Raw genomic sequence first — 72089 nt, 5'->3', positions numbered from 1 at the left:
CGAGGTGCCCTTTTAAGGTAGGTCGAGTAAAGTGCCGCTTCATTATGACCGACGATTTTAAATTGCGTTTTTCACTTTTGTTTCGAGTGCGGGCTCTCATGTTATGAAACATCTCTATTAAATATTTTTGTAATATTTTAATTGTACCTCGTTTGAGTAACAACATTCCTGAACGGAAGCAAAAGAAGTAGAAATGTTAACAAGCGTCCGAAGTATCAAACATCTTTTTGGTACTGACCCCGACGTGTTTTGCCATCTGCATCTCGTTCGGCCGTTCGACGAGTCGCGTCAGTGGGATCGAACTTTTGGTGGCTTTGACATTGTCGGGGGTCTGGGCGCAGTTACCGGCGGCGGCGCGGCCTCCACATTGACCGGGCGAGGCCAGTGCGGCGCCCGCTGCGGGTGCTCGCCGCGTGTCTCTCCCATCACCCATGTCACAGATTACAGCGCGTCGGCTGCTGTTTACTGCGGTCTTTGTCTATACTCTATTTGTCTATAGTTTTCTGTGGCCCCGAGCGGCGACGCGAGCGCACGAGGAAAATAAATATTGTTTTAAAAATTGCTTCTTCTTTATTATCCGTAGATAAGACGCAGAAATAAAACGATATTTTTCTAGCGAATAGCTGGAGTAGAACTCGCTGCCTCCTTTTTCATTCTTTGAATTTTAGTTAATTCTAAAATGAACGTCAGACAATCACCGGGAATGTACTACCACAAGGGTAATACGGAATACGCTAGATGACGCCCGCAACTCCGTTGCGCTGAAATTCATTTATCGCGTGGGAACCGTACATTTTTCAGGATGAATGTATCCTTTATCCTTTCCCGGGACTCAAATATCCATGCTAAATTTCAGCAAAATCGGTTCAGCGGTTTGGGCGTGAAGAGGTAACAGACCGACACACAGACAGATAGACAGACACACTTTCGCATTTATAATATTATTAGTATGGATTAGTATGGATCAACATTCAACATTCCTTTCCCCGTTTTAAATTTTCTATTTTTGTTTATTATATACTCATGATATTAGCTTCCAAAGTAATACCAATTTATTAAAATTGAAGCACACTCTCAGCATCCCCCTAGTATAAATTACAAATTACGTTTATTTGAAACACACAATTTTATAGATAGACAATTTCTTAATTTTTAGTCTTAAATATTTTAGATCAATTTTGAACTAAGATAAGAAAAAAATATCAGCCAAGTGCGAGTCGGACTTGCGCACGAAGGGTTCCGTACCGTTATAGAGAAAAAAATGTGTTTTTTGTATGGGTGCCCCCCTTAATTATTTATTTTATTTTAATGTTATTATTAAATATTAAAGTACGAATATGACTAAATATTTTGTGAATATTTAAAGTTGCAATTTTGGATTACGAGTAAAAAAACCCAAAAAATCACGTTTGTTGTATGGGAGCCCCCCTTAAATATTAATAATATTTTGTTTTCAGTATTTGTTGATGTAGCGGCAACAGATATACACAATCTGTGAAAATTACAGAAGTCTAGCTATAGCAGTTCTTGAGATACAGCTTGGAGACTATGGAGGGTAGATGGAGGAGAACTATCTTATATGGGAGATATTTGAAAAAGTGTCCAGCTGTACGGCGTACACAGTAAATAACAGTTGCAAAATCTTCTAAGAGTGGCGCTAGCTGCAGCAAAAGGTATGGAATGAATGTAGCCGTTGGTGACAAAATATAAATATATATTATTTAAATATATTTCAAAAATATATTTTAAAAATATAACCTAAAATAGCTGAAATTAAAGCTGCTAAATGATTTAAAATTTACCCTGTTGCTACTGTAGCGCCACCCTAATTTAACGCATTTCAGGGGACACTTTTTACATACAGAAATAGTTCTCCTCCATCTACACTCCATACTGGAGACGGACAGACAGACTGACAGACATCGAAGTCTCAGTAATAGGGTCCCGTTTTTACCCTTTGGGTACGAAACCCTAAAAATAGGATTTTTGTGCGATCTCGGCAACGCGTCAAATGTATGGCCAAGGTCGTTTGCTCACGGGATGGCCTTAAAATACTATCTCCAGACTCAGAATACTAACTCTCGTTCTCGCGAGATCTCGGCCTTTTTTAGCGAGATTGATCTCGGATGAAAAAAAGGCGAGATCTCGCGAGTTTGACGAGATTGAATTTGAGCATAAAAAAGTCTTATTCGAAGCGCGGACTGACACGGACGGAGTTGCAATCACGGAGTCAAAACAAAGTGGAGCTGGCCTAAGCAACTGTGCACTGTGAGAAGTCGTACAGCAGTAGACTGGCACGAGGCGTGCAATTTAATACACGTTACGTCTGTACTGTGCGCAGTGTAACATGTTTAAAGGCTAGTTAAATGTAAGATAAATCGGAGATTTGAATAGTTAATTAGTCACATGACTGCAAAAAGTTGTTCGCGTCACGGCCGGTCGTAGACGCCGGTCGCCGCGCCGCAGTGCAGAGAGTAGAGACTACGTCAGTACCGCGGCTAAATGTTGTTGGTCTCGTCTACATAGGAGATACTAGGTCTATATCATTCATGTCTACAGGGTGTAACAAAACAAAATGATAATACTTTAGGGTGCTGGGTGTGTCTCCTGTTTCGACTTCACTGTGAAAATAGCAGCGCCGAAAGAGTAACTTTAACTTTTGTACAGTAAAATTCATGACCCCGCGCCGCGCCGGGAGGCTTGTCAATGCAAATATACGTGGGAGAGCCATGCTTCGGCAATACGTGGGAGAGCCATGCTTCGGCACAAATGGGCCGGCTCGACCGGAGAAATACCACGTTCTCACAGAAAACCGGCGTGAAACAGCGCTTGCGCTGTGTTTCGCCGAGTGAGTGAGTTTACCGGAGGCCCAATCCCCTCCGCTATTCCCTTCCCTTCCCATCTCTACCCTCCCCTATTCCCTTCCCGTCCCATCCTTACCCTCCCCTATTACCCTGTTCCCTCTTAAAAGGCCGGCAACGCACTTGCAGCTCTTCTGATGCTGCGAGTGTCCATGGGCGACGGAAGTTGCTTTCCATCAGGTGACCCGTTTGCTCGTTTGCCCCCTTATTTCATAAAAAAAAAAAAAAAAAAACCTAAAATAATTGCTGTTTCAGCGTCGCCGCTATTTCACAGCGAACTGTATACACACCCTAAAGTATTATCACTTAGTTTTGTTCCATCCTGTATAATACCAGCCTTATGGCATGACATTTACTCCATCTCTTAAGTCGAGATAAGAAACAAGTACAAGTGCGTCGCCGGTCGCAGTCTCGTGACTGTACGCGGTTACAAACATTGTACCGACTTTATCCACAAGTAAACAAACAAAAGGTTGAATTCGACCAAAAATATCAAGTGACTTACATTATATTTTTATCATAAATTACGAAGTAAATAAATAAGATACGTACTTACTATTCTAGTATTATCGTCTCTCTATTGTCTGTTTGTTGACTCTAGTCTCTATGATTCAATTCCGATTACGACTACCGAGTGTTGCAAGAGTTTTGCATCGATACCTGATTACAGTTGAAGTAATTGACGTTCATTTGTATTAATAAGTATGTTTGAATATTTAGGTTTATTGCAACTGACATATGCATGTGGAGACCCTAACGACATTCACAAGGATGCGAGCGCGGGAAAGCCCGCGCGCGGCCCGCGGCCCGCCGAGCGATATGCGCATTGCGCATTGCGCACACCATCAAACGTTTTAGCTGCGAGTTTACCTCGAACGAGTGACGAGATGGCAGGCGAATTGAGGTAAACCGCCAATACTATGATCTGATATCAATCTGATAAACCCTCGTGGCCAGGTAAACGTTGCGAGCCCGACCGAAGGAATTAAGGCGACGCCTGACTAAAGCTAAGAAATTAAAGTTCATTGCCAGTATTCATAATGTCTTTGTCTTTTATTAACCAAAGCATAACACGATTGGTCAACTTTTATAACACATAATAATCAATCAAATAGATCTCTGTAAAAAAAGGGATTCCTATTTTGCCAACAGAGGAGACTGATTTAAGCTTCCAAAATTTGTACATAAATTGGTTCAAGCATACACTTTAATTTGCCCATAGCTTATATGAAATGTATTTATGGTTTTTAAATTACGCGACAAAAACAATTTTGTCGCGTACGCCCTATCCATTTCTTGCTGTTCCATTGCTTGTTTTCTATGAGAGGCCAGGTTGGCCTCTCATACAAAACAAGCAATCTAAAACATATCCAACACGGTTTTTTACTTTAACGCGGCGTCACCTTAATTCACAACACGTAGCTGATGGTACTCAAAAGGGGCAAGCGAGTTTTGTTTACTTGTAAAGTAGATAACGGCTCAACATAAAACATATTACGTAACTTTCAATTTGAACACGTACTCGCTAGTGAAGTACTCACTTCCATGAGTACCGGATCCGCGCAAAATGCAAATAGTCGAGATTTCGTGTGGGAGCGCTCCGGCCTCCAAACAATGAGACCGCGCCGAAATAGTATGAGAGCGGCGCGGGTTCACATGATCAACTATAATTACCTTTTTATATAAATTAAACAATGGCCATTTACATATTATGAATGTTTAGCGACGGAGTCAGCCCGAGCCCGAGTCGCGAGCGCCCTTCGACCGTGACCAGCCCAATGATGTCGCAGTAGCCGAGATAGAAACATTGCTGCGATCGGTCCTAGCTCCTAGCGCGAGTCGCGGCCATACACGAGGAGTCCCAAGTATACAGTTTCTCAGCTTGTTCCTATTGCCTACATTGTGGTCCGAAGCTGCGATACGAGGACCGGACCACAACATGTCTGACAAATTACAAGAAATAGTTTATGTACCTCAACGTCGTATTATCAATATTGTGGACGATGTAGTTTGCTTCGATGGTCGCGATAATTTCTAAAAATACATTACATAAGTGTTTACTCGAGTGGGTGACTTATTTATCGTCGTATATCCACACTAGTACTCTCATAATACCCGTCACGGTAGATTTCTCAAAATTTAACTCCTAATGCCTCGATCATGCCTACCCAGTAGAGTGACGAGACAGTAAAATGTAACTCGGCCGAGACTCTGTAGCCGTGAGTAAACACGTATTTTTTCAATTGTGGTGAGTGGCGAGACAGTTCAGTTTGGTGCGAGGTCCGACGTGGACTGGAAATCGTTCATTAGAAAGTCTACTAATTTTATTATAATATTGTCAAAGTCCCGTTTTCCAGCCATTGTGTAAGTTTTTACGAGTGCACTACTCGACTTAGTGAATAGCACGGGGTCCGAGTGACTTTCTTTTGTTGCTACTCGGTAATGTGTTTATACATACCGAGCGCTCGGCCGTCCGAGGGCACTGTCTCGCCGCTCTATTCGGGAGGTGTGCACGAAGGTTCTAATCTCGAGTGGCACCAGTACGATCGTTACGTTTTAAATCTTTAATAATGAGAATTAACGGAAAATTTTAGTGGAAAAATGATTCACGTGAAATTCCCGCGACACCGCGCCGCGCGTCGCCCGTCGCCCGTCGCCCGTCGCCCGTCGCCCGTCGCCCGTCGCCCGTCGCCCGTCGCCCGTCGCCCGACAACACCGACACCACTCACTCCGCAGTCCGCACTCGTCAGCCGATACGCTGTTAATCTGGATCTGAATCAAAATGGATCGATCAAAATCTATGGATTTTACCTTAGATGCTGTCGATACTTACCGAATTCAACAATTCAATCACCGAGTTAAAGTGATGTGTCTTTAGCGACGTCTCAGCTACTGTATGTAGTAACACAATATACCTCCCCATTACCTCCCTACTCCCTACCCCCTACTCCCTGGTATAGACTATAGAGGTCTACGAGTAGTATAGAGATCTACGAGTAGCAAAAAGTTACGGTCGTTAGAAACAATTCCAAAGATATTATTTAAATATTATATTATCCTTTAATATATTTTTAAGTATCGTTGTCATAATTCAAGTTGATTAATATTTTTCACAGAAACGGCATAATTAAAATGTATTATTCATATTTTTTCCTGCAGTCGATTTACGGCTGCGGCCGTAAAGTGTACGAGTTTAGTTTGCGTCGCTTCAGCCGTAACATTTTATTGAGTGCCATTATTGTGCTGGAGTTGTTTGTTCACATATTAATATTATTATAAAAGATAGACATTTAGAGTAGTAAAAAGTTATATAATATTATAATATTATAGCCCATTGTTTCGAATGTTAATTATTAGGGGCGCGGGAGGACGCTACGAGCTACGGCGCGGGCTACGCCGTAGCTCGTAGCCTCTACGGCGCGCTCTATATAAGTTTATGTGGGTTTTCGGGACCAAAATAACATTATACTATAACCTTTCTTTATATTATAATAATCTTTACATTATACGTGTATGGACACATATACACGAATAATAATAATAATACTATAAATAAATAAATAAACTCCCCACACCGGTTTCGGTGACGTGGCCAGTTTCATTGAAACCAAGCCAGGTACGCAGGAGTAATTTTATAGTACCCAAGTGTGTGCGCAGTACACAAGAGCACTCCCTATTCCTTTCACTCTCATAACCCAGAGGGAAGGAAGACCGACACGACTGGCGAGAGATAAATCTCAGAATCGACTTTTCACATGCCCATCCGACGCATGGATCATCTTACTTGTCAGACAATCAGACAATCAGCCTGCATTGTCCTAACCAAACTTGGAAATAACATGTTTACAACGCGGGATTCGAACCCACGACCTCCGAAGTCGAGAGCAACGCTCTAACCACTAGACCACGGAAGCGTTATACACGAAGGCACTGCCTGAGTGTGCCATTTCTGAAGATAAAGAATCGGCGTACTATGAGTATATCCATAGTACTAACTAGTACTAGTATTAATTACTACTACAAGTATAATATACTTGTAGTAGTAGTTAATACTATGGATATTATGTCCATCAAAATTACTCTAAGTTTCTTAACCGATTCAGATGTTGTGTATGGACTATGGAGTATGGAGATATTTTGAGTCTCGAGCGATATTCCGATCTATTCGAACGGACAACATAATATAGAATCGACGAAATGAGCGATTAAAGTCGAGGTCAGGTTCATAATTGAAAGTAGATAATATTTATTTTATAAAATATATATTATCAATCATTTTTAAATACATTAATGCCTTTAATGGTACAATATAGTACCTACTGTTAGTTCCCCTGCGGTACTTAAGTTATAGCCAATAACTTAATCGCCCACTAACAAACGGCGTGAACATTTTTTTTGCGAAAAGTTTTTTGTCTAAATCAGAAAATATTGCTGCGTAGTGCGTAGTTATTTAATTCGCGCGTTTTTTATACAAAGTTAAAACCTCAACGCTCACAGTAACAGGTCCATTATATCCGGCGGTACAGAATAAAACCTGCTCATTGTTGTCGTTTCGACCGATTCACACGTCGTGAAACTAAACGGCCCTTCCCGTAATAGATGAGCGACTCAACCCGTGGCGAACGACACTAGCACCCGTAGCATGGCTAGCTATGGTAGCGGAGATAAACTGAAGGTGCCGTTCCGATCTTTACCGCGGCTAGCCTTTCACTTTATGACATAGACTAAAGTCCTAAAAATTCAAATAAAGTCCTACTTTATGACGTAGACTATACTATGTATCATAAAGTGGCATTATATTTGATTTTTTGTCGATCGCGGCTAGCCGCGGTAAAGATCGGAACGGCACCTTCAGTTTATCTCCGCTACCATAGCTAGCCATGCTACGGGTGCTAGTGTCGTTCGCCACGGGTTGAGTCGCTCATCTATTACGGGTCTATACTTTCGTATTTCTACTTTAGCCTTGGCACGGGTGCAGCGAGAGACGGGCCCGGGGGTTTCCCGGCTGTGCTCGTGCGAGGGGATTGGGCTCCTGCGAGGGGAGCGGGCGGGGGGAGAGGAAGAACGTCTCATCTCCCGTAGTACACTCGGCGGTTAGCTCAAGGTTAGCTAGTGAGTTCTGAGATACTGGCTAGCCGCAAACTGCTCGCTAGTACCTACGTTAGGTTCAAACATTTTCGATTTTCCTGTTACCCGACCCACAAACTTTATTATCTACAATACTAGCAAGAAAGGTTTGTTGGTTTGTTTACTTGAATCGAGTACGGAGGAGGTGCCTCAGTACAGTAAGTACAAGGACGATTGTGATGAAATATGCAGACATAGCACATACTACCTTAGGGCTTAGGTGGGCCTCGGGCACGTTGTTTAAGTTTTATTGCGGCACACGATTCGGTTCCCGAGGGATTTCCACATTTACGCGGGTGGAGGCACGGAAAAAGGTAGTTTAAAATTACATATTTACTATAATACTCGTATAATGCACCCAATTCACAATTGAGAAAACCCATTATAATTTCCGTAGGTATATCATTGTGAAACAGTTTAGTATGCATTGATGTTGGGGCTACCTATAACGGGTCGGATGGGTATTTTTTCGCTAGAATATTTAATTAGGCCCGAGATGTTCACCATGAGTAATTAACATAAAATGTAGGTCCCTGGCCTAGTATACAAACTATTTGTCAACTCGTATCGGTCGTTCCAAACAAATTAACAGTAAGGTAAATTGGCACGACCGTTACTCGTGTCGTATAGGCGTCTCCGCGGATGCCAGCTAGGATCGTTCGTTCGGAGAGGATCGACTCAGATAATCTTCGTAATCTCGTTGATAATATCGTCGGTCGTATCTAATCTCCCAGTGTCATAACTCTTACTGTGTTTGAACAAATACAGCAATAAAAAAACGTAATAAGATTTTCAAATGAGTATCGCGAACGATTGAGAAGGAATAAATGTGTAAATGTTGTGATCAAGGACGCCGTGAGCGACGCCGGGAGGCGCAATCGGTGGCGGCGTCGCGTGCCGCGGCGGTGCATAAAACATGAGTGTCGCGGCGGGCTGGCACGCAGCGCGCTAAACCTGCGCGTCCACTGGATCGGAATCGGAGCATACGGAGCGGATGGAGCCGCGGCATACGGAGGAAAACGCCGAATGCGTCCGCGATTCAGCATCGGCAATTTATTTATTCTTAGTCTGTCATAGCCTGCTAATGTGCATTTGCATTATGGAGGGTAGTGACGAGGATATTGTTGTATAGCTGTATTTTATCAGAACCACTTTAATTCATTATTTGCCCAATTTCATCCCAAATATTGTCTCTCCTCAATTGGTTATGATAATGTTGATGTTTTAGATTGTAAAGTTCTTCATATTTTTCCACTAAAGTAATTAAAATATCGTCATTCATCGTAAATAAGTATTTATGTAAAGCTGTCGCGTCGTCGCAAACACGCCAGAACTTAAAACCTTCGGAATCCGAATGATGCGTTCACTGCGGATGACGTAATCGGCATAAATACCGGTCTCAGGCGCAGAAATGCCGATCCAATGGACGAAACAGCTACCGCCGCGGTTGATTTTGTTTGTTGTTGTTCGTAATTTGCAAATACAAAGCAACAAATCGGTACGCTGCGTACGCTCCGATTACGATCCAGTGGACGCGCAGCTTAATACCTCGCGATGTGCTCGTAAATGTATTACCTTCTTACGGTTACTTCTTAAAGGGTAAAGCCGAGAGACAGCGAAAACCGCGGTAGCTTGCGGGCTACATATCACTAGATAGGTATTATGTACAATGTAGCTAGTTATAATGTTGACTTTGTTAGAGCAGTTCTGGAAATACTAGTTTTGAATACTAGTATTTCCAGAACTGTCCAGTTTTCACATATGTTAGCCTATAATCTATATCAGCGTCTGAACAAATGTCCCAAATTTCAAAAGTCAGCTCGTAATGATGTTTATTTTATTTTATCTTTTGATTGCGTTCAATGACTTAAACCTTTTTAGTGCTGGATTATAGCACGTGATGCCTCCGCGAGTTGTGCCGAGTTCTATTACAACAACAGGAAAATTATACGCCCGCTGTAATCCTCCTCATTATAAATTCTTCTACATAATTATAATAATTAATATACTAAACTTAATATTATATTCTCCATTTAGGAATCAATCTCATCGATGGTCGGAACTCGGAGCCAAATATTCCGAAAGCCATAATAGGATTGCTCGACCACTTTGTCCGATTCAAAGACCACAATGAAAATATTGGCCTTTTGTCGTATTTTTTCCCCGCATTACGAGTTGTTATATTATAATATATAGATAATATGACGCTACAGCAAAAAAGTTAGTACACTTCGGCACCGACTGCCGTACATCGTGGAGTTCGCAGACACCGTTGCCGCGTTGAGGGCAGCGACCAGCAAGTAGTCAACTATGTAGTTACTAGATAGTTAATCTATAATAAATGTAATCTATAATCTAAAATATCGGCCGAGTGCGAGTCCGACTCGCGCACGAAGGGTTCCGTACCGTTAAGGTGTTCCCAGACAGCTGGCAGTTATATAACGTTAGATAACATTTGTTGTCTAACATAATATTTTAACAAATTATAACAAAAAACACATTTATTTCTTGACATGTTGTAGCGAATGTTATACGCTGTTATAAAATGTTATCGTGTTACACATTGTTTTATAACGTTATGTAACTGTTGTGTGAGCACCTTTATAGAGCAATAATAGGTCAAAAATTGTGTTTTTTGTATGGGAGTCCTCCTTAATTTTTAAATTTGGTTAAATTTTATTATTAATTATTAAAGTATAAATGCAACTGAGTTTTTTTTTATATTTTAAGTGACTTGTCATTATTAATATCGAGTAAAAAATAGCAAAAAATTACGTTTCTTGTATGGGAGCCCCTCTTAAATATTTAACTTATTTTGTTTTTAGTATTTGTTGCTATAGCGGCAACAGATACACACAATCTGTGAAAATTTTAGAAATCTAGTTATAGAGGTTCTTGAGATACAGCCTAGAGACAGACAGACGGACAGACAGACATGGAAGTCTCAGTAATAGGGCCCCGATTTTACTCGAGAACGGCTAAACCGATTTGACAAATTTAAGTATCGATATACTCGTGGAAGACCAAGGTTTATATTACGAGGAAAGCGATACGAAGATCACCGGGTGATCTAGTAATCGTATAAAAATGATACGTTACGAAACCGTAGCTCCGATTGTTCCTAAGCCTCAACATCCTCCTCGGTGAACATCCATCGGGGTCAAGGGGCTACTTTCTTTTCTCTTCTGTTGGGGGACGCTTTCTATTGATTCAATTAATACCTCTTTAGATCACCTCCGGGTTAATGACTGGTACCGCTGAGCTCCCCCGCCTCCACTAGCACACCGCACAACGTACATAGGGCGATTGTACACCGCGGGACAACAGAGAAGGGGAGTGACTATATTCTAGAATAAAATAAAATACATTTTTTAAAATGAAATAAGGGGGCAAACGAGCAAATGGGTCACCTGATGGAAAGCAACTTCCATCTCCCATGGACACTCTCGACATCAGAAGAGCTGCAGGTGCGTTGCCGGCCTTTTAAGAGGGAATAGGGCAGGGTAAGGAAGGGAATAGGGCAGGGTAAGGAAGGGAATAGGGAAGGGTGGGGAAGGGAAGAGGGAAGGGTGGGGAAGGGAATAGGGAAGGGTGGGGAAGGGAATAGGGTAGGGGATCGGGTCTCCGGTCAAGTCACTTACTCGGCGAAACACAGCGCAAGCGCTGTTTCACGCCGGTTTTCTGTGAGCCCGTGGTATTTCTGCGGTCGAGCCGGCCCATTCGTAATGATTTAATGATATATATATTTTAATGATCAATACTGGAATATAATATTTTGCTTCTGGATATTATTTTGTCTCTGACTCTTTATAGGTGACCGCGTTATCGGTTAGTTATCCTACTTATTATTCCGTCCGGGAGTCGGGTCAGTGGAATAAATATTTTTTGTGTGAGCACGAGTATTAAAGACAAAAATATAGCCTGTAGTGTTGGAGCAGAAAAGTTATTTACACAATATTTGCTTGCAGCTTCGCTCGCGTTCAATTCTTTTTCTCCGCATGACTTTCGACCGCGGCGGTAGACGGTAACTGATGTCTTACACGTATTTACTATGTAAAATGTTAAGCTGTGTACGTCGTCGTATGTTGTATTACGACTTACGGGTAATCTGTACAAGTTGTAAGACTCAACATAACATGTAAGGATGGGCCGCGGAGGTTTTGTGTATATAAGTGAACGACATAGTTTAAGAGGAAAACACACCGAATATTCACTGTCGATGAGTAAATAGTTTATTACCATAACGGGTTCGGGTTTCGACTCAATTTGACGAAATATTAAAAGACGTCGCTGACGTCATTGAACACGCGGTCGCGTATGTTTATGTACCTATGTGTGTTTATGTTTGTATGTTTATGTATGTGTGTTTATGTTTGTATGTTTATGTATGTGTGTGTGTATTTTGTTAATCGTATCAATGGAATTCGGAGCAGAAATAATCGGCAACATCTGTGAGTTGTGACATGCGCGGGATTCCAGGAAGCAGGCAGGCTGTTGTTAGTGGTGACTGGTGTTACACAATACACTCGCATTAATATTCATTATTCACTAATGAACGGAATTGTCGCAGGACATAATATTACCGGAGAAACGTATAAAGTGTGTTTACGTGTTTTCGTGACGTGTTGATAATTTATATTGACGAAATACTTGTAATGTTTCGTTTTTAATAACTTTGTTATACGTAATGGTCTCGCTCGGAGAAACATAATATTTAAGTATCGTCATGCTGCGGAGCCGTCAGCCGGGTGAGGCAGGGGTATAGTACTAGTAATGGCCGTAATTAAAACGTTGCGATGCGGAGCGCGGTGTTATACTAGTTACTACTCTGAATACTAATATTGTTCGTCGGGTGAGGTATTTTTTATGGTTTATCTCGAGAAACGAGCGGACAGATTATGTAATATATAACACTGATAGAATATCGAGTGCTTTCCTTCCTTTGTAAGCTAAAGGGTATCGAGTTTGGCCCATAAAGTTAATATACATAGCGGTATAGAGCAACATCTGCTGCATCAATCTCGAGCTGTCAAACGAAACCGAAATTGATTTACGTCTGTGTGTGAAAATTTGTTTACGTATAGGCGTATAGGCGCTTTCTAAGAGATTAAATTGTCAACGTGCCGATAAGTGCCAACTGGACGTCAAAAAAATTGGTTTTGTTGTCATATAACTATAACACGTCTCTTTTTACCACGCAATGTTACTGATAGTGACATCTCAGTTGCTCAGGCCTTTGTATCTCTATTCCGCTCGGTATATTAATTTTATGGTTTGGCCCCTTAAGTGAAGTTGTCAACGTGTTATCAACATTAAAAGCGAACGTAACTATTCCTATATATTATGGCCTCACAGAAAATGAATTGTTGGATATCTAGATCTTATCTATAATATAGTTCGTTGTCGAGCATCGGAAAAACAGCATCGCGCTGATGTAACCGGCGGTAAAGTTGCATTACTCGGATCTGCATACAATTATTCCGCACAGAACAATCCAGAGCCCGGCGAGGAAACGATCATCTACTTACACTACCCGCCATTACTATGCATACAATTGTAGCGCGTAGCATACATGATATTGATTATTGACACGTCGGCACTGGCGACCAGCGCCTATCGCCTGCGGTACGGTGGTACCGGGACTTGATTTTAAATGCGGCAACGAAGTATTATTGGATCCATAAACGAGAAAGTAAAAAAATAGTCTGCACGTAGCCGGCGCGCCCGTTATGCTAAAAATGTTCAAAGTCGCGCACTTAGAGTCTGCTCTCGCATTGTTCCCCTCGTGTAGACATAGAATTACGGAACAGGCCGAGACGAGAAATTGTAATCGTACAGTAACGAAGTTGAAGCCGATACCAAAATCAATTACACACATAACACCTGCGTCTAAATGGTACACCTCGCAGCCCAGCACGTGCGGCGCTGCGCGCGGTCGGCGCATATCGGCGCATACCGCACGCACACCACCGCCATGCAACGGCCTGTCGCTTTCTGCGATATTACCATCACCATATTGTGCTGTTTACGCCTATAGCAGCTCGCTAACGGAGGGTTGTTGTCTGTCAGGCCGACAGTTCGTTGCTACGATTCATCGCTATCAGCTAGCTTCTGCTATGCTCAGGGCCCGATTACATCCATCGAGTAGAGTGGAAGACAGCTTGATCTCGGTCAATTGTCCGAAAGCACCAGGTCTCGCCACTGTACTCGGTAGGTGTAATCAGTCTCACGCTTGTAGCTTGACTTAGTCGGAGATCGATTGCGGAAATCCGAATTATCCACAGACCACACAAAATAAAAAAATATATATTTATACCGGAACCATTTATATTCGACAGAGGGACACATCGGTCGTTCGCGGGAGCTGCTAGCCGTCTCCTCGCCACAACCCGGCGCGGCGCGGCGCGGCGCGGCGTCATCCGCCACGTGTTGCCGACTATTCTTTGGTTCTCGCTGACAACTAATTGAGGTAAAATACACATTTTTTATGGCGACCGATCCATACGGAGATAAATTAAAGTGATGTTTAATTTTATGGCCCCATGGCGTCATTCACGCGGCTACACGGATACGGCGAGAACGGTCAGCGGCCGGAATGTCACTTTTCACTCCTCAGTCTTCATCTTTGGAAATGAATAGCGATATTATAGTCTACTGAGCTTAGGAAACTGAAATTTGGAGGCGATAACTCCAAATCGTCCCTAACTCAGATTACAACTTTACAAGTATATATTGCAGCTCGTGGCCGAAATGTATCACATAATTATTTCGGCCACGAGCTAAAGCTCCTCTTGATTCTTGATGAGAATCTTATTACGACTTTACAGATTCCTTACAATGTTAGATGTCGCTTGGCGCTTGAGCTTGAGCTGTTTCATGCGCAGTTTTAGTGAATGTCATGCAAGTAACATTCTGCGTGTGGCCGAAATATCGCTATCGCTGGTGTCTGCATAACTATTGTTACGGACATATAGTGCCATCTAGCGTCAAACCAGTGAAACTTATCGAGGGAACACCGACAACATAAATCCCTACTCAATACTAGATGGCGTGAGGTGCGCAAGTACATACTCGAGCCTTCTAGAGAAGTTCAACACTTGTTTACGTGTTTACCTGTTTATTTGTTTACGTGTTTACTTGTTTACGTTTATTGTGTACATTCGGGAAGGAATGTTCTCGAACAGTCTAGGGCTCGCCGCGACTCACATAAATAGTGGCATAAGTAGTTCAGTTCGATTCGAGCTATCATCAATGCAACTTCGGAGTGAAAAGAAGTGATCAATAGTGAGTAAACCAGTGAAACCTGCGACTTGGCTACGACCTAGGACAGTGATAGTGCTTAGTGATTGGACCTAGTGATTAGTGTTTGGACCTAGTGTGTGCTTGTGTGACCTAGTGTTAGTGTTAATAAAGTCTTCAAGAGAGTCAGCAGGTCTTTCTCTCCAAATCCTTGAACCCTGTCACGTAACGCTATAGTATAATATTATGTAGAAGTTGTGACACTACAACTTCTACATACAGCTTGGAAGTGAGTAACACTAGTTTATTACGTCTATTTTTTCCTATAAACTACCGACCGATTACTGAATAATAAATCAAAGCGCTGATAAATATTCAGTAACAAATTATAATTGTATAATAATGCTCATTATGCAAATGACATTATCATGTTACTAGATGTACCGCGCGGCTTCGCCCGCGTAATTTAGGGATTTCACGGAAACCGTACATTTTTCCGTAAATAATGCCTTCACATCATCTATTCTTCATTCAAATTTCTCAAGTAGTTCTTAAGATAATGAGCAATTTCATATAATTTTCCCCGTTTTTTCCACATTTTCTTCTATTTCTTCGTTCCAATAATTGGTCTTAGAGTGATAAAATATAGCCTATAGCTTCGATAAATGAGCTATCTAACACTGAAAAAAAATTTCTAATCGGACCAGTATAGTTCCTGAGATTAGCGCGTTCAAACAAACAAAGAAACAAACTTTTCAGAATTATAATATTAGTATAGATTATAATTTATAGTATTATAGTATAAAGAAGAAGTATAGATAAAGCTTGTAAGAACTACATAATTATAACTTGCTACACAGTCAACAGCGGGTAGGTAGTAGCTAGGTAGCATATAAAACATCCCTAGTACATTGCATATAAACTTGCGCGGTAGCTTCGTGTCAAAAAGTCGCGGTACCGAAATACAGCAGCCATAGATGTGACCCCTTGAAGTACATACCGCACGGGCTGCACCAGTGCACTCACCAGAGTAAAAATGTTTTAAAATAAATAAAACAACCTCACCATTCTTACAAACCGTAACAGGTTTAGTTACCCACAGAACGGAAAGTTAACTTCCTCGGGATTTCCCCGTTGATAAAAAAGATATGCCGTTCGCAGTAGCCGCCTAATGCGTAGGACAAGGAAAATTTTTGACGAACTACATTCATTACTCGTAGGTGATACGATAGGTATATTTTGTCGGATTTTCCATCGTATTGAGGTATTGTGACAAAACAATACGTAGGTTATTGAGTATCGGCCGATAACGTTATCATGAGCGATGTGCAGGACGTTCCGAGCTGCGACGACGGCGCGGCGGTACCGACCGACGCGGACGGCTCCTATCACATCGCCTGTCGATTAACCCACACGTGATATGTTTGTGCCTCGTTAGTTCGTCGCGTGCGCGTGTAAACGATGTACCGCGTTTCTACCGTCGACTCCACGGGGAATCACTGAAAATCTTTGGCACGACAGGATCTATGTCCTATTATTTATATTTTCAGCAAATTCTCCTGAGACTGTCGAAGAACCTGGAGCTTAATATTATTGTTCGTTGCTCTCGAGTCTCCTCCAAGTCGAAAATCAGGTGATAAATGATAATACGAGTAATACGCGCTTCAGAATTGTAGGCACTAGGCCGACGCCGCATCAGCGTCAGATCGCTACTCGATGTACGTCGCAAGGCACTTCACGTTGGCGCTCGATGCATAACAATGCTGGCCACTATGATTGTACAGCTGGCTACACTTTGTGCATAATATTGTATGGTGAATCGTGATACATGTCGATCATCGGCAATGTTATTTGTTCATCACGAAGAGGCCATATCAGTCGAAGTCGGGTTCGATTTAAATGTGTAAACGAGTTAAACCGTCGTGACCGTAGGCAGTTGTCATGCGGAGTCGGCCAGTCTGTGCCGTTGTGGGCACTTGTCATGCGCGGGGCGTGACCGCGCGCGGAGTGCACATTCCTGCGCCTGCGCCGCATGCGAGTGTCGCGCCCGCAGCCGGACATCTCCGCTGAATACTGCGTTTAGTGGATGGACACATGCGCTTCGCTTTTCTAGAGATCGCGGGAGGATCGAGCGGTCAGCGATCATCAAACTCGATCGCGACATTGTAAGCCCCGAACGATTTTGACCATATATGAGATGAAAAGTAAATTAAACTTTAACCTTGTGAATTGTGATGAGGCACCGTAACGAACAACAAAAACTAAATTAACGTAAACACATGATACAATTTTCGTATGCAACATTATTATACTTAATGTATTTGTTTGTTATTTTTTGTTCCGTCATTTGAGTTTTCCCGAATGAGTCCTTGAGATGATTCTACATAACATTACAATATTTAATATTGTAATGTTATGTAGAATATGTAGTTATAATTTATAACAAAGTAACTCCGATCTCATATAAATATTGCATGTAAATTAACGTACCTACGTACTAATGTACGTTTTCTTGTTCAAATTATATTTTATGAATATTAAGTTTAAGATACTTCTGTGCAGCCTTCTATTTCGAAAACTCCGACGTAGTGTTAGCTGTGGCAGCCGGCAGGTCTAACACGCTTAGATTAAATAAAATCGGCCAAGTGCGAGTCGGACTCGCACTCGAAGGGTCCCGTACCATTATAGAGCAAAAATAGAGAAGAAAAATAGAGAGCCAAAAATTGTGTTTTTTTGTATGGGAGGCCCCCTTAAATATTTATTTAATTTTAGTTTTATTATTAATTATTAAAGTACAAATATATAACTAAGGATATTGTGAAATTTTCAAGAGCCTAGCTGTAAGTTCCATTATTGATTATGAGCAAAAAAGGCCAAAAAAATAAAGTTTGTTGTATGGGAGCCCCCCTTAAAATTTTATTTTAATTAAATTTTATTATATAATTAAATTTTATTTTTTTTGTTTTTAGTATTTGTTGCTATATAACGGCACCAAAAATACACAATCTGTGTATACACAATATATATATATATATATATATATATATATATATATATATATATATATATAAGAAGTGTTCGTTTAAACATATAAGATTTTGGCATAATCGCATCAAATAAGCACTTAGCGTCTAGCGTCTAGAAGTGCGATATATTACAATTGTTTGCGGTATGCATCCAATTGTTCCGACATTACTTAGATAACGTACGGTGTACTGAATAAGTAATAACACAGTTTTGTGACAATATAGGCCGGCGTGCACTGTGCGGTATAACAGGTGATGTACCGCGTGTCACGTGTGGCTTTCTACAACACCTGCAGTCTGCACTCTCCACCACCATCACTATTCACATACTATATTATGTCGATAGTTCGAGTCGCAGTGGGTGAGCTGTTCGCGAGTCGCGACGATTTGCATACCTACTACTGCTAGTATTAGGCAGAAATATATTATCTTAGTCTGATAGACCTATATGATCTACTACTGTAAAGCACTTTTTACTTTGTTTTGTTACACTCTGTATAGTTATCATGTAAATGATCATAAATCGTAGGATTGTATCAGTACCAGGACAAATATAAAATGTTCGCTCACAAGTTCTGGATTACCGTAGATACGTCTTACTACTCGCACCGATTGCTCACGGATGTCAAAATCAAAATTATTTTTATTCGGAGTAATTTTTTTAACAAAAACTTTACCGAACGTCGATACTACGGTGCCTACCGGCGAACTAACCCGGCGAGAAGAACCGGCGTAAGAAACTCGCACGGGGCCATCTTTTACTACAAAGATGGAAAATTACAATTTAAAACATATACAGTACAACACGGTCACATTAACCTGACGCACCACTGGAATGTACATGCAAGCATCATAATGACGTTATCACCATGCGTCTAGTTAATTTGACTGTGTTATATAACAATATTATGACTTAGAGCTATTTACAATAGGAATTATAAAAAATATACTAGTAGCCTGTAAGAACCATCCTATTCCCAAGGTGTGTTGTCGTCGATGAAATCATTGATTTTATAATAAGCTTTAGTACACAAACGTTCTTTTACAACATTTTTAAATTTATTGATAGAGAGATTTTGAACGTTTTCTGGGTTTCTATTGTACAGGCGTATACACTGGCCTTTAAAAGATTTGCTGACTTTGCTGAGTCTGATCACTGGTATTTCTAATTTGTTCTTAGGGGAATGTGAGGTAAAACGATCCCTACGGGTCAAATGATCCCTCCCCTTAAATCAGATTAAACCAGAGTCATCTTTTCAAATGCACGTGAAACGGGTTGCCCATAACCCTGCCAGTTTCCACTTATAATATCATGGCGATCAGAGCGCTTGGCGAAATTTTATTTAATTTTTTATAAAAAGTGTCGCTCTGATCTAAATTTGGACTTTCATAACTTTTTACGAATTCGTGTTTATTTAAATGTCATTTCTTATAGGGTATTAATAGCAGTTACCTAATATTTAAACAGTTTTAGATCACCCCACGTGGTATTTGATGGTTGTGTTTTGATCGATTTCTTGGAATTTGGTATATGGGGTGAAATGATCCCTATTTGTGTGTATAAAATGATCCCTGGATATAAAGTAGAAATTGGCGAATATTTTGCTTTTGATGAAATTGTTATTTTATTTTAATTTTATTATTAACCCATCGATCGTGGAATAACGAGACACAATAGCTTATCTATTGTTATCGCGGCCGGATGCGGCCGCTTAGGGCTTCATGAATTAAAGAACAAATATATTATCAAAAATATCGATTTCAGAAGTCACAACTATCGTGTTTTGCCTTGAGACGGACCGATAAACCGACAGACAGCAAGATCTTAATAAATTTGCTCCCCTTTTTATCCTATGGCTACCGAAGCCTAAAAAACTTGCTAATAAACTAAAAGATGCGTGTTTCTTACTTATATGCTTAAATTGGTTATCAATAATAAATATTATCTCTGGGATTATTTTACCCCAGCTCAAGGGATCATTTTATACATAGGGGTGTATAAAATGATCCTTTAGTTAAACTTTTACAAAAACCTCTAGTACAAAAAAAGTACGTACATATGATAAAAAATAAGTATGCTATCACGAAGTTTGGTAAATTCACTACATCCAGCCATATAAATATTGCGATTTTTCCTTCAACTATAGCCATAGTTAAGATTTTTCCCTTCATCTTCATTTTACTTCATTTTACCTAACCTTCCTCTATTCCTAGTGTTAAAACAATGATTGTCGCTTTTCTTTTTTTAAAATTATTTAAGTTCTTTCTTACATACAGTACGTTATCCAAAATATATTGAGATGCGACGGTCAGAATATTTATTTCCTTAAACTTTTCTCACGATGACATCTTATAAATAGAACGTACGGCTCGCTTCTGCAGCACAAATATTGAATTAATGTCCGCTGCATTTCCCCATAGAAGGATTCCATAGGACATAATGCTGATGTGATTCACAGATATATACATTTATTACATAGTAATGTTATAAACAAAGCGAAAGAAAACATGCACTCCCCATGGCGAGCACTCTGCTCGTACGATTCACCCTAATATGCTATAGCCTATAACATCTACATTCTTACAGGTTGAGCATCGAGGTCACTAGACCAAATGTACCGACAGCCAGCCACCACCCGGCAGTCGGCACCCACCTCCTAATCTCACAAAGACTTTGCTCGTGAGTTCGTGACTAGTGAGTTTGTGTCTGCTTTGAATTAATATCATCAAATATACCGGTGACTAGATAATTCGAATCTGAGGACAAGTACATATTATTATTATACAACTAATGTTTTACTCGGCATAATAATATGCCCACGGCATATAAACTGCCCACGATGGTATTGCACGTGTGTATATTATAATATTATGTGAGGTAAAAGTTTTAAATGAAAAAACTAATGATCCAGCAAATAGCAATAAAACGGCGTAATATTACCATGACTCGATACCGATTACGGCCATTATAATTAGCTGCAATTAGAGTAATCGCCCCCTCAATAAATCTTTGCATTCCCCACAATACGAGCGTTGTGACTTGTGAGTAATTGTGACCGCCGCTGGTAATAGATACGAGAAGCGACAAGCGTGCCCGCCGCTCGCTGTCCGCTGTGCGTGTGTACTGTGTAGTGAGTAGTGACTAGTGAGTGTACTGTGTGTGTATGTGTGTCTACTGTGTATGTATGTGTTCTTTATTTAGAATCATTTAGCGATCATTGATTTTAATTTAAATAGATACGTCGATTGATCGATACGAGAGGTTCGTTAAGTGGCGCGGGGAGTCTCGATGTTATTGCTACTCGCCGGAGTGATATTGAGGAATGAGGCCCGAGTCGGAATTGAACTATTTATTTACGGTACCCCGGACCGTGCTGGACAACGAGTACGATATATTTTCGAGAGGGCTCGTCGAAAATGTTGAGGCATCACTGGCAAGCACCGGCGCGGGCGTAGCGGCAGCGGCAGCGGCAGCGGCAGCGGCACCCTACGACGGATAAGTAACATCGCGACACCGACCGGCTGGCGATTCGATGTCGGCCTTGGCCCTGCACGATCCGACTTCATATTCCCTTAGTACTGCGTGCGGGAGGCGCGGACCCGACTGCCCCACAGTCCACACTCGAAAGTTTGCGCGAAAAGTGTGCGGACGGTGAACGCACCGCGCGAACACAATATGCCGAGTACCGAGCGGCGGCGAGCGCGGGCCGGGGACCGGTTCCCGACCGACTCGTTTGAGCCGTTTCACTACGAGCACGAGACTCCCGGTGACGCACAAGCCCGGAGAAACCCACTTTCTACGCGCATCTGCTGCCCACTGCCGGCTGCCGTCCGGAACCCGTCTTCTCCCCCTAGCTGTCGATTCGTTCCCGTCTTTGTGACGTCAGAGTCCTCCGTTCCGCAGACCGGCTCCCGCCGTCATCGCTCGTCGCACGAGTCAATGTCGTTAACTTTTAACACACACTCCGATATCATGTCACTACGGCCGGAATGATTATGACGACATTTAATCTTAAATGACTCTCGTAAAATAACCGCATCATTGATGGAAATCTTTAGCGGAAAATATATGGGCATGAAACGACAATTTCCGGTCGGAAAATAGCAGTTATGTTTATATCCTGCTGTCTCGGGACGATACATCGGTCGGGCGCCCTGGCCTCGTCCGCGCAAGACTAAAAACTAAAAAAGCGTAACTTTTTGTGCCGACGTCCCTTGCGCGTCGCGAGTTCGGAAAATAACACAAAAAGTTCAATTAACCGTTACATAGCAGTACATCGGCTGGCCACAAAACTCCAAAAAAATTATACGAGACCGCTCGGCAACATTTGATAAAATCCTGTTTGTGGGTCACCCCCACCCCGCGCCCTCCCGCACCCGACTCCTTTTCGTTCCCCCCGTATTCACATAAGCTTAGGAGTTAGGGGGCACTCCGCGGTCGGGGCTATATTTAGCTTTGGAAATTGGAAGACAATTTAATTTGGCATATTCGCCCTTTACGCTGGCGGGTAATCTTTAAATGTCTGTAATTACGGTGATCGTATTAGTCACGAGTCACGACTCACGAGCGATTAGGGCCCGCTTAGATGACACGTGGGGACCGCTCACCGCTCTTCGATAAACTAATTCACGGTAAATACCCACGAATTTCTGTCAAATGACTTGTGTTCGTTCAAATTAACTAATAGTTCAATAAACGAAGTGACGATCGGACTTATGCGATCGCTCGAACCGAATCTACCTAACATATTAAGCCACTTGACTCCTAAGTGAGCCAGGATGCGAAATGTTTTATTTTATTGCGATACGACATATTATATGTGAACATTCAGTACGCAGCTAGGTAGCGATACTGGATACAATATAATCGGTTGAGTTTGTTCCGCGTGGCTGCCTCGCGAGTCACACTGCACACACTTGCAGCCGATCAGATGAGGAAACGTACATTTCGCAAGTGTGCGGTTGACAAAAGACAGTTTTCCTGATGTCGACATACCATCAGCTGTCTATACACAAATGGCTAACCGATACTTATTGCCACATGCGCGGAGCACAGGAAACGCTCGGCAAGGCCATCGATGTTATGAAACGAGAAATAAATTACTTACTTATACTTTATCAAAATCGTTTCACGTTTAGTCCAGGACCCAGGTGCAGGATGCCGACTAGCAAGTGCCAATTGATTGAAGTGGTAAATCGTTGGCGTAAAACCTAACTTCATGCCTCATTATCTGTAGATACTAAGGCATTATATACATTATGTATGTGCCTAGACTATATTTCAGATTTATCATTGTCTTTCTTACTTCTTAGTGCCAAAACGTTACTGTGCGGGGCAGCAAACTTCGGGTAATGTGTGTACACTGTACGGGACTCGGGACTCGGGACTCGGGAGGGACCGCCACTCACGGTTGATGGTTGATGGTTGAGACCGAACTAAAAGGAACGTCGTGCGTCGTGGTCGCCTGCTCGCGGTGGCGCGGGCGATGGCGGCGGTTACGTAACCCCGTCACCTGCTGGCTGCTGGTGTGACGTCACCGCGGTTCGCACCCGCGAGCTGCGGTCGTCGACCCGCGACGTGCATCCGACGATTATTATGATTATGTATTTACATTTTACAGTCGTTCGGCTAAGGATTGATTCAGACCGCAACGCGACGCGTAGATGCATTTCTAAATTTTGAAGTGGGAGAGCCATGCTTCGGCAGGAATGGGCCGGCTCGACCGGAGAGATACCTAGAAGATACACAGAAAACCGGCGTGAAACAGCGCTTCCGCTGTGTTTCGCCGAGTAAGTGAGTTTACCGGAGGCCCAATCCCCTACCCTTTTCCTTTCCCTACCCTCCCCTATTTCCTCCCGTACCCTCCCCTATTCCCTTCCCTACCCTCCCCTATTACCCCTTAGAAGGCCGGCAACGCACCTGCAGCTCTTCTGATGCTGCGAGTGTCCATGGGCGACGGAAGTTGCTTTCCATCAGGTGACCCGTTTGCTCGTTTGCCCCCTTATTTCATAAAAAAAAAATTGTATGGATTTGACAGATTTCAATTGCGTCAGACGTCTTGCGAATCTGTCAAATCCATACTAATTTAGAAATGCATCTACGCGTCGCGTTGCGGTCTGAATCAACCCTAGCTTGGTGCGAATTCACGCAACCGTACAGGGGTATTTTGGTCTAACTTGACTTGGGTAAAAATGAATTTTCAATTTTGTTAGTCTCGCAAAAACCCGAGAACGGTTGCACCGATTTGGCTTATTTTAGTCTTGAAGTATTCTCCTGGATGTCTGGAGAAGGTTTATATTACGAGGAAAGTGAAACCACCGGGTAATCTAGGTTAAATATGATGTTAGGCATATAACATAGTAAGGAATACAGGGTAAAGTGATAATACTTTAGGCTGTGTATGTGTGTATGTGTATGGTTCACTTTTAAAGTTTTATTCTTATTATGTGTATAGTACGCTAAAATAGTACTTCTTTTTTGCTAGCATGGACAAGCGCCCCAACGTCGTGACTAGGCCCCTAAAAAAGATTACTCTTCTAGCTGCTACTTTCACAGTGAACTCTTTACTCTACAATCTACATAATATACAGAGGACTCATGCACTCCCTAAAGTTTTATTACACCCCGTATAGTTATAGGATATTATAGGACTTATATGCAGCGCGACCGGGCGGCGGCGGCCAGGCTTGGCCGCTCTCAAGTTATGACCTGTTATTTTTATAGCTCCCCGTACTCCGGACCTGGAGCATCAGACGTAAGTCGTAAGTCGTAACGCGTTACGTATTGCAATAATTAGCCTAGTGAGTAGTGAGTCTCTGCATTCTAGCAGCTTTGGTCGCCCTTCATTCTCTTTAGTCGTCGGCTTCATCGATCAGGGACTCTCATGATACGAGTCATATTCAGCAGGATAATAATATTAGGTATCTAGTTAGTGGATATTGCGAGACTCACCCACCAGTCCCACCACTCTCAAAACGAGTATCGGTGGCGAGTGGCACGGTAGCCGGCGCCGGCGCCGGCGCGGCGGTCTTGCACCACTTGCACAGGTTGCACTGCCCACTGGCCACTGGCCACTGGACTGGCCACTGTACTTTATGTGGCTGTTCAATACTATTTACTGTTTTAATGACGAAGCTGCAAGTTCTCGTTACTTTAATGACGTCGGTACGAATGTACCTGAGAAGTGAGAATCTTACCTTCCGACCTAATTCAGGTTGGATAGTGGAAATATTTAAGTACTTAAAATTTCCCCCATCATGTTTCGGAAAAACTTGCTCATAAGTCATAAATGGCTTTCTTTTATGTAAAGGGTGGTGAAAATGATCTTTGCCCGGAGCGGCTAAATAGCTCGATCGGTCCCTGAGTTTTACATGTAAAATGACACTATAATTAGGACGAGAGAAGCGAACCCTAGGGGCTAGTATATCCCACAAACTTTACATTTTGTGGTACACTTTACGGAAAAACTATCACGCCTATTGATTTGTAATTTAACATAGTAATTTTTATTTAAGTATATGTAGACGTGTTTAAATCATCATTCATCAGTCAGTCAAGGCTTTTTTATAAGCGCAAATGTAGATGTGTCATCGTCAGTCAGTCAGGGTGTGACGACGCGAGCCCTCACAAAGCTCGGCTTTTAACTAGTAATAATATTATCATTTTATTTGCAATTTTGATTTTTCATCTGTACTAGCAGTGTACTGACATTGGATCGGATCAGATCAGATCACTAGCGAAGGTTCAAAACAACAAGTAACAACATTAACTTTTACGACCTCTGTGGCTCAGTGGTGAGCGCGTCGGTAGCTCAAGCCGGAGGTCGCGGGTTCGAATCCCGCCGACGGAACAAAAAGTTTTCAATGTTCCCGGGTCTGGATGTGTATTAAATATGTGTATGATATAATAAAAATCTTAAATATATGTATAGTATAAAAGTATTAAATATATTTCCGTTGTCTGGTACTTGTAACACAAGTCCTTTAGGTACTTAGCACGGGGCCAGACTGACGTGGTGTGAAGCGTCCATAGATATTATTATTATTATTATTATTATTATTATTAACTGTGGTGTTAACGGTTAATCGTTTTAACGATTCGCAACTCGACGACGAATTCAGGTTGAAAAGGTGCGAAAATATACAGGTTGGCAATAAGCTGCAGCTGACAGAAATGTAATTCACTGGCGGTAACCTTGCACGGACGATGGACCCGGAAATCGGGATCCCAATTAAAATATTATGCAGATCTAGAATATTCTTTTAGTTTGACTGATTAGATCGCGATTCGCAATCCATATTATTTCTAGCTCAGACACGAGTGTAATATAGACCCATACAGGTGTTGATCGTCGCGCGCCCTCCGCGCGTCACCGGCTGCTGTGGCGGGCGGCAGGCAGTGGGCGGCGAGGGGGGGAGGGGGGCGGCGGCGGATCCCGCGGGAGGCACGGTGTCACGTGACGCGCGTGGAGAACGGGGGAGGCGGGGGCGGGGGCCGCGCAGCCTCCCGGCGCGGCAGGGCTCCACAGTCCACTCCGGGCCCGTCAGTCGCGCTCGGTCCGCAGCGGTGCTCGCACGCCGCTCGCCGCCGCCGCCCGCCGCCACCACGACGCCCCCGCCGCAGCGCCGCCGCGCCTCCGTGAGCATGACCAGCTGACCCCGCCGCCCCTACCGTCTCCAGGTCGACCCGCGAGACAAGAATACGTGAGTGCCGCTTCTCCGCCGCGACTCCGAAGCCGGCCAATGGAGGAGACGTCCAAAAGTATCACCGACAGTATAGTAAACATCGTATTCCTGACGTATCTGACGTGAGTACCCCCCCGGCCTCGCGCCGGCCACCGTCACCGTCACCGATGGACTCCGTCTGCGGGCACCGGCACGATCCACAGACCACAACGTGCGAGCTCACCGCTTAGTCCCACCGGGCGGCCGTCGGCTCCGAGCGGACGTGCACTTTAAAGTTTAACGTGACCTGACCTTCACACGCTCGCCAGCCCGGGGCGCGCGGCTCGCGGACACCCGCCTGCGTCACGGGCGCGGGCCGCGACTCCCGCTGTCCCGCACTGCACGCTGCCAGTTGCCACACGCTGCACCCTGTATTGTACTACGTTAAATATTTTTCCCTAATTCCCTATAGGTTCTGATTTAGGTATTTCTGAGGTTACTAGCATCACTATATTGCAAAATAATACAGCGGAATTCATAAATATTATTAAAACGATGCTTCACGTCGGCAAGTAGTTGTTTGCCAAATTAACTTCACAAACGCTGTAAGTTTTCGCCTCGAGATGGGGTCGAGTTTGAGTCCTCTGATAACGAGGGTCCGAAACTTTGCGCTCGTGACTTTCGTAAGAAGGGATCTCATAACTCATTAAATACCTCCCCTACGCGGATGACGTAAAGACTACATTATAATAATTACATACTAGATAGTGGCCTGCTACTGAGTACAGACTACAGAGTCGCACAGACAGACAGTAGCGTAGTAGGACCTGGTACTCATAATATTAGCATTTTCTTATTTCAAGCCAGGAAATAAATGAATGTCAATATTAATAATAATAATACTGTAGCCATCTATCTGAAAAATCCAACAATATCAACAAAAAGTGAATAATTCTCGGGTAGTGTTGTGTCAGTCGGTACTCGGTAGTGACTCGGGTAAATAGACAAGTAAATTTTCTAAAACTTGTCCAGCTCACAAAGAGCTTTCTCCGAGGATTGCCAGAACGTGAGCGTCCAGACGTCGTGACGCCGCGCCGAGGCCCGAGCGCCTCTTCTCTACTAGAGATGAGATATTTTACGTTTACTTCAATATGAAGTTAGGTTTATAAGTAAATTAGTACCTATTACGTAAACTCAACCAAATTACTGTTCTATTTTTTTATGTTTTACTTTTTATTAAAACATTTAAATAAATCGAAGGTATAAATCATAAAATACGTTACATGATAGATCGTTAGTGAGGTGTGAGGTGTCGCAAATCTCCGAAATGCAGAGATCGAAACCCCCGCCTCCCCCGCCTCCCCCGCCGGCGTCGCGGCGGCCCGTCGGCATAGAGCTCAGGATCATTGTTTATAGGACCCCACATAATATTCTCCTCCGACAGGTATACAGCTGGCGTTAACCAACTATCCTACTACCTACACGAGTTCACTGTGTATACCACTTCGATCACTAGCTGTAAGTAAATAGGTATAAGGGGTTTTCCAATAACGACTTGACAACTTTTCTTCAAAATAAAATTAAAACCATTTGAGTGAGATATTTCAACAATTTTAGTATCGAATTGAAGTACAATAAAAACATTTTATAATGGAACTCGACTTCGCTCTGAATATTATGGTCACCGCAGGCCCGTTTGCAGCGATGATTCTTTGAAGTTTGAACCCAATTTTGTATGACTTTGCCACACATTTCGGCTATTCGCGTTTAATTATGGCTCTGAGCTCTTCCAACGGCGTCGGCTTATCCGACGACTTGATGCAGCCCCTAACAAAAAAATCTAGAGGCGTTAAATCGCACGAAAGAGGCGTCGATCGACTGGTCCATATTTTGAGCTAATTCGCTCATCAAACTTGCTCTTCAATAAATCGATTGAAATTTGTGATGTGTGACTTGTGGTGCCGTCCTATAGAAACCTCATGCTGTCCAAGTCCATATCTTCTAATTCGGGCCAAAATAATCCATAATCATGGCCAACCTGTCTGTTTGCTAGTGCGAGAATCACGATCGAAAATCTGCCACCGACTCCGAAATTCTGTAGTAAATTTTTAAAATTTGCAGACGTCGTCCGCTCATGCACTTCACCATGATAAAAAAAATACGTAGGTAGGTACGAGCCACGATTCACACGCGGTACTAGGCGAGTAAGAGTAGCAACAACTTGGACAGGCACAGGACAGTACATCGGATAAAATAGATACGAGGTAATGATAATTATTCTGCAATTATATTAATGAATATTTATTGTACATATTACTATTATTATAATCATTAATTATCACCATCTAACCTTTTTTGAACTGATAAAATAAATACAAAATAATTAAACTGCCAAACATAAAACCTCCACTTTTTAAAGTCGGTTAAAAAGCCGAATCGGTCCAGCCGTTCTCGAGTGCTAGCGAGCCAACGTAGTAAATGCAGAGTAGGTAAATGTCTATCAAATAATTTAGTATTTAGGCGGAATACGCTAGTGAATAGTGATGCGAAAAATATTAAAAAATCCAAAATCCGGATTCGGATAAATATTTTAGCTTAATTAAAAATTATATTTTTAAACGATACACATTACTTTAATTTGTATCCAGGCCACATTCAGTAATTTCGACTATTTCTGAAGTGACATGAGAATTATTTTGTACTTCAAATTTTTAACAGACTTCCAAAACATGGGGAGCTTCTATGTTCGGTTGCGGGTTTTGTAAATAATATTATTGTTTTTATCAATAGGCATATCTGAAATTTGTATTGAAGGAAATTATTTTACTTAGTTAAAATGTATTTTACTGTTTTGTACAACAATAAAGATTGTATAGATATAATTAACATGCTTATTATTTAAAGTCATAAAAAAGCAATGAATACAATCATGTAACTAAGCTAGTAGCAGTAGCTACGTTAGCCGTAAAAGGCACGTGACTCATTTCAATTTAAAATATTATATTGAGTAAGAACTGTCAGTGGTACTACCTAGTAGATTTGGCAGCAGATTGAGGCTGTAAAAGTAGGAGCGCTGAAAAAGTAACATTATTTTTACGTCCAAATTCATGACAAGAAAAAAACTCTTTCAGTGGTGTTAAGTACTACTTTCTGTTAATAATATATTATCCTACATATATTATAAAGGCGAAAGTTTGTATGGATGTATGGATGTGTATGGATCTTTGTTACTCTTTCACGCAAAAAGTACTGAATGGATTTTAATGAAACTTTACAATAATATACTACAATTTTAACCGACTTTCAAAATGGGGAGGTGTTATTTTCGTTTTTTATGTTCAACGATTAATCCGCCGTTTGTAAACCGATTTTCAAAATTTTTCTTTTGGTGTATCATCTCAATTTGGTACTATATTCACAAAAGTGGTGACCTGATAAAGGGATCCGTAAGTAATCGAGGGAACTCCTCAAGATTTCAATGGAAACATAATATTGTGGTAACTTCGGTTTCGTAAGAAGTATTCTAAGCATATGATACCAACAAGTAAGATTTTGCACGTAGGAGTACCTGGTAATTAGTATACCATGGTTCGTAAGGGGAGCTGAGAGAAGTCCTGATTCTTTATAGCTACAAGTTTGGGAGTTTCGGCGTTGTTTTAAGAACGGAAAGCATACGCTATTACGCAAATTACATTCATCATCATCATCACTACCATATTATACTATACATCGTCCCATGATTATGTCGAGCCTATTATGCCCCCATTTATTGGTACTTATCATAGTCTTTTAGATTAAGACTCGAGTTTGTCAAACGATTAAAAAATCTATACTTAATATTATAAAGCTGAAGAGTTTGTTTCTTTGTTTGTTTGAACGCACTAATCTTAACAACTACTGGTCCGATTTAAAAAAATATTTCAGTGTTAGAAAGCTGACTTATCGAAGAACCAAAACTAATAGGACCAAAGAAACAAAGTAAAATGTGGGAAAAACGGGGAAAATTATTAGAAAGGGTTTATCTCACGAACTATCCAGTAGTTCGTGAGATAAACTCTTATGGTAGACCACGAGAAGGGACATAAGCTATTTTTTTGCGGGAAAATGTACGGTTTCCGTAAAATTCCTAATTTATGCGGGCGAAGCCGCGTGGGACACTCGTCTAGTAACTTAATAAATACATGATACAAGTCACACGAATACTTGTAAGTTCGATTATTGTAATTTGTGGACCTATATATTATAATATTATAAATGTGTGTAGTGCAGTTCCAGTTACACCAACTTTGTATATAGTATATATATCTTAGACGCCTTAAGTGATACCTAACCGCTTGTGGTGCGAGGCATGCGGGGAGGAGGACGAGACGGTCACATGGTAGAAGAGTATAATAATACTTATTTTTATAATATTATGTGCATATAATTAGCATGCGCATAAATTATACGTTTTTGATCTCAACAAAATTTTTTAACGGATTAAAAGTAAAAACTTTATATACTTAATGATAACGGTTTAACGGTTTAAGACTTTAAGACATGATATTCTTATCCTGTCTGTCCGGGTAAAAAGAACAAAGCGACAGAAAATATTTTTAGCAAGTTTTTCAAAAATAATAAATAATAATATTACATAATATATACTTAATAATAATATGTATTATGTTTTTTAAGCTTCAGATCTTTGTCAAAATGAGTTCTGTGAATCGTGATGTCAAAAAACCGAAGGTCAGATCAGATCAGGCATAATGTATAGAGATTGACAAGACGAGAGACATCTCTCGAGATACGGTACTCGGTAGTCAGTATACTCAGTAGTCACATGGATCGCGATTCGTGATACGCGAGATAATATCAACAACGTCCTCCGCGGCCGGCGTTCAGACTTTAGTCGCAGAGCAAGCGCCGTCGTCGACGCCCGCGCGCCCCGTACGTACCGTACCCTCTATCGCCGCGCTGAGCCGCGACGACTCCGACGGTCCGCGTCGTGTTCAGTGAACTCGAGTGATATACGAATATTAATATTTGTCTGAAAAAGTTCCTTTGAAGTTGGTGAAATTTAAATCGTGGGTAGGTGGAAATACTTTTTGCATTTTACTATTAAAACGAACATTTACAAAATAATAATTATTAAATTTGAGTGCGTAATGAATAGTATTAGTGTTGGATCACAATAATCGGAAAATTATTTACACGCTACGTATATTTCAGCTCATTCATTTATCCTAATTTGAATCTTTTTTTACAGATTATTATTTATAATCTTTGGATTCGAATAATTTAAGTTTCCTATTTTGAATTTATTTCTTCAAGCATTCATTATTAAACTTAGGTAGGTATATTGCACGTTTAGTAATTAGTTTGTTTGGAATATAACACGCACATTTAATCAACCTACATTAATTATTTTTATTATTGACAGCAATTAGTTCTTTTAAATAAAAATATTTTAACGTAAGTCTCCGTAAAACAAAGAGCGAGTAATTTGCGCATAAAATATTATCGTATCCGAATAATTGTAAAAAGGATTATATTTTCATTTACTAGTATCTACCAACGCATTACAGCCTGAGTTGTCTTGATAATATTTTAATTTTTAAGTATGACGTGAATTGGAAATTATACATAACGGAACAATAATTCTTTGTATAACTAGCTATTTGACCGAGATTGGCACGAATAAAATGACATTTTATAAAAATGATTCCTAGCTAGATCGATTTATCGCCCCCGAAACCCCCTATATACTAAATTTCATGAAAATCGTTGGAGCCGACTCCGAGATTCCAATTATATAAATAATATATACAAGAATTGCTCGTTTAAAGATATAAGATAATATATTTCTTAGGTGTAGTAAAAGGAAAAAAAACCGGCCAAGTGCGTGTCGGACTCGCGCACGAAGTGTTCCGTACCGATAGAGCAAAAATAGGCCAAAAAATGTGTTTTTTGTATGGGAGCCCCGTCGAAGTCTCAGTAATAGGGTCCCGATTATACCATTTGGGTACCTAAGGAACCCTAACTAGTTGTAATCATTACAAAATGAAATCTCATTAGTTATTATTTAGTTATTACTTAATTAGTTAATACAAGTATTAGTTAGTATATTAGTTAATACTAATTATTGATAACTTATATTATTTTAATTTTCTCATCTACAACCTATTGAGCCGTATGTCTTACCACGCTCTTACTATTATTATTATTTATTATTAGATTAGGTTAGTAGGTTTCTGCCTACATTTTTTGTATAAAATGCGACATTAATAAATTAATATTAATGTATTTATTTGCACCCACTTTTCTCACAATGCACTGGTGACTGAATTATTTTGTTGATTGGCAAGCGCCCACTAACTTTCATACTAATATAAAATATTATAAAGACGAAAGTGTGTCTGTTTGTCTGTTACCTCTTCAAGTCCAAACCGCTGGACCGATTTTGTTAGGTATGGAGATACTTTGAGTCACGGGGTAGGACATAGGCTGTGACATAGGATACTTTTATTCTTGAACTAGATGACGGCCGCAACTCCGACTGACGAAAGCAGCGTTGAAAGAGGATTTTTTTGTGATTTGTATGGGCAAGTGCCCGAGCGTCATAAAATATTCCCATACAGAAGTAAAAAAATACTCTTACAGTGCTGCTACTTTCACAGCGAAGTTCGAACTCTTTGGTTACCCATATGCTCCCTAGAATATTGTCATTTTTGTGAGAGATGTGAGTTGTGGTGATTATTATAATATTAATTTATTAAGTTTATTTAATTTGTGTTGCAGGATGATTCCCCGGCGCAAACACAACGCCAGCTCGGGCTCGCTGCCCGGACAGGACGACAAGCACGCCAGCAATGACTACATACGTGAGTACCGCACCGCGCACGCCGCACGCGCTGCACCACCGTGGAGTGTGCAGTGCGCAGCGGTGGACGCTGAACACTGCACACTGCACACTTGACGGGTTCCGTATTCTGCCCTAGAGTAACCGTAACCGAATGGTAGTGTCCGATTGCCATACGGTCTACGGATTTTAAATATCCGGCACATCGCTAATCCCCGCACACCTTCGATCAAATATTTCTGCACACGATGCAGCAACAATGATTTGTAGCCAGGAGGCATACTACGAAACCGTTTTGAGACTCAAACAATCGAATGAGAATGCTGCGACCTCTAACAACGTCATTTCTCGTTTGTTAGAGTAGGACGCGGCATTTTCTTTCGATTTTTTAAATTTCGGAACGGTTTCGTGGTACTACCACTATGTTGTGACTTGTGAATTGTGATAATAATTATTTTTGCATAGCTACTGCGTAAATGGTTTTTGTGGGCTCTTAAAAATAGCAGCAACTAATAGTGTCCCGGTGACTTGACGCTTACGGCTCAAATGAACCGTGACACCGGCCGTCGCGCGTCCGCCGTCGCCGTCCGCGACGTCCACGCGATCATCGATTACCTCAAACAATTCAGAACTTACTATCTTTAAGAGAATATTTTGCAGTTCATATTTTCAAACTCGAAGAGTAAAAGCGAGATTTTCGTGCTGCTGAAGCTTTACTATCTGACGTCTGTCCATCGTGTTTCCTCAGCCTACCTTAAGAGGGAACGATAACACTGTTTTTGATTTTTCCATACAAACGTAGTCCCCAATTTACTCCCTGGACAATGCGTCTAGACAAATGATTTTTATACAATATTGGGATCTGCGAAAAAAAAAAATGTTATCTGTGAAATCTATGCCTCTACGTTCGATTTTTTTTTTCAAAATTTACTAATAAAAATATTTTTTTGCGATTTTTGAAGGGTCATGTGGTCATGTCATACCCTTCAAAAATCGCAATGCCCCGTACCCCGCCAATCCACCGACCATAAAACAAATGGGTGAATTTCAACAAATGACCTTTTTGTTATCATATCGGTGAACTTTTTTATTTATACATATTTTATATTATACTTTTCAGGTTTTATGTATTCTTTTGGATACAAAATGTTCCCAAATTTCATATCATTAACGTAACATTTAAGACTAAGGAGAAAATTCAGTTTGAATTCTGGTTTCCACCGATATGATGAACCGGTACCGATTTTTATTTCTATGCACCGATATGATAAGCTTAACGATCCATTTTCTTGGAAAATAATAATTATTTAAAAAAAAAAAAAAGATAGGCCCAAATTATGTTTTACTTTTAAAATCAAAAATGAAAATGATATCTTGAAAAAATAAGATAGCTTTCAGCCTTGCCGTGCAAAAAAGCGGTTTGGGAAATCCAGTCATTTGATGTAGGGATATAGAAATAAAATAATAAAATTTATCATCGTTGCCTTTATTAAAATAAACTAGACGTGAAAAGAAAAATAAAGTAAAATCTTTAAATGGCCCATACATCCTTACATCCATTCATTTTTACTATCATGCGCATTTGTAATTTCTTTGTATACTTAACGAAATGCTATAAACTAGATCAACCGATATGATAAAACAATTCACCGATATGGTAAAATTATCAACCGATATGATAAAGCAATCCACCGATGTGACAAAACTGTGCGTTGGTCATGATTTCAAACACCGATATTAGATTTAAGACACCGATTCGTTTTTTCTTATAATTTTGGTGTAAATTATCGTATCGGTGGTTAAAATGACCACCGATTACACCGATATAAGAGCAGCAATGTGAGAAAAAAACGCACTTTTTAGGAAATTATAAAAAATGCATTATATCTAAGATAAATTTGGTTACAGATAATAAATCTTAATCACTTAATACATTAATTAGAACCAAACAACAATTTTAAAACTATTAATTACATTAAAAACATTCAATCATCGATATTATAAAATAATTGCCCGAGAACATTTTAAGAGGATTCCACACCGCCATTTTTCCATACAAACGTTGTCCCCTGTTTCCTCCCTGGATAATGCTAGTAGAGTTATAATTTTTTTCCTGAATATCTACGGCCACTAATACAATGTCCCTATGTTTTCTTTTTTTTCATAATTTAATTATTAAATAAGATATGAACGTTCAAAAACCCAAAAAAATGGCCAGATTTTCCACTGTGTTCAAACGTCCAGAAAACAGATTTGGATAGATTATACAAAAAAAGCAAAACATAGGAACACAGCTCAAGCCTTTTTTTAATCTTTAATGAAAAAAGTACTTAAATCGGTTAAGTTTTGGAGAAGGAATCAGGGGACAACGAATCGTTGATTTTCTGGATTTTCTGCAGTTGTCTCTATCGCGTTCTGCGGTATAGGCTTGAGGTAAGGGAGACAGCTATATATATTACACGTACTTTTTTTTCATTTCTCTAGCCGCTGTGGTATCCTCTTAATGGCATACTTATATTGTTGGCACGAATATGCAGCGGTTTGACGAAAATCTTTCTTGACTGCGTGGAAGCATACACTAAGGAGTAAATTAAAATTGGGGTGGGGAGACTGTCCGACTCGTCGATGAAAAGTAATGCTCAAATTTCTTTTATCCAGCGATATGAGGAAAATTCTCAGGACAAGTATATTTGTGCCTCTAAGTAACTATAATCGTTAATTATGTAATAAAATATGGTATAAAATAATAGATTAACTAATATTCTACGAAATAATATAAGTTATACCCTTAAATTATTCATATTTTCTAGTATGTAAGCGTTTTTGTTTGTAAAAAAAGTAGAGGGACAGCACCGATTTGATAAAAATAGATCTTCAAGTTATATATTTCTACCTTTGTAATAGTCCTAGGCATATAATAGCTCCCACACCGGTTTCGGTGACGGTGGCCGGTTTCATTGAAGCCAGGCCAGCTACGCAGGAGTAATTTTATAGTGCCAAAGTGTGTGCGCAGTACACAAGAGCACTCTCTATTCCTTTACTCTCATAACCCAGTGGGACGGAAGACCGACACGACCGGCGAGAGATCAGGCGCAGGACCGACTTTTCACATGCCCATCCGACGCATGGATCATCTTACTTGTCAGACAATCAGGTGATCAGCCTGAGTGAGTCAAGAGCCGCGCTCTGTACCACTAGACCACGGAGGCGTTAGTCTTAGTTTGTTAGTCCTAGGCATATTATATTTTTGTCACAATCCTATAGCTACCCATTGAATGGTAAAACAAATAATTTACAACAATATTCCCCTTTTTAATAGTAATTTCAACGAAGACAAAAAAAGCCGTTTGGGAAATTCACCCAAATATAAAAGATCTTTAAGATAAAATAAAAACGTAGAGGCTCATTCTTCCTGAAGGTATTTAAAATAAAATCTGCTCAGTGCAAGTTTGACTCGAGCACGAAGGGTTCCGTACCTACTATTATAGAGCTAAAATTGTGTTTTTTGTATGGGAGCCCCACTTTATTATTTATTATTAACTAGCTGACCCGACCGACGTTGTCCTGTCTTAACGATGATTATTTGATTCGAATAAGTTTAATTTAAAAAACCATAACTTAAAATTAGTATCTCAATGCCAAATTTCATAAAAAAAGACTGAATAGTTTAGGCGAAAAATCATAAAGTTTATTGTGCGGGAAACTTGTCCTTTCCCGAAACTCAAAGTATCTCCATACCACATTTCATAAAAATAGACTGAATAGTTTACGCGCAAATCATAAAAGTATATTGTGTAGTAACCGTACATTTTTCCGGACAAAATGTATCCTATAACCGTCTCCTGGCTCTAAGCTACTACATATCGGTAAAGCCGTTCTTGAGTTATAAATAGTGTAACAAACACGACTTTCTTTTATATTTAATACTAGCTACGACTTCGTCCGCGTAAACTTTAGTTATGTTTCTATATGAATTTCAAGGAGTCCCGTCGATTTCTCATGGATCGCATCATCAGATCACCACTTTTGTGACCATGTGACCGAAATCGGGCTTCACCATATACAACAACAAAAGAATTTTGAAAATTGGTCCACAAATGGCGTAGTTGTCCGAGAACAAATACAAAAAATAGTAAAATATATCATCCTTCTTTTCGGAAGTCGGTTAAAAAGGAGCCTAAGTTATTCCTTACTACATCAGCTATCTGACAAAAAAATTCCCGTCAAAATCGCTCCAGCCATTTCGGAGATTAGCCGGAAGAAACAGACAGACAGACAGACAGACAGACATACAGACAAAAATTGTAAAAAATGTTGTTTTGGTGTATGTAGCAAACAGACACTCCAATTTTATTTATATGTAAGATGTATAGATAGATAATAAAAATAATCTAATGATATTTCTCTCTAATTATGATGAAATTAGACAGACAGACAGACAGACAGACAGACAGACAGACAGACAGACAGACAGACAGACAGACAGACAGACAGACAGACGGACGGACGGACGGACGGACGGATGGACGGACGGACGGACGGACGGACGGACGGACGGACGGACGGACGGACGGACGGACGGACGGACGGACGGACGGACGGACATCGAAGTCTTAGTAATAGGGTCCCGTTTTTACCCTTTGGGTACGGAACCCTAAAAATAATAATTAGATAGGCTCTATTTTGAAGGAGGAACCAGAGGACTACGTTACCTCGATTTACTGTATCTGTCTCTATCACAATACACGTGCCGGCGCAGGATGAAGCGTGATGGCAATAGTTTCTTCGTTTAAATTCTACTGCACCCGCGTTCCCTTTTAAACCGTGCTCGCTATATCTACCGTTCAAAATTTCCCAGTCCTCAACGTATTGATGGTCGTGTGTCATTGTGTGCCGCCACATTCCGCCACTAATAACGAGGGACGATGTCGTTTCAGTGGCGGACGGCGGGAGGCGCGAGGGCTGGCGCGCCGCCATCCGCCGGCGCCTGCGCTGCAACCGCAAGACCCTGCAGAAGCGCCTGCCCATCATCGCCTGGATGCCCTTGTGAGTCATAATTACATTCTTTTTGTAGTGGTGGTGGGCAGTCGTAATTTGTAAATAATATTCGTTTTATTATTATGCTCAACTCACAATGGCGCAGTGGAAGCGTCGAGATTCGCCACGCGTCATACTTTTCCGCCTACAGCATTATTTCTCGTCAACAAGCGCTTTCTTTTTTTCATAGCGAACATTTATACTTAAATAAAATTAAACGATAGGGACGTGCCGTAGGCGGAAATAATATAATCACTCTGCTCTAGTGTAAGTTGAGCCTTAATCCATATTAAACTTCTACGTAGACGATTTTTACATGTGAATGTTTTATTATCTTTATGGTAAGTATTATGAGGTATGACAATAGGCTTTACAGGGGAACTCGGTATTGAGTATTGACAATGTAACGTAAGGTTCGGGCGTGTGTCCGCAGCTACGACGGGCCGAAGGCGGTGGGCGACCTGATCGCGGGCGTGACGGTGGGGCTGACGGTGATCCCGCAGTCGCTGGCGTACGCCAACATCGCGGGCGTGCCGGCGCAGTACGGGCTGTACGGCTCGTTCCTGGGCTGCTTCATCTACATCGTGCTGGGCGGCTGCCGCGCCGTGCCCGCCGGCCCCACGGCCATCGCATCGCTGCTCACGTGGCAGGTGGCCGGCGGCGTGGTGGAGAAGGCCATCCTGCTCAACTTCCTGACGGGGCTGATCGAGCTGCTGATGGGCGTGCTTGGGCTGGGCTTCCTCATCAACTTCGTGTCGGGGCCGGTGTCGTCGGGCTTCACGTCGGCCGTGGCGCTCATGATCGCCACGTCGCAGGTCAAGGACCTGTTCGCGATCCCGGTGGCCGGCAGCACCTTCCTGCAGCAGTGGATCTCCGTCTTCCGCAACATCCGCGACGCCTCGCTCTGGGACCCCGTGCTCGGCTTCTCCTGCATCGCGCTGCTCCTCTCGCTCCGGGTAACCCGCCTTATCTAATCATCCGGTATAACGACAAACTCGTGAATAGAATATTAAATTCCAGAAATAAAACCTCCCCAAAATAATAATACAATAAGTAAAAAAATAATGAAGCACCAACATATTGGATTTCAGTTAATAGTTAGAATAGAATACGTTTATTTTTAGTTAGCTACGTAATACAGTTTTCTGTGATGTATTCTAATCGTACGTTTTTAATGTTTTCGCAGAAGGTGGGAATGATTCAGCTGGGCAAGACGCGCGTGGGCGGGCCGAGCACGCACCAGAAAGTGATCACGAAGTGCCTGTGGCTGCTGGGGACGTGCCGCAATGCCATCGTGGTGGTAACCACGGGCGTGCTGGGCTACTGGTTCGTGGCGACGCGCGGCTCCTCGCCCGTGCGGCTGATGGGCCACATCCCTTCGGGGGTGCCGCTGCCTTCGCTGCCGCCGCTGAGCTACGTGCGCCCCGACAACACCACCGCCGGCTTCGTGGACATGGTGGCGGAGATGGGCTCCGGCCTGCTGGTCATCCCGCTCATAGTCCTGCTCGAGGACATTGCCATCTGCAAGGCTTTCTCTGACGGCCGCACCATCGACGCGACGCAGGAGCTAATCGCGCAGGGCGTGTGCAACATGGGCAACTCCTTCATGCAGGCCTACCCCGGTGGCGGCTCGCTCGCGCGCTCCGTCGTCGCCAACGGCTCCGGCGTCAAGACCACGTTCGGCGGCTTCTACACCGGCGTCATGGTCATACTCGCACTGCAGTTTTTCACGCAGTACTTCGAGTACATCCCCAAGGCGGCGCTGGCGGGCGTCATCATCTCGGCCATCCTGTTCATGGTGGAGTACGACGTGGTGCGGCCCATGTGGCGCGCCAAGAAGCTGGACCTGGTGCCAGGCGTGGGCACGTTCGTGCTGTGCCTCACGCTGCCCATCGAGGTGGGCATCCTCATCGGCGTCGTGGTCAACATCGTGTTTATCCTGTACCACGCCGCGCGGCCCAAGTTCTCCGTGGAGCTGCTGCGCACGGACGCCGGCCGCGAGTACCTCATGATCACGCCTGACCGCTGCCTTATGTTCCCGAGCGTGGACTACGTGCGCAAGCTGGTGACCAAGTGCGCGGCCGGCGCCGACGTGCCCGTCGTGCTGGAGTGCACGCACATCTACAGCGCCGACTACACCGCCGCCAAGAGCATAGAGCAGCTCACCGCTGACTTCCACGCGCGCCGCCAGCCGCTCTACTTCTACAACGTGAAGCCGTCGGTGTGCTCCATCTTCGAGGCGGTGGCCAAGCCCGAGCACTTCACCGTGTTCTACGAGGACGAGGAGCTCGACCGGCTGCTGGCGGCGGACGAGCGCCTGCGGCCCAGCAAGCCGCCGCCGCCGCCGCCCCAGGTGGCCTGAGACGACGCGGACGTCCCGCGACCGACTTCCATATTTTTTGACGATGTCTTTAACTGCCGAGAGTGTGATATGTTGGAAAGGGAGCGCGCCTACGCCGTAGGCGCGCTCGCCGGAGTCTGGAAAAATCGGCGCCAGGCGTCGATGTAAAACGAGAGTGTATATTTTAGTATGGGCAAGGGCCGAGGGGATCCGCCGCGCGCGGTGCCCGACCTCCCGCTTGTGTTTCCGCATGGCGTTATTTTTCTAAAGCTATATTAGATTTATATGGGGCTCTCGCGCCCGTCCGTTGTGATCTATAGTTAAGTTAAAGTAATAGTCGAACGAGCAGGTCCGCAGAGCGGTGCGGCCGTCCGACCGCCACGCTGCCCTGGGGCTGCACTGTACAAACTTCTTAGTACCTAACGAGTAGTCTTAGAGATGTTTTATTTATTTTTTAGAACTACTAAGTACAAGTTAGGAAATAAAAAATTGAACTGTTATTGTAGCAGGGAAACCCTGATGAAAGTTCCCGAGAGTGTGTTTGACTGCGTGTGTGCGCGTGCGTACGTGTGAATGCATGTGAATTATGACCATCGTGGAAGAACGTACCTTACGACAGAAGATAGATATATTTATCAAAAATATTGAATTTACATTCTAATATAATAATTAATATAAAAATTATGGTGCGTTTAAGTTATTGACTACTTATAGTTTATTTGTCGCAATACCAAAATAAATATCTGATAATAAAATACTAAACTCTCTAAGAGTATAATTTGTTTCACTTTGTTTTATTTCATTACGACCCTCTTAAATCACTTTGAATTGAAACCTTTTTAAACTACAATTATAAGGCTGCGTTTCCACCATAGATGTGTTGCGACTTGCGAGGAATATAGTATTTTACCTTCCTCTTATATACATATTATGTTTCCAAACGTCCGAGGTCCTTCATGAGAGTACACCAGCGACCACATAACCCTAGAGACGCCTAATGTTTTGATTTCTCTTAACAAATTATTGTGTCAATATGCTGAGGTAAGCGACGCGGGGGGAGAGGTAAGAAATGCATTACGATTGGCCAATCCAAATTCACGGCATGTCATAAATCAGAACTAGTGATGGGAAGTACAAGAAGCGCTTGTCAAAAGAAATAAAAATAACCAGTACATATTTATTTTAAAGTATAGAATGAAGAAAATACTTTTATTAATTGTGGCAAGTTTCTAAAAATATACAAAAACATCTTCGAATTATATTAAAAAGTACCTATACTTACCTAAGTATATTTAAAAATATACTTTCTTTACAAATTATATATACATATACTTTTTTTAAACTTTTAAAGGGCAAAAATTCTGTAATATTTTTTTTTAATGAAATAAGGGGTCAAACGAGCAAACGGGTCACCTGATGGAAAGCAACTTCCCATGGACACTCGCAGCATCAAAACAGCTGCGCGTGCGTTGCCGGCCTTTTAAGAGGTAATAGGGTTATAGAGGAGGGTAGGGATGGGAAGAGAAGGGAATAGGGGAGGGTAGGGAAGGAAATAGGGTGGTGGATTGGGCCTCCGGTAAACTCACTCACTCGGCGAAACACAGCGCAAGCGCTGTTTCACGCCGGTTTTCTGTGAGAACGTGGTATTTCTCCGGTCGAGCCGGCCCATTCGTGCCGAAGCATGGCTCTCCCACGTATAGCTATACGCTATAAATTATAATCATTAATCAGTTGTTTAACAACAGTTCTACTCAAAATGACTTGAGCATAATATCACGCTTTGTTTCGATTTTCGATAAAAAAAAATATACCTCTGAAAGATAGTTGGTATCACATCACTAGTGACGCGTGACGATAACGGAAGAAAGGATAAGCATTACTAATTTGTATTTGATAGAAAGGGATATGACTTATGTCAAATGCTTTCGTCATGGATTCAGACCAGTGTAATTTGAGCTCTGAATAAATTGATTCTTGACTGTAAAAAAAATATTTTGTATGAAACGCACGAGATGTACATGGGTCACGGATGTGGTCGATACTAAGACAGATTTCGCTATCATTATCTAAAGCAAGACCTATAAGTCTTACATATTGTCTGAAAGTATTCGCCTTGCATTAGGCGTCGAGAGGCTATGTGGTCGCTGGAGTACACCGTTGTGTTTTCGCGAACTGCCGCTAGATGTCGCTATCCGTTACCTGACTGCTCCCAGCTTTCGACGGTCACGTGGTCTCGCTGAAAATTACTTAGAATTTAAGTGATGATTAATGAGAATTCTCTTATTATTGTAACGACCACATAATAACTTCCAAGCTTCGGCGTAGTTGGCCGAGGACACTTTGAGGTTTGAAATTATTCGAGATGCATTACCCTCTAAATATGAAATCAAATAGTGGAATTTGTGTGTGGGCAAGATGCGTGCATTATTGTGTATTAAATTTTCAAAAGTATCCCGAAATTCCACCAACGAAAATATGCACCGTCAAATTTGGCAATCTGTATTTGAGGAAGTTTAATACTTAAACTTTCCTGATTTTCGAATTGCATTGTATTCTCAAATACAGAAGCACGCCTAATCTCAGATTCTATTTTCTTATTAAATTGATCTAATAAGGTTTTGGCTGTGGCCATATTGATGATAATATCGCGCTCGATTTTGTCACGCTCTTCTATCTCATTAGCTATGTTATCCGGACATAAAACTTCTATCTCATTTTGCAAATCATCAACACGGACTGACAATGCCTCAAACTTAATAATTGCTAATTTAAGATTTAACTCTGTGAGTTGTATGTTTGTTAATTCTTTCAACTCAGAAATGCTATTTAGATAATTACCAAATTTTGTTATTGGTCCCTTAGCGGACGAACGCCTAGTAATCAAATCTTTGATATGCTGCTTCCTATCCATTTCTTTAGACATTGTAAGTATCGATTTGTAATAACCAAATGAAAACTATGAATTTGTTACTTTAAGATAGGTAAATTTGCGGAAAATAAAGAAAAAAATGGCTCACGCTCCTCATGACGGTGACATCTACCACCCCAGACCAGCAGGTACTTATGGAATATCAGCTTCTCCAATATTTTGTGACTTCCTGATGGCTGGTAAGCACCTACCACTTACCGGTGCGTGGCGCCTGAAATTAGTCGGCAAAACTATCTTAAAATCAAATATTTACGCTGTAGGCACTAATACCACAATTAATTTTGGTAAACTGCATGAAAAATAACTAAAAAGATTGAAGAAAACAACTTAGAACAAGATGTCGGACAATAGAATTTAACCTGATCTCCTCGATCAGCTTATTTACATAAATAAGCTGATCGAGGAGCTGAGCAACACTAATGTCGGTTGTTCCATGGGCGGAGTGATGCTAAACAACATTAGTTATGCTGATGACATGGTGCTGCTCAGTCCCTCGGTCAGTGGCCTCAGAAAACTGCTAGGCAAGTGTCAAGCGTATGCTGAGGCCCAAGGACTCAGGTATAACTCTAAGAAAAGTGAACTACTTGTTTTCCAACCCCGTGAACATAAAGTTAGCACAATACCACCCGTGTTTCTTAATGAAGTTCCACTTGCTAGAGTCCATAAATTTAAATACCTGGGTCATTGGGTAACTGATACGCTTGTTGACGATGTAGACATTGAGAGGGAGCGAAGAGCGTTGGCCGTACGTGGGAACATGTTAGCTCGTAGATTTGCAAGATGCTCTGATGAGGTAAAAGTGACTTTATTTAAAGCTTACTGCCAGTCCTTTTACACATGCAATCTATGGGCGAGCTACACCCAGCGCGCGATAAATGCTCTTCGTGTTCAATACAATAATATCTTTAGAGTGCTGTTAGGACTACCAAGGTACTGTAGTGCCTCAGGCATGTTTGCAGAAATGCGCACCGATGGCTTTAACGCCATAATAAGAAAAAGAGTGGCGTCATTGATGCAGCGTGTCAGAAGTAGTAATAACAGCATTCTAAGGGTATTGACTGATAATCTTGATGGTTTGGTAAGGCATTGGATAGAGGTTCACGTTAAATAGGAATAGGCTCATTAAAAGTTCCAACGCCTCACCATTCCTAATACACTAATTGTTGCTATTGTTATTTGATAATGTGATGTACTAACATAGTTTAAGTCTCAATTATATTATTTACTAACACTATGGATTTTTGTTGTGATCCGAAATAAAAGTTATTATTATTATTATTATTATTATGGTTTTTTTTGGTTTTTATTCTCCTTTGCAGGGTTCTACTAAAGTTGCGGGCTTGTGGCCAAACAACTTCAGGTAATGTGATGAATTGATGATTAATTGTTAATGGCTAAAAACTTGCGGACGATGCGGCATGTGTTGAGGATGACAGCTTTTTGTAATGTGATGTATGTGAGTGGATGTATGTTGAGTGTTTTGAGCGAGGTGTGTAGAGTTTTAGGTATAATGCCAGTGGTTGAAATGACTATGGATATTGTTTTGACTGTGTTAACTTTCCATTGGGTTTTAATTTCTATTGTGAGGTCAGTGTATTTGGTTAGTTTATTAGTGTGTGTGGTTGTGAGGTTGTGTGAATTAGGTATAGCGATGTCAATGAGGTAAACTATTTTATTTTGTTTGTCATGCAGAGTTATATCTGGTATATTGTGATGTACGGTCTTGTCTGTCAGTATAGTTCTGTCCCAGTATAATTTGTAGTCAGGTGAGTCCAGTATTATTTGTGGCGTGTATTTGTAATATGGGATTTTTTCTGTGATGAGGTTGTGCTTGAATGCGAGTATCTGGTGTATAATTGCTGCTACCTGGTCGTGTCTATGTTTGTAATCTGTTTGCGTGATGGATGAACAGGCTCCGGTGATATGTTGTATCGTTTCAGGTTGTCTATGGCAGTGTCTGCAGTGGTCGCTACCTGCTGTGTTATCCCGGATGATGTACTTTCTATAATTTTTTGTATCTATGACCTGGTCCTGAATAGCTATCATAAAGCCCTCGGTTTCTGGAAACAGCTCGCCTCTCTTTAACCAAGCGTTTGACGCTACTTTGTCAACGTTCATGTTGGTTAAATCTGTACGATGGCGGCCGTGCAGTGACTTTTGGGTCCATGCATCTATTTTTTCTTGATTCGTAATGGTTGTGATTGGTTTGGTATGATCGGCTAGCAAGAGTGGTGTGAATGTATCTGACTGGCATATGACGTTATGTATTAAAGATTCCTTAGAGCGGTTGTAAAAGTATGATCGGAGAAGTATGATTTGTTTGTTGTGTAGATTTGTAATGTCTATCAGTCCTCTACCCCCTTCTATTTTAGGTAGTGTCAATCTCTGAATGCAGGCTCTTGGATGGTGTTTCCTATGCTTTGTCAATGCGGTATTGATGGTTGTTTGTAGGGATTTGAGATCAGTTTTAGTCCATTTGATTATTCCAAACGAGTAAGTAAGTATCGGTATAGCAAAAGTGTTGACTGCCTTAATGGTATTTTTCGAGTTTAAATGTGTATTTAATATTTTATGTATTCTATTCCGAAATTTTTCCCTTAATATTTTTTTTGTGTCTTTATGATGTATTGTTTGTGTTTGGTTATATCCCAGATATTTATAGCCTTCAGCTTCGTCTACTGGTCCTATGATTTCGTTATTATTTAATTTGTATGATGTAGTCTCTATTTTTCCCTTATTTACAGATTGGATCTTGCATTTGTCTACTCCGAATTCCATGCAGACATCGTTTGAAAAAGTTTGAGTTATATCAGCTAAGCGGTATAAATCGTTAATGCTATTTGCGAAAAGTTTAATGTCGTCCATATACATGAGATGGGTGAGTCGGGTTTGCAGGGAGTTGTGTTTTATTTTATATCCTATTTCATTAGAGTTAAGTAAAAAAGAGAGTGGATTGAGTGAAAGAGAGAACCATAGAGGGCTTAGAGCATCGCCTTGAAATATCCCTCTTCTGATAGGGATAGCATCTGTTTCAACGGTCATGTTCTTATCTGTGCATATCTTTAATTTAGTGTTCCAGTGATTCATAGCTTTTTCCAGAAAGTTTATGATGAGGGGGTGTATTTTATAATGTTTTAGAATGAAAATGAGCCAAGAATGTGGTACGGAATCAAAGGCTTTTTTATAGTCTACAAACATGGTGTGTATATTTTTCTTATTTTTTAAAGCTTGGTTCGCAGCAACAGCGTCTATTGTTAACTGTTCCTTGCACCCTTGGCTATGTTTACGACAGCCTTTCTGTTCCTCTGCTAAGATGTTGTGATCTTGGGTGTGTTTGTATATTGATTCGCTGAGACATGATGTTATTATTTTGTAAATATTCTGTAGGCAAGTAATGGGTCTATATTTAGCTGGGTTTTCAGTATCTTTTATATCTTTGGGCAGCATGTATGTTATACCTTGGGTTATGTAGTTTGGCATATCTTCAGGTGATTGAATGAATCTGTTTATGTGATGGTGTAAAAGATGGTGAGTGCATGTGAGTTTCTTATACCAATAATTATGTATTTTATCTGGTCCCGTTGCTTTCCAGTTATGTGTTTTAGCTATTACAGTTTTGAGTAGGGCTAATTCTATATTATCAAATTTCATGTCAGGTATGTTCTCGCAAATTTTATTCTTTTCTTTTTCAATCCATTGACTTTGTTTGTGTTCAATAGGAGAAGACCATATTTTAGACCAAAAATCATGCAGTGCTTGAGTGGTGGGTAAAGGTTTTCTTTCGCTGGAATCATTTTCCTGTTTAGATAATTTTCTATAGAATAGTTTTTCGTTACTGTAGAATTCCTTGTTCTGTTTCTTTCTGTCCGTTGTTTCTCTATACCTTCGTAATCTGTTAGCTAATAAATTTAATTTTTGTTTCAGGGTATCTAGGTAGTGTGAAATTTCCATATTTTGCGTTTCATGTTGTTAGTGTATTTTAAACTTTTGCTTTATGTTTTCTATGTGTTTCTCAAGTGCTGACGATCGAACTCCTCTTTCATATTCAGTGAGTCTCCCTATGTCTGCTCTTAAACTATTTATTCTTCTATCCAACCGTTGCTGCCACCAGGGAACTTCGCGTTTTGTATTTATTCTTACATCATCTTCAAATAGTTTTGCACCGCTAAATTTAGCTGTGGTATAAGCTGCACTATATATAATTAGCTGTAATGTTTGAAAGTCTGTATTTAAATTAATGAACTTTGGTATTGTGTTAGAATTTAAGTAATTTACGATAAGTGTCAATTTTTTCGATGTTCTTAATTTTGGTATATGTGGTCTATTAGTTGGTTCGGTTTCCCTAAATTTATCAATCGCTTCTGTAAACATGGCCTCCAGTTGTAGGATCATCTTATTATTATTATTAACCTCAACACGTGCTAATCACCTATTACAAGTTGTTAATTTGCACAAATGGATTTTAGCAAACACTTATTAGGAATAAGGGATCAATTGGGAATTTAGATTAGGTATAGGAAACATCAGGGCACTTAACTTTGTCGAAGCACGCCGGAACAATGTGGTACTTTGGCTGCATCCACTGATTGTCCAATTTCCAATAATCCAATTATCCTTTGGCTGGTAATTTGCGATTATTCTTCTTAAATTCCCAAATAGTTCCCCTCATGTGCCACCAAATGTTCAGTTTTAGGACTGGACTGAAGCTTTTTCTACTTTTGGGGAGCAAAATGAAAGCCCGTAGTATAAACTTGCGTGTATTTAACAGAGTGTATAAAGGAATGACATTGAAAAAGGACACTACGAATAAAAATGAAAACGCCTGGTAAAATTAAATAGCAGTCTTGCGGATTTTCAATGTTCTCAAAATCAGGTCAGGCATTGTAGGCCTGAACAGAGATATTATAATAAATAATTTTCGAGTCACAAGCAAAAACCTTGAAAAAGAGACCTTTCCTCCACCGCCGGCTCTTTTCCCACCTTCGGGGACTTTTAGTATGTTCATCTGGACACCTTTAGGAACAACTGCACCAACTTTCAAAACTACACGAATTCCTTAATTTTCCCAGGCTAGATGGCATCAGGGAATCTGAAAATTACCTAGGTAATGTGCACGTTAACATATTCAGCATTCTAACGGTAATATAATATACATTCTCCTAAGTTATTACATTACGGGAGCCCTGGGAGTTGGAACAATTTTTTTATTACTATCAAGCAAATCAAAATGAAGCTACTCACAAAAAAATTGCTTTTTAATAATAAAAACCGGCCAAGTACGCGTCGGGCCACGCGCAATATATGGTTCCGTAGTACCGCTAGTTTTTTTTTATTTTAGTATGGTCATTGAATGTGTATTATATATATTATGTCGTAGGATGATTTGATAAATCGAATTATCGCGAACATTCTAGGGACTTCGCGAAAACACGGATAATTAGACAATGGTGATTACATTTTTCAACCTTACTGACAAAAGGTAGTGTTTTCGCGAAAACGCGAGTCGCTTTAGTAAGATTGCGAAACGATTCGTTAATTATTTTCGAAAAAAATCACTGATTGGTCGGCTTAAGTGCCCCACAACAACATCTTCTGTGATTGGTTAAAGACTTAGCGTTTTAAATATCAATTCATTATCACGCGTTGTTATAATATATTTGTATGTTTCCTAAAACATAAATATTTAATACCAGTCCCAGTTATTTCAATATTCCTCAATTTATGCAAAAATAAGAGCCAAACGAAGGCTGATAATAATTATGTGATTTATATTAAGAGGTAACGTAATCGTAGTTGCATTTATGTTATGACTAGTAACTTTTCTGTGATAGATATTTACCCAAGAAAAAGGTTAAAAAAAGTAAAGTTCCTATGAAGAGGCATTATCATTTCTTACCCTTTATTACCTATGGTGTAAATTGTAATACCTCAAAGATACATAGGAAAAGATAGTAACCAATCAGAATAAGAGTTGGCCAGCAAGTAAAAATCAAGCCAATCAGCGTTAAAAATGTGCAATATTACTAAGGCAACTCGCGTTTTCCCAAAAAAACCTAACCTTTTTTAGAAAAATTGAAAAATATAATCAGTATTATCTAATTATCCGTGTTTTCGCGAAATCCCTAGAATTTTTTTTCTTTTCGAAAATTCAATGTCAATGTGGACGTTTTTGAACCGTTCACGAGGCAACGTAAAAGTTCCGGTTGGCGCTGAAACATTTCGCGTGACTTTTGTGCGTTGGCATGGTAAACAAGTTTTGGCCCAATATCGGCAGTCCTTTCTTACACCGGGCCAAACGTAACGTTGAGCCACTAATTTCGTTGAGGCATTGGCGCCGGGGTGAGACATGCTATGCAGGCTGTCAAAAACTTGTTTCCGCAAGACTTTGGGAACATAAGGTCTTGCTGAGCCAGTGCTAACGTCGCAGTATACCTCAGTGTTGTAGCCGGGTTGTTGCATCTTTTGCAGACAAAGAGATGTTTCGTCGCGTAGAAGCTGTGACAACTCTGGGTCAACATCTTGGGCTTTTGCGAGCTCTTTGAGATCGACTGGACATTGTAACTCGTCAATTCGCGACAATGTGTCAGCAACAACATTATCCTTGCCGGAAATATGCTCGATGTTGGTCGTGAATTGCGAGATAAAATCCAGATGCCTGTACTGACGCGGGGAACAATTATGTTTCCTCTCGTGGAAAGCGTAGCACAGGGGCTTGTGGTCTGTATAGACGGTGAAATGTCGGGCTTCCAGCAAGTGGCGAAAGTGCTTTATCGCCTCATAAATGGCCAGCAGCTCGCGATCGTAAGGCGAGTATTTCTGCTGGGCCGGGCTGAGCTTTCTTGACCAAAATGCTAGGGGTTGCCATACTTGGTCTTTATGTTGCTGTAACACGGCACCCATTGCTGAGTCAGATGCATCTGTGGTGAGAGCAAGTTTGGCTTCGCAATCTGGGTGTGCTAACAACGTCGCGTTACAGAGGCTCTCTTTGGCGGTTTCAAAGGCTTCCAGCGATTCACCTACGAGGTAAACTGGTTGGGAGCCTTTGACTGAGCCAGTCAACAAAGCATTTAGTGGTCCCTGAATTTGTGCAGCATTGGGCAAAAATCGCCTATAAAAGTTCAGCATGCCTAAAAATCGCCTAAGTTGCCTGACTGTTTTGGGCTGAGGGAAATCCTTTATAGCCTGAACCTTAGAAGCAAGCGGCTTAGTGCCTGAGGCTGAGATAAGGTAACCCATAAATTGCACTTCGGGTGCACCAAAAATGCACTTCGAAGTGTTGATAACTATGCCGTACTTCTGCATACGCTGGAAGAGAAGATGGAGATGCTGTTCATGCTCTTCCTCTGACCTAGAGAACACCAGGAAGTCATCAAGATAGCAATAACAAAAGTCTAGCACTCGAGTCATCTCCTCCACGAATCTTTAGAACATTTGACCTGCGCTTCGAAGTCCAAAGTTCATGAATGGGAATTCGAATAGGCCAAAAGGCGTTGTTATTGCTGTCTTCTGGATATCCTCGGTACTTACTGGGATTTGATTGTAGGCCTTGACGAGATCAATTGTAGAGAAGACTGTACAACCTGAGATGCTATGAGAAAAGTCCTGGATATGTTTGATGGGGTACCTGTCCGGGATAGTTCGAGAGTTGAGAAGTCGATATTCTCCACAGGGACGCCAACCATTATCTTTTTTGGGCGCTAGGTGGAGTGGAGACGACCAGGGACTCTCGGATGGACGTGCAGTACCGCTGCTCAGCATCAGCTCGAACTCTTGCTTAGCAATTCTTAGCTTATCCGGGGCTAACCTTCTAGGGGAACAAGAAATAGGTGGTCCGGGCGTTGTTCTTATGTGGTGAACTGTGCTGTGTGTTACGGAGCGTGTCGTGCCTGCCGGTTTTAAAATATCAGAAAATTTTGAAAGTAACGCGTGATATCTGTAGTGTTGCCAGACGGAATTTTGACGGAACATACGTCGCTAAGCATATTGGCAATATAAGCTACAGATGAAAGCGATGTCGTATTATCTATTAAGCGTTTGTTATGTACGTCTACAATCAATTTGTAATGATTAAGAAAATCTACGCCTATAATAGCTTTCACAACATCAGCAACAATAAATTTCCATGGGAAACTGCGCCTTAAGCTAAGATCTAACTTAAGCTCTATAACACCATAGGTCTAGATGGTAGGCAGTCGTCAGTCGCCATTATCGACTGCCCTGCGCGTTTCCCGAAGTCTTGAAGTCACACGGTTTGATACATTTGTGCGCCTTCGCACCATACTAGCTGTGGTACCAGCACAGGGGGTACTTGCGGTAATTTGAGTTTGACCTGCTTGAGGACCTGTGCCGGCTACGGTCTCTTGGACGATGTTGGTTGCGAGGACGACGCTCCAGCTGCATGGTCAAGTTCCTGACGGCCTCCTTCAGCTCAGCTATCTCTAAGGCCATGGCCTGGGTACTTGGGCCTGGGACGCTTGCTGCTGCGGTTTGGAGGATAGGCGACACGATGTCTTGGACTCTGTCTGCTAGGTCTGCGAGGACTTCCAGTGAGCTCGCTGGTTGTGAAGCCAACAACGTTTGAATGTTGCTCGGCAGACGGCTGCTCCAGATGGTTTGCAGGAAATCGTTTTGCACCGACGGTCCAGCCAAACTCTGTAGATGGCGCAAAAATTGGGATGGTTTTCTATTCCCGAGTTCTTCGTGCATGAGATGTTGGTGCAGCTTCTTCTCACGGGACGCAGAAAGACGCTTAATCAGCTCTTGCTTCATCTTCTCGTATTTATTCGAAGACGGTGGGTTCGTTATAACGTCCTTAACCTCCTTCGAATATTGCGTTTCTAAATTACTTATGACGTAATAAAATTTCGTCGTGTCCGAAGTAATATTAGATATGGCAAATTGTCCCTCAATCTGTGCGAACCATATTTCGGGCTCTTCGGGCCAAAACGGTGGTACACGTATTCCGACACGGCAATTGTCGGACGGTGCAGTGGAAACGGGATCTCGTCCGTGTCGTGTACTCGGACCTTGCCGTGCGCCGCCATTATCTGACACGTTCGATTTTGCAGTATCACTGTCACTCATGATTATAGTCTAGTACTTGCGTTTATTCTGAACGTCTTCAGAAGAGGTCACCAGTTGTAGATGTGATATGTAAATAACTCAATTAGAAGTCAATAATAATCCGTTTATTGTCCACACACATACACTATTGTTTAAAAGCACAGAAGGAATAATAGGATAGCAAGCACAGAAGAGTAGAAGGAAGTTAGTAGTAACAGTATAGAAAAGAAAATTAAGCCAAAAACTGGCATAGCATCCGCGTCGCAAAGCGTGAAAAAGCAGACTGATCGTCGAGCGAGCGGGCGCGGCCGGCGGCGTGCGTCGGCGCAGCGACTAGCCGGTTCTCGGACGCGCTCCTCGCAATCGTATGCTCTCATTGACGTCACCGCGGTAACTTGTCGTGCGCGGTTCCACACTACGTTTTTTGACAACGGCACGGCACGGCACGTAATAGTTTAATTGACGTTGTGCATAATGTTATTAATAGTGTAAGTATTATATTATTTTATTTAATTAAGATAGGTTTTTATATTACTTTTATTTATTTTTATTTTAGCATTATAAATAATAAACGTAATAAAACTATAAATATAAATATATATTAAGAGGATCCCTACAGTCTCAGCTTTCAGATTGTCAATGTCTATAGAATTTTCAGCAAGGAAACTCTTAATTTTGAACCTTTTAATTCACACCATTTTCATGTCTTTACATACAGGGCCCAGATTTGTATGTAATTGTTTCGATCTCCTTTTGGTCTAATTTTGCTTTATAATGGTATGGAAAATGGTTTTTAAATTTTTTAAATTAATTTATTTTATTTGCGACTTTTTAGTTGTAGTCATCTAACCATTTCGATAATCAATTCTAATAAAAAAAAAATTAAAAAAACCGGCCAAGTGCGAGTTGGACTCGGCCATGAAGGGTTCCGCAGCAGCAATAAGGTTTATTTTTATGAAATTAAAAGGTTTTTGACTTATTTTTATATTTCAGTTGATTTAATGAAAGTTAAATTAAGGGGTACCATTTAAGACGTATAAAAGAAACTACTTGCTACATCTCGTTCAAACCAATTTTCGTTGGTAGTTTTTATAGAAATGTACATCATAATATATAGTTTTTTAGACTTATAACTTTAGAAGTTAGAGGCGGGGGGGCACACATTTTACCACTTTGGAAGTCTCTCTCGCATACTATTAAAAAAAAAGATATTAAAAACCTCAATATGATTTTAAAGATCTATCCATTGATACCCGACACGCATAGGTTAGATGAAAAAAAAAATTGTTTCAGTTGTACCTATGGGAAACCCTAAAATTTTTAATAATATTCTATTTTTGTATCAATATCTTAATGCGGTTCACAGACTACATCTCCTTACCAAGTTTCAATAGTATAGATCTTATAGTTTTGGTGAAAAGTGGCTATGACATACGGACGGACAGACAGACAGACATGACGAATCTATAAGGGTCCCGTTTTTTGGCATTTGAACCCTAATACCGTGCTGATATTTCTAAGTGCACCTACAATACGTAGCAAGACAAGACAAGACAAGACAAGGCAAGGCAAGGCAAGGCAAGGCAAGGCAAGGCAAGGCAAGGCAAGGCAAGGCAAGGCAAGGCAAGGCAAGGCAAGGCAAGGCAAGGCAAGGCAAGGCAAGGCAAGGCTTAGGTTTAGGTTTAGGTTCAGGTTCAGGTTCAGGTTCAGGTTCAGGTTCAGGTTCAGGTTCAGGTTCAGGTTCAGGTTCAGGTTCAGGTTCAGGTTCAGGTTCAGGTTCAGGTTCAGGTTCAGGTTCAGGTTCAGGTTCAGGTTCAGGTTCAGGTTCAGGTTCAGGTTCAGGTTCAGGTTCAGGTTCAGGTTCAGGTTCAGGTTCAGGTTCAGGTTCAGGTTCAGGTTCAGGTTCAGGTTCAGGTTCAGGTTCAGGTTCAGGTTCAGGTTCAGGTTCAGGTTCAGGTTCAGGTTCAGGTTCAGGTTCAGGTTCAGGTTCAGGTTCAGGTTCAGGTTCAGGTTCAGGTTCAGGTTCAGGTTCAGGTTCAGGTTCAGGTTCAGGTTCAGGTTCAGGTTCAGGTTCAGGTTCAGGTTCAGGTTCAGGTTCAGGTTCAGGTTCAGGTTCAGGTTCAGGTTCAGGTTCAGGTTCAGGTTCAGGTTCAGGTTCAGGTTCAGGTTCAGGTTCAGGTTCAGGTTCAGGTTCAGGTTCAGGTTCAGGTTCAGGTTAGGTTAGGTTAGGTTAGGTTAGGTTAGGTTAGGTTAGGTTAGGTTAGGTTAGGTTCCCCCCGATGGTTGCACGCCTTGTCGTGGCGGTGGGGCTTAGTAACCGCGGCTTGGACAACCGCGGTGAAGCAAAGAGGCAACCAGGGCCGGCCGGTGTCGCCGCCTGGCCCGAGGAGGGCGCTCCCAGCGGACTGGAGGAGTCCGCTGCGGATGCGCACCGAGGTGGGGCCGCAGAGGAAGAGGCAAGTAGGTATTACGGTGCGCCGCTTGCCCTATCCTCTGCGGCCGAGGACGGATCGCGGGGGGGAGAGGCATTGTGGTAGGTTGCCGCTTTCCCTACCCCCCCTGCGAGCTGGCGGGGCCGTTCCGCTTGAACGGTATTGGTGGGGCCGCAGAGGAAGAGGCAAGTAGGTATTACGGAGCGCCGCTTGCCCTATCCTCTGCGGCCGAGGTGTGGTCGGTGGCAGAGCCACAGACCTGATCTGCCACATGGCCTCCAAGTGGCAGACTCGGGGGGCGTCTGCTACAGCCTTGGTGGGGGCCGAGGAGGAGGGCGCACGTGTTGTGCGCCCATCGTGGAGTCTTCGGGCCGCTGGCGGGGTCGCAGATGTGTGTATCGTTCCTGTGGCCCCGTCAATACGCGGCGTGGCGGAAGATGGGGGGGGGGTTTTAGTGGGTATACCGTGGTCTCATTAGCTACGGGAGTCCCACATAACCACTCTGGTCGCCCCCTGCGCCTGGGTGGTATGCGTAATGCATTTCCCCCTCCGGAAAAAAAAAAAAAAAAAAAAAAAAAAAAAAAAAAAAAAAAAAAAGGTTAGGTTAGGTTAGGTTAGGTTAGGTGACTACGCACCTAGGATGTGGGGCAGACTCACCCCCAATTGATCGAACCATGGAAAGTTGCAACGAGAAAAATATTCCCCGGGCGGGTACCAACCATGTTGGAGAATCCCGCACCCCCTCAGAGGAGGGGGTCTGGCCCATGTATACGGGGGGCGCCACCGCTGCAATGGAGGGAGAGAAGGAGGTCGCGAAGGCGACGGTAGTAGGAACGAGGCAAGCTAATAACACCTTAAAGCTTGACCCACGTGTACCGGTAGTACATCTAGAGCGGTTCGAGGATGCGGAAGGAGGATCACGGGCGACAACGCCCGGTTCTATCAAGAGCAGCAAGTTCTTCGGCTCAGAAGGAACTTCAGACGATGGCGAGAGCGGTCATGAGACGACCAACTCTCAGACCGAAAAGGAGAGGGAACAGATAAGACGACACTTCCGCAAGAGGCGTGGAAGTGACGTTGAAGATGATTCGGACAAGGGAAAGGGCGCACCCGCCCCGCGGTGTAATAAGCGCGGCAGGGGTAGGCCGCCCACAACCGGCCAATACGTCGGCTTTCACCAGACAAAGCTGGAAAAGGTTGCCGCTGAGCGACTGGAAGAGCGCAGGGCTCAACAGGCAGAAGCAGAGCGGCTTGTCTCGGATATGGCAAAGGAGCTTCCGCAGCAACGGTCCCACCGGCTGTCGGAAGCCTCCAGAAACTCGGACGTGACAATGACAGACGGAGAAGAGGAGGAGGTGACTTCGGCCAAATTAGGTTCAACCATCACCAAGAGCCTAGAGGTCATCAGCATGGTGGCCTCGAAGTCCAAGAACCTCAGTGGCCCCTTCGTCAAGCACCTCAAGGAGGCGACGAGGGTGATTCAAGAGGCGACTGCGGAGCTGCTGCGGCACTCCAAAACAGAGGAGACGAGGGCCCTGGAAGCAGCGAACAAACGCCTCTCCAGGGACCTCGCAGAACTTCGGGCAGAACTCACGACGCTCAAACGTGAGTTGACAAATGTGCGGCCCCCGCCCGCCCCTCCGGCGCCGGCGCTGGAAGAAATGCTGGCAAAGGCAGTGCGGGAAGCGATAGCCGTATCGAGCGCCCGCATGGACGCGCGGCTCGAGGGCCTAGAGGCGCGACTGTTACCACAGCCGCGAATCCGGCCGCCCCTTGCCGCGGACAAGAGGCAAGAGCAGGTCCAAGACGCACCATCAGCGTCTGCGTCGAAGACCCCGAAGACGGCAGCGGTGTCGGAGCCCGCGGTGTCGACCCTGTCGCCTCCGCTCAACCCGGGCCCGGCCCTGAAAAAGAAGAAAAAGACTAAGAAGTCTGCTGCCGCTGCAGAAGCGGCAGCCGCGAGACGCGACGCCCCTTCAACATCGGCAGCACCACCACAACAGGACTGGACAGAGGTGGTTAGAAAGAAGGGAAAGGCACCAAAGGAAGGGAAAGATAGAAAGGAAAAGGTGTCTAAAAAGAAGAAGAAAAAGAAGGGAGACAAACTCCGCGTTCCCAAATCGGCAGCAGTGGTGCTAACGCTGCAGCCTGAAGCCGAAAAGCGAGGCGTCTCCTACAAGGACGTCCTCGAGAAGGCTAAACAGCGGCTGGACTTTGCTGCGCTGGACGTGCCTCTGATGAGGTTCAAACAGGCCGTGACCGGGGCTCGTCTGTACGAGGTCTCGGGCGCGGACTGCAAAGAGAGGGCAGACAAGCTGGCGGAGAAGCTAAGAGAGGTGATGGAAGGCGAAGAGGTTCGCATCTCCCGACCTCAAAAATGCGTCGAGCTGCGAGTTCACGGTCTCGACGACTCTGCCAACGCAGCAGAGATAGCTCAAGCTCTGCCAGGTGAGTGTGCTGCTTCCGACGTAAAAGTCGGCGAGATAAAGCGAGACCGAAGAGGACGCGGAATGGCGTGGGTGAAGTGCCCGGTCGAAGCCGCGAAGAAGGTCACGGCGCCCAATAAAAGGGTATATGTAGGATGGACCGTAGTGCGCGTAGTGTTGTTGACCTCGCGCCCTATGCGGTGCTACAAATGTCATGCGACCGGGCACACACGAGCGACATGCCCGAATGAAGTCGACCGAAGTGGGCTCTGCTTCCGCTGCGGTCAGCCGGGCCACGCAGCTGCACAGTGCGAAAATGCACAACACTGTGCACTATGCGCAGCGAGTGGAAAGCCGGCAGACCACAGCGTCGGCAGCAAATTCTGCGGCAAGGAAGCGCCCAAGAGGAAACGCTCTAAAAAGAGCAAGGCACCTCAGAAGCCTACCACAACGCCTACGGTGGCATCTGAACCCGGAGTGGCCCAGATGGAGCAGCAATAACGGCTACCTACCGATTTCTGCAGGGCAATTTGAATCACTGCGCCCAGGCGCAGGATCTTATGATTCAAAATATGGCGCAGTGGTCTATTGACCTAGCGTTCGTGTCGGAGCCGTACCGCATGCTCCCCAGAAATGACTGGGTGGGAAGCGCGGACTCAACGGTCGCTCTAGTGTTTGGCCCCGGAATTGTACCTCCAACATCAAGGAAGACAACCAAGGGCCAGGGGTTTGTCGTCGCCAGCATGGGGGCCCTCACTGCGGTGGGGGTCTACTTCTCCCCCAACAGGCCTCTCGCCGAATTTGAGGCATTTCTGGGACGGCTGACTCCCATCGTAGGCGGAGCATCCGGTCCTGTAGTCGTCGCCGGAGACTTCAACGCGAAGTCTTCGCTCTGGGGTTCCCCGGCGACGAATGCAAGAGGCCGAGTGATGGAAGATTGGCTGGGGTCCACGGGACTAATAGTGGTCAATCGAGGGGCAGTTAGCACCTGCATTAGACAGCAGGGCGAGTCCATTGTGGATTTAACGCTGGCGAGTCCGAACTTTGCCGGTCGAATCGCAAACTGGAGGGTTGAGGCTGAAGAAGAAACCATCTCGGACCATCGGTACATCCGCTTCGATGTGTCCGCTCGAATATCGGAGCTAGGCCGCGCAATGTCATCCGGCGGCGGCCCGAGATGGTCTCTGGGGAAGCTCAACAGGGAGCTATTGGAGGAGGCCGCGATAGTTACGTCGTGGGCTCGACTCCCCTCTGACGACGTCGAAGAATGTGCGGAGTGGTTGAATGAGGCGTTGCGTAACATCTGCGACGCCTCTATGCCACGCGTCGGGCCACGCAAACCCCGACGCCAGACTTATTGGTGGTGTCCAGAGATCGACCAGCTGAGGCGGGAGAGCATAGCGGCACGCCGCCGCTACACACATTATCGCAGAAGGCGAAATAGGGTTCCCGAAGAAGAGGAGGCCATATATGATGCCTACCGTGCAGCACGCCAAGCCCTCCGTAAGGGCATCACGGAGGCAAAGGCCGCATCATGGCAGGAGTGGATACGGGCCCTCGACGAGGACCCTTGGGGTAAACCCTATAAGTGGGTACGGCAGAGGCTCCGTCCGGCTGCCCCGCCAATCACCCAAAGTCTCGAACCGGAACTGCTCAACAGAGTCGTCTCGACCCTATTTCCATCTGGGGTCGAGCGGAACCCAGCGGTGGCGGCTCAACCGGATGAGACATGGGAAGTTGAGGAAGACATCCCGCCTGTAACATCTGCGGAACTGGCGGCGGCGGTCCACAAAATGGGACTAAAAAACACAGCGGACTTGACGGAGTCCCGGGACGTGTCCTGCTCCTGTCCATGAAAGAGTTGGAGCCGCAGGTACTCACCATTTTGACTAACTGCTTAGTCCAGGGAAGAGTACCGCGGCGATGGAAGACCGGGAAACTGGTTCTTCTTCGTAAGGCCGGGCGTCCGGAGGATAGTCCATCCGCGTACCGTCCGATCGTTTTACTAGACGAGATTGCCAAGATTCTCGAGCGGGTGATTGTGGCGCGACTCGTCAAACACCTCGAGAGCGTCGGCCCAGACCTGAGCCCGAATCAATTCGGATTTCGCTCAGGCCGCTCAACGATCGGTGCGGTTGCGCGCCTCCGAGACATTGCAGAGGAAGAGGTGAACCGGGGCGGGGTAGTGTTGGCTGTGTCGCTAGACATATCTAACGCCTTCAACTCCCTGCCCTGGGAAACCATTAAAGCCGGATTAAGACACCACGGCGTTCCGAGATACATGCGGCGTACCATGGGCAGCTATCTCTCGGAACGCTCCGTGCAGTTCCCTACACAGAACGGATGGGACATAGAAGAAGTGGACTGTGGCGTTCCACAAGGTTCGGCGGTAGGGCCGACACTGTGGAACATCGGTTTTGACTCAGTGCTCCGCGGCGCAATGCTTCGCGGTGCAGAGGTCATCTGCTACGCCGACGACACAGAAGTCGTCTGTTGTGCCAGGACCTACCGCGAAGCAGTCATCCTGGCGACCGCTTCCGTCGCTCAAGTGGTTCGCCGGATACGCGCGCTGGGCCTAAACGTCGCGTTGGAGAAATCCGAGGCCCTATTCTTCCACGGGCCGAGGAACCCACCGCCGCCGGACATGGCCGTGGTAGTAGGCGGAACCAGCATCAATGTCACTCCAGCTATGACATACCTGGGAATAGTCTTGGACGGAAGATGGTCCTTTGCAGAACACTTTCGCCGGCTGTCCGAAAAGGTCTCCAGAGCAGCTGGAGCCCTCGCGTCGCTTCTCCCGAATCTCGGGGGACCGAGCATCGGCTGTCGGCGTCTGTATATGGGCGTCATCCGGTCCATGATCATGTACGGCTCGCCGGTCTGGGCTAACCATCTTTCACCCCAGAACCGGCTCATACTCGGACGAATACAGCGGGTGATGGCGACCCGGGCAGTGCGTGGCTACCGCACCATATCAAAGGATGCGGCATGCCTGCTCGCGGGAAGCCTACCCTGGGACCTCGATGCTCAAGCCCTCGCCGACGTATATTGGCGTTGCGCAGCGGTCCGCGCGGAGGGCAGCAACCCTTTAACGGACGCCGTACGTCGGTGGAGGAGCTCAGCCAACGAGAGGGCAATGGAGTTGTGGGCGCAACGGCTCGAGGAGCCTACTGTAAGCGTCAACCTCATTGAGGCGATCCGGCCCCTATTCAGGGAGTGGACTGGACGGAAGTACGGGGCGCTGAGTTTCCGCCTAACACAGATACTGACCGGGCATGGATGCTTCGGTCGGTATCTGTGTGAGATCGCAGGAAGCGAACCGACCGCAGAATGTCACCACTGCGGCGCGGACCCGGACACGGCCGAGCACACAATCACGGCCTGTCCCGCTTGGATAGAGCAACGAGCGGAGTTATCATCCGCCATCGATGAAGACGTAACGCTCCCAGCGCTCATAAGGGCAATGGTCAGGAGCGAAGATGGATGGACAGCCGTTGAGACATACGCGCGCAGCGTAATCTCGACGAAGGAGGAGGCCGAGCGTGCGAGAGAGCAGGCGGCGCTTGAACTCTCAGGAAGAAGGCCTAGGCGGAGACGTGCTGCTCGCAATGGCCACGACATCCCGCCTTAGCCAGGGGACTCGGGCGGTGGTATGGGGATGCCGCCGCCCGTTACATCGAGTCCCCGAGTGGGTCGCGATGCGCAACATGTTCCCGCGCATCGCGACATACGAAGAGGAACGGCCTATGCAAGCCCCCCATGTGGGGCCTCTGTTCGGCCCGAGGGTCAATAAAACCCCCCCAATGTAAGGGCCTGTGCCGTACAACAGGTGTCGCCGACCGAGTCCCGGAAGCCATGTAGCAGTCACCGGTCGACTCGGTCCAGCGTGTCGAGGGAACATCGCAGTGTTTTAGTGGGTAGGGCCGCGGCACTACCATCTTCGCCGCGGCGAGCCCCACATATCCGCAGGGGAGCCCCCATCCCCTGCGTCGAATGCGTCACTGCATTTCACTGCGTCAAAAAAAAAAAAAAAAAAAAAAAAAAAAAAAAAAAAAAAAAAAAAAAAAAAAAAAAAAAAAAAAAGGTTAGGTTGGGGGCGGGGGCGATACCGGTCCGTCCACGTTCGTGTCCCTGGGCGCCTGGGTGCGCCGCCCCGCCCTTTACACGGAGTGACGTATCCAGGATGGCTGAACACCGGTCTTTCCTGTCTTTCTCTCTATTTATAGTTTACTCTTCGTTTGTCGTTTATTTTATTTTGTCTCATATTTCAACACCTTCTCTACTCTATCCTTCTCATTTTATTTAACTCTTCTATACACCAGCGTGTGTTTCTGTGTACATATGTGTGTGTGTTTGTGGATGGATGGACCCGTGGGTCCCTAATCCCCGGTTTGTGGTGCCCGGCCTTGGGATGCGTGGCGAGCAGGTGGCTTACGTCGCAAGGGCACTAGGGCAGAATCTCCCTTAATAGATCAAATCATGGAGACACGCACTTTTGAAAATTCTCCCCGGGCGGGTACCAGTTCTACTGGAGAATCCCGCACTCCCGGTTCGCCGGGAGTCTGCCGCACGTATACGGGGGCGGCACAAAATGCGTTGGAGGGTAAGGGGGCCGTTACAGCGGCGAAAGAAGGAGAGGGCGCGACTATGCGCGATTGTCCGAAGCCGGCGCACCTAACCGCGCCGGTGGCGGACGCTTTGACCGACGAAGATGTCGATTTCTCCGTGTACCAACCCAATGCGTCGGAACGGATTGTGAGATTGGCGCAGAAAAAGAAGGAGCGGGGCTGTCCGATCCGGGACTTACCCAATCTGCCGCCTGTACTGCGGTGGCGGGACGTCCACGGGACGCAGCCCAGCATACCACCTGGACGAGACGAAGAGGTCGGCACGGATCTGACGCGCTCACCACGCGTCGTTTTACGCGACGTGATGCGCGAATTCTCCGTGCCGCCTCCACAAGGACGTGACAATTCCACCGGACGTGACAGTGAGGACTGGCCCGCGGACTCCGACGATACTGCCTCAGACATATCGATGGACTCCGAGGGCCTGCCTACAATACCACCGGCTAGGACGCACCTGAAAAGGCGCAACTCGGACGATGACATGGAGCCGCCCATCAGTAAAGGGGCGGTGCCCAAAGCAAAGAAGGGACGTGGCCGGCCACCAACCACCGGCCAATACGTCGGCTTTGGAAAAGCTCAAGCGGAGCTCAACAAGGAGAAGGAGGAGGAACGCCGGGCTGCTTTCAGGGCGAAAGTCGAGGAGGTAGCCCGGGCGGCTCGGGAGGCGCGAGAGGCGAGGGAAGCGCGAGCCTCCCTTCGCGCAAGCCCTGTCCCGGTCGAGGACACGGATCAGACCAGCGCCGGCCTGGCAGCCGACGTAGAGAGAGCCTTAGACATGGTGACCATGGTCGCCACGAGGTCCTCTAACTTGAAGGGCACATATCAGCGGGCCCTCAAGGAGGCGGTCGCATCTATCAAGGTGGCCGTCACCGAATTGAGGGGCCGCGGTATGAATGAGGAGATGCGAGCACTAGAGGCGCAAAACGACCGCCTTTTGCGCCAAGTGAACGCGATGCGCCGGGAGTTGGAGGAGCTCCGCCGTCGCGTCACTGGACCCGCAGCCGACGACCTGCAAAAGATGTTGTCGGAGGTCTCACGTTCAAACATTGAGACCTTCGGCAACATACTAAATGCAAGGATTGCCGGCTTGGAGGACAGGCTCCTTCCGGAGCCCCGAAGAAGACCGCCGCTGGCGGCGGACAGTGCTGGTCTATCATCCGGCGCCCCACCAACAGCGACAAAGAAGAAGACACCGAAGCCGAAGAAGACGGCACCGGTGAAGGCCCCGGACGAGAGTTCGGCGTGCGACGCGGCGGCTCCTTTACAGCCGCCCGCTGCTCCCGCGGAGAAGAGGGCTGCGAAGCCCAATAAAAAGAGAAAAGGAAAGAAGCGGCCATCAATGGCTGCTCAGGAGGCGGCAAAGGGGGGGCAGAACACCAACGCCCCTCCCGCCGAGGCCCCGTGGACCACAGTCGGTCCGCGCAGGCCCAAACAGAAGAAGAAAGGGGCGGCTACTCCAGCTAAGGCCGCCCCCAAGAAGAAGAAAAGGGCGAAACTTCGTGCCCCCGCAACCGCGGCAATCACCGTCACGCTGATGGAGAGCGCCGCGGCGAAGGGGGTTACGTACAAAGACGTCTTAATGAAGGCCAAAGACGCTGCAACGGCCGGAATGGTGGAACTCGGCATCGAAAAGCTAGAGTTCCGCTTCCGCCAGGCCCAAACCGGCGCGCGTATCCTGACCATTCCTGGTCAGGGGGCTAACGAGAAGGCGGACGCCCTCGCCGCAAAGATGCGGGAGGTGCTGGGCCCGGAAGAGGCGAAGATCGGTCGCCCGGCGAAATGCGTAGAAATGCGCATCGCCGGGCTGGACGACTCGGCCACAACCGCCGACGTGCTAGAAGCGGTTGCCAGAGAAGGGGGGTGCCCGACTACCTCCATCAGGTCGGGCCCCATAAAGAAAGGAAGGTGGGGCGATGGCTCACTATGGCTGAGCGTCCCCGTCGCGGCAGCCAAGAAGCTGATCAGCTTGGGGCGGCTGCGAGTGGGCTGGGTCTCGACGAAGGTGACACTGCTGGCCGCGAGGCCTATGCGGTGTTACCGATGCCTTGACACCGGCCACCTGGCGACGACATGCCAGTGCCCGGTAGACCGCAGTCGGAATTGCTTCCGCTGTGGAAAACCGGAGCACAAGGCCGCCGAGTGCCGGGAGAAGCAACCCAACTGCTTCTTCTGCGAGGCACTCGGCAAGGAGAGCGGGCACGTCCTGGGAAGCGCCGGCTGTTTAACAGCCAAGAAGCCGCCCCCCGCTACGAAAAAGCGCCGCAGGAGAGGAGCTCCCTCCGACAAGGCTCGGCCGCATGAGCCTGGAGCCGGTGGTGCCGGGGTTAGTCAGCCCCGGCCTGCCATGGAGGTGGAGCAATAGGCCTGCGGGCGGTTGATCGGGGGATCACCGCCCGCACCAAGGGCCCCGAGAGAAAAGCTCCCTAGATGCCCGGGGAGCTGTCGGTGAAGAAAGGCGGCGGCAGAACACCAGCCGCCGCAACGGAGTGACATGGACACGACATGGATGGATGGACAAGACATGGCGCCCCCCCTCAGTAAAGGGGTGGTGCCCAAATCTAAGAAGGGGCGCGGCCGCCCGCCAACGACTGGCCAGTATGTCGGTCTGGCGAAGGCGCAGGCGGATTATAACAAGGAGAAGGCCGAGAGTATCAAACTCCAGGCCGAGGCAGAGGTAGCCGAGTCGGTGCGTGCAGTGAAGGAGGCACGCGAGTCACTGCTTCGTGCGAGCCCTGCCCCAAAGGTAGGAGAGTCAGAGCAGACCAACGCCGCTCTGATTCAAAGTGTAGAGGTTTCGTTGGAGGCTGTAACAACTGTCGCCACGAAGTCTCAAAACCTGAAGGGCACTTTTGTGCGGGCCCTCAAGGAGGCGGTCGTCAGCATCAGGGCGGCCGTCACCGAGCTAAAGGGCCGATCGATGTCGGAGGAAATGAAGAGGTTGGAGGAGCAGAATGCGCGACTTCAGCAGCAAGTGACGGATTTGCGTCAGGAGCTGCAAGAGTTGCGCCGGCAACCACCTGCTCCCGCCGGCAAGGACCTGCAAGAGTTGTTAGCCGAGGTCTCCCGTTCTAACGTGGAGACCTTCGACAATATGCTCAACGCGAGGCTTGCCGGCCTGGAGGATAGACTCCTCCCCGAACCACGAAGGAGACCGCCACTGGCGGCGGACAACGTTGACGTCCCGCCGCCAGAAGAAAGAGAGAAGACGCCGAAGCGCACAGTAACGGCTTCCCAAGTAGCCCCAGCCGCACAGGAATTGCCTGCGGCTGAGGCCAAGAAGAAGAAAAAGAAGAAGCGGCCATCAATGGCAGCTCAGGAAGCGGCACAGAGGGAAGCACATACCAGCTCGCTGCCCAATGAAGCCCAATGGACCACAATAGTCTCAAAGGGCCAGAAGAAGAAAAAGCAGGCGGCCACACCATCTAAGGCCGCCTCTGAGAAGACAAAGAAGAAGAAGCGGAAGGCTCGTATACGGAACCCTGCTACTGCGGCTGTCACTCTGACACTGGGGGCGTCGGCCGCGGAGCAGGGTCTCACGTACAGCAAGGTCCTGCTCGAGGCCCGATCGAAGATCAACCTGGCGGAACTCAACATCTCCAGGGGGGTCAGAATACGCAAGGCCCAAACTGGAGCGCGCATAATCGCTGTCGGTGGCGAGGGTGCGATGGAGAAAGCGGATGCCTTGGCTGCCATGCTTAAGGACGTTCTTAACTGTGACCAGGTGAAAGTCGCCCGGCCGATTCCGTGCGCGGAGATCCGCGTCGCCGGCCTGGACGACTCTGTGACGGCCGCCGAGGTCATCGAGGCGGTCGCACGAGAGGGAGGATGCTCGGCTGACCAAATAAGGTCGGGGCCAGTGAAAGAGGGGCCACGGGGGGACGGATCGTGTTGGGTCCGCCTCCCAGTCGCGGCCGCCAAGAAGCTCTCCAGCTCTGGGCGGTTGCGGGTTGGTTGGGTGTCGACGAGAGTGGCGTTGCTGGCCGCGAGGCCAACGCGCTGCTTCCGCTGCCAGGACACCGGCCACGTGGCTGCCAAGTGCCAGTGCCCGGTGGACCGTAGTGGGACTTGTTTCCGGTGCGGGAAACCGGGGCATAAGGCGGCGGAGTGCGGGGCTGCAGAGCCTAACTGCTCCCTGTGCGAGGCCGCTGGCAGGGTGGAAAGGGGGCACGTGCTGGGCAGATGCCCATCTGCTAAAAAGCCGGCCCCCGGAGAGGAGAAGGCCCCGTCTAAAAAGGCTCGGCAAAAGCCGAAGCCTAAGGGCAAGCGGGCTCCGCCCGTCTCTGCCGCGATGGAGATGGAGGCCTAGACCCGTGGGCGGCGATCGGGGGATCCCCGCCCGCATAAAGGGTCCCGAGAAGACAGCCCCCCTATAGCCCGGGGAGCTCTCGGTGAGGTCCGCGGCTCAAACCGCTCGAAGAAGGTGCCGGTTGCGGCAGCGCGCTGGGAGGGGCGGAGATGTAGTCGCTCCGCGGTTCCCGTCCCTCCCGCACAAGGCGCATGAAGGAGGGCTGGGGGGGTTTTAGTGGGTAGACCTGTGTAGGGAGTCCCACATACCCCCGCCCCTTCCCCCGAAGGGGCGGGGGATGCGTAATGCATTTCCCCTCCTCAAAAAAAAAAAAAAAAAAAAAAAAAAAAAAAAAAAAAAAAAAAAAAAAAAAAAAAAAAAAAAGGTTGGGGGCGATACCGGTCCGTCCACGTTCGTGTCCCTGGGCGCCTGGGTGCGCCGCCCCGCCCTTTACACGGGGTGAGGCACTCAGGATGGCTGAACGCCGGTCTTTCACTATCTTTCTCTTCTATTTGGTAGCATACTCTTCTTTTGTTTTGTTTTGTTCTTATTTATTCTGTCTTTCACCACCTTCTCTTCACTATCTTTCCTGTTTTGTTTTACTTCTTCTTTACAATAGTGAGTGTTTCTGCGAATATGTCTGTGAGTGTTTGAGTGATGGATGGGCCCGTGGGCCCCGAACCCTAAACTGGTAGCGTCCGGTGACGGGGTGCATTGCGAGTGGGCGACTACGCAACGAGGACGCGGGGCAGACTCACCCCTAATTGATCAAGTATGGATAGTTGCAACGAGAAAAATATTCCCCGGGCGGGTACCAACTTAGTTGGAGAATCCCGCACCCTCTCAGAGGAGAGGGTCTGGCCCACGTATACGGGGGGCGCCACCGCTGCAATGGAGGAGAGGAGTAAAGAGACGAACGACGACTTTGGCACGAATTTGGTTAACGATAAGCACGACGGAATGGCTGCGATGTCGACGGCTAGCGAAGGAGAAGGCTCCAGGCACACGACCCGAACACCGGTTGTGCAGCTGGAGCGAATACTGGATATGAAAAGCGGATCGCGGGCAAAGACGCCCGTGTCTGATTTGGCACTGACCACAGCAAGCGAGGGAGAGAGTGGATCGCGGGTGACGACGCCTGTGTCCACTGGCTTGTTTTACAAACCCGGAAGCGGAAGCGATGAGAGCGGTAGTGAGTCTGCTGTCTCTCAGAACAAGGACGAGACAAGGAATCGCTTCCGACGCAAGAGACGCGGTAGCGAGTTGGAGGACAGCCCGGAGAAGAACAGAGGTACGGTTACAAAACCCTCCTCTAAGCGTGGTAGAGGGAGACCTCCAACCACTGGTCAATACGTTGGCATGGCGAAAGCCAAAAGGGACTACCTGGATGAGAAAGAAAGGGCTATGGCGGTTGAAGCTGAGCAGGAAATAATGGACTCGGCACGGAGGATATCGCTGGACCGGTTACACCGGATGTCGGATGCCTCCGATAACTCGGATAGGACAATGATGGAGGAAAGGGAAGTCACGGCGGCCTCCGTGGGCGCCGTCATCTCAGAGAGTTTGGGGACCATATCCAATGTGGCCAAAAAGTCCAAAAACTTAAAGGGAACTTCTGTCGCCGCTCTAAATAAGGCGACTCAGGCCATAAGGGAGGCGTTTTCGGTCATAGTCAACCGAACGACTTCTGAAGAGACGAAAGCACTAGAGGCGGCGAATGCTCGTCTTTCCAGAGAAATCGCCGACCTGAAAGCAGAGTTGGAGGCCGTCAAGCGCAAGCTTACTGACGCCCATACACAACCCCCTCCCGTCAGCAAGGGACTGGATGTGGAAGAGCTTCTACAGCGGGCGGTGCGCGAGGCGGTCTCGCTGACGAGCGCCCGGATGGACGCGCGGCTGGAGGGTCTCGAGGCTCGGCTCTTGCCGGAGCCACGCCTAAGACCTCCTCTGGCCGCAGACAAGAGAAATGACGAAGCCCAAGGCGCAGCGGCAGCAGCGTCGAAAGCCAAGGAGAGGACTCCGGAGCCTGAGCCCGCGGTGTCAACCTTGATGCCCCCTTTGAATCCTGCTCCGGCTCTGAAAAAGAAAAAGAAAGTTAGTAAAAAGTCGGCCGCAGCCGTAGAAGCGGCGGCCGCCAGACGCGACGCTGCCCCATCTACGGCTGCGAAAGGACCAAATCCGACCGAGCAATGGTCGGAAGTAGTCAAAAGGGGAGGAAAGATTCAGAAGAAGGGAGAAGGAAAGAAGGAAGGGCCTAAACAGAAAGGACAGGCTAAGAAAAAGAGAAAGAGGAAAAGTCTCCGCGCTCCTAAAACTGCGGCAGTAGTTATCACACTGCAGGAGGGTGCGGAGAAGAGAGGCGTCACGTACAAAGACGTGATGGACAAGGCCAAGGGGAGTTTCGATATCGTCACCCTCGAGATCCCCACGGTCAAGTTTAAGCGGGCCGTGACCGGGGCCCGTATGTACGAGGTCTCGGGATCGGCCTGCAAGGAGAAGGCGGATACTCTGGCAAGTAAGCTGAGAGAGGTTCTAGGAGAGGAAGACGTCCGGATATCTCGGCCACAAAAGTGTGCCGAGCTTCGAATATCGGGAATGGATGACTCCGCCACTGCGTCGGAGGTTGCCGCAGCCATATCAAGAGCTGGTGGCTGCGCGGCTGAGGACGTTAAGGTGGGAGAAATCCGAGTGGATAGAAGTGGCCGCGGCATGGCCTGGGTAAAGTGCCCGGTCGAGGCCGCAAAGTTAATAACAGCGCCTAACACCAAGCTGTACGTCGGGTGGACCGTTGTGCGCGTGACGCTTCTATCGGCGCGCGTCATGCGGTGCTATCGGTGCCACGAAGCCGGACATACGCGGGCGACCTGCCCTTCCGATACTGACCGTGGAGACTTGTGTTTCCGTTGTGGCCAACCCGGCCACACAATCAAGACATGCGGGAACCCTCCCCACTGCGCGCTGTGTGCGGCGAACGGGAGAAAGGCGGATCACGTTGTGGGGAGCACACCCTGCAAGATACCGCGGAAGAAGGGAAAGGGCTCTAATAAGAGCCAATCGCCCAAGGCTGCTACTCCATCTACAGTAGCCTCTGGAGCGGGAGTGGCCCCCATGGAAGCCCAATAACGGATTCCATAAGGTTCTTGCAGGGGAACCTGAACCACAGCGCTCAGGCGCAGGATTTGTGGTCTCAGGAGATGCTGAGGAGGTCAATCGACGTCGGTGTGATTGCCGAGCCGTACCGGATCCTCCCTAGGGGTGACTGGTTGGGCAGCGCGGACTCGAGGGTGGCGTTAGTGTTCGGTCCCAAAATCGTTCCTCCATCTTCAAGGAGGTCGACTCGGGGCCACGGCTTCGTCGTTGCGGATGTGGGGGCCCTCACTGTCGTGGGGGTCTACTTTTCACCGAATAGACCCATCGCCGAGTTCGAGGCGTTTCTTCTCCGGCTCACCACCTTCGTGAACGGAGCAGCTAATCCCGTGGTCGTCGCCGGAGACTTCAATGCGAAGTCCACGCGCTGGGGTTCCCCGGCGACGGACGCGAGAGGCAGAGCAGTAACGGACTGGCTGGCAACCACCGGCCTGGTCGTGGCCAATAGAGGTGCCGCTAGTACCTGCGTCCGGCGGCAAGGTGAATCCATTGTGGACCTGACCTTTGTCAGTCCAACAATCGCTCGCCGAACAAGCGGCTGGAGGGTCCTCGGAGAGGTCGAGACCCTCTCGGACCACCTATACATAGGTTTCGAAGTAGTCTCCCTGTCGGAACCTGGCCGCCGATTTCCATCCGGTGGCGGCCCAAGGTGGTCCCTGAGAGGTCTGGATCGAGACCTTCTCGAGGAGGCGGCCATCGTCGCATCGTGGGCACCTCTGCCGTCGGACGACGTCGAGGAGTGCGCGGAATGGCTGAATGAGGCAGCTCGCAACATTTGCGAAGCCTCGATGCCACGCGCTGGACCCGTCATGCCTCGGCGCCAGACCTACTGGTGGCGCCCGGAGCTTAGGCAACTCCGTCAGGAGTGCGTGGCCGCGCGACGCCGCTACTTGCGGTACCGCCGTCGACGGATCAGACAGGAGGCGGAAGAAGAAGCCGTCTACAACGGCTACCGGTTGGCACGCCAGGCGCTACGTGAGGCCATAAAGGTGGCGAAAAAGGAGGCGTGGGAGGAGTTTCTGGGCACATTGGAGCAGGATCCGTGGGGCAAGCCTTACAAATGGGTGAGGCAGAAGCTTCGCCCCGCTGCCCCACCACTCACCCAGAATATGCAGCCCGATCTTCGTCGCTCGGTACTCTCGGCCCTATTTCCATCCAGGGCCGAGTGGTCTCCGCCAGTTATGAGACCATCGAGTATGGAGTCTGAGGATGAGGACGACGTACCGCCAGTGTCGGCTGAAGAGCTGGCAGCGGCCGTGCATAAAATGAGCCAGAGAAACAGGGCTCCTGGACTGGACGGGGTCCCCGGTCGCGTCTGGGTACTGGCCATGAAGCACCTCGAGGCGCACGTGCTCGAGCTCTTTACCAAATGTCTGGTGCAGGGCCGAGTGCCGCGCCGGTGGAAGACGGGCAAGTTAGTGCTGCTCCGTAAAGAGGGACGACCGGAGGACCAGCCGTCGGCCTACCGCCCTATCGTCTTGATCGACGAGATATGCAAGACCCTGGAGAGGGTGATCGTGGCGCGCCTCACCCGCCACCTTGAGGGCGCCGGGCCGAACTTGAGTGATGCTCAGTTCGGGTTCAGGGCTTGTCGGTCAACGATAGATGCGGTGGCGCGTGTGCGGCAAATCTCAGAGGAGGAAATCTCTCGGGGCGGGGTGGTGTTGGTCGTCTCGTTGGACATTACCAACGCTTTCAACACCCTGCCCTGGGAGACAATAAAGGAGGGACTTAGGTACCACCGAGTGCCGAGATACTTGCGCCGAACTATCGGCAATTATCTCTCTGAGCGCTCGGTGCAATACCCAACCGAGGAGGACGACTGGGAGGAGTTGGAGGTGGACTGCGGCGTCCCACAGGGCTCGTCGCTCGGTCCGGGCCTGTGGGACATAGGCTACGACCACGTGCTCCGCGGCGCCAATCTTCCGGGCGTGGAGCTCGTCGCGTACGCGGATGACACGGCAGTCGTCTGCCGCGCCAAGTCCCACCGAGAGGCAAAAATACTGGCAACGGCAGCAGTCGCACAAGTTGTGCGAAGAATTC

At 45.6% G+C, this 72089-nt stretch overlaps 2 protein-coding genes across 4 annotated transcripts; one reads left to right on the top strand and one right to left on the bottom strand.

Annotated features, from left to right (window-relative positions):
- Positions 1–26844: 26844 nt before the first annotated feature.
- On the top strand, positions 26845–41920 carry LOC121732278 (sodium-independent sulfate anion transporter-like). Of its 3 annotated transcripts, none has more exons than XM_042122110.1 (5): positions 26845–26956; positions 33698–33780; positions 38696–38804; positions 39229–39751; positions 39982–41920. In XM_042122110.1, the coding sequence occupies exons 2-5, from the start codon at positions 33699–33701 to the stop codon at positions 41155–41157; spliced, it is 1890 nt and encodes a 629-aa protein (XP_041978044.1). In that variant the 5' UTR covers positions 26845–26956; position 33698; the 3' UTR covers positions 41158–41920. The 3 variants fall into 3 exon arrangements, with proteins under 3 accessions (XP_041978044.1, XP_041978042.1, XP_041978043.1); XM_042122108.1 differs by lacking the exon at positions 26845–26956 and adding an exon at positions 26963–27060; XM_042122109.1 differs by lacking the exon at positions 26845–26956 and adding an exon at positions 31785–31987.
- A 10425-nt stretch (positions 41921–52345) lies between these two features.
- LOC121732665 lies at positions 52346–53149 on the bottom strand. The gene has a single exon (XM_042122622.1). It carries the CDS (start codon positions 53147–53149, stop codon positions 52346–52348), a length of 804 nt encoding a protein of 267 aa, XP_041978556.1.
- Positions 53150–72089: the final 18940 nt, after the last annotated feature.

Source organism: Aricia agestis, chromosome 12 (genome assembly GCF_905147365.1).
Source record: "Aricia agestis chromosome 12, ilAriAges1.1, whole genome shotgun sequence".
NCBI lineage: Eukaryota > Metazoa > Arthropoda > Insecta > Lepidoptera > Lycaenidae > Aricia > Aricia agestis.
This window is presented reverse-complemented; position numbering and strand designations above follow the sequence as displayed.

Bases quoted from the DNA above. Each gene is read 5' to 3' on its own strand.
- LOC121732278 (XM_042122108.1), top strand. From the start codon at position 26,996: ATGGAGGAGACGTCCAAAAGTATCACCGACAGTATAGTAAACATCGTA. The intron at 33,781-38,695 runs GTGAGTACCGCA...ATGTCGTTTCAG, and splicing joins CGCCAGCAATGACTACATAC to TGGCGGACGGCGGGAGGCGC. The intron at 39,752-39,981 runs GTAACCCGCCTT...ATGTTTTCGCAG, and splicing joins CGCTGCTCCTCTCGCTCCGG to AAGGTGGGAATGATTCAGCT.
- LOC121732665 (XM_042122622.1), bottom strand. From the start codon at position 53,149: ATGAGTGACAGTGATACTGCAAAATCGAACGTGTCAGATAATGGCGGC.